We start from the raw sequence: 52469 nt of genomic DNA on the forward strand, positions 1-52469 counted from the left end.
AACAATAATTCTGCCTGTCCAGGCATTTATTCTCAAAATTGCCCACTCCCACTTAATACCACGTTGTCACAGTCTGGCTGAGGCAGACTGTATGTGTTTGCAAGAGAGGACTCAAACGCAGACCAAAAACTGAACGTGACGTGGATTTAACAAAAAACAAGCCGTTTAAGCATCTCAAACACACAACGTGTATCGTGCCTGTTTATCTGCAAACTGCACTGTACGAGAGAGTTTGCTGTACAGAAAGCTATTTTAAAGGAACAGTTTCTTACAAAATGAAACAATTGTCTTTACACTGCAGTCCTTGTCACTGTTAGATGTAACGCTGGCTCTGGAAAGGCTGCAGACAGCTCTGTCACCTTTGTGACATGTGGTGTCACCAGCTGCTAACTTTTCATCTGTCAGCGATGAACCTCACACACACACACACTGAACAGCTTTGGAAAATTAGAGCAATCCTCAGCCATTATGTTGTGACAGGGACATCAGCGCCTAATGAACTTAATGACTGATGAAAAATCACACAAGCAGCTCATAATTGCATAATTGGGAATGTAATGGCAGAAGCCCGCAGGCCACTTGAATATTTTCAACATGCTAATGGAAGTATGTTGAGCACAAAGTAAACAAAAACAACAACTTCTCTGATCTTATCAATTAAACGGCCTCCTTCGCTGTCACCTCATGATTCGCTGATTGAACAATCACGTTTCTCAGTTGGGTATAAGAAGAGCTGCTTGCAGTCGTAGCTGTGTGTGCAGTTTGGACTTGAGCAGCATCCTGCTGGCACAGCTGGCTGTGGTCCGTATCATCAAAGTCATGGTTAACATATGTTGAATGACAGAGCTGCCACAGTGAAGAGGCATTTTTAGTAATAACATCACCGTCATGCATTTAGGATGTCAAACTGTTTCACAGTTTAAGGTTTGTATAATAAAACAGAGATGCCCTGATTTATGCTGGGACACCAATGGTTGGTTTTCATTGTTATACGAGACTGCCACCTGGTGGTGAAGGAGCTTCAGCTTCAGTTAAATATTACAGCTGGAAAGAGGTAATCTATCTTCACTGTGGTTTTACATAAATGGGCTTCATGTTGCACCAATCTCCATAAAGTGAGGCGTCATACTAAGAATAGTTGTCTTGCTCTGATTTGTCCATGTTGTGGCTGCTTTGATCATTGCCAGAGCCCAGGTACAGTTCTACAGGATGATGCACTATGTTGTGTCTTGGTGAAACTGTGCTGTTTGTGAGCACTGTGTCTCTATTCTCTTACCCAGATCCAGTCTCTGGCACAGTGAGCCCAGCCCCTGCAATACAGCCAGCTGCAGTTTGTAGGCCAGGGTGTGTGTGTAGACAGGCCCAGCCTTGGCGCTGATTGGAGCCTGCCGTGCCAGAGAGGCGCTCAGCTTGGGCAGAACCTCTTTAGAAACCCTCCTCCTCACAAAGTCCCCACATGTTTCACCCAGCACGCACAGCACCTGGCATGTAATGCACAAAAATGTAATGTACAAAAGCAGCAAGCTGTCAAAATTCAATAAAACCTTCCCATTGTATCCTCCTGGATGAATTGTAGTATTTACAAAACTTGGATATATCCAAAAGCTGCATGTTGCTGATGAAACAATTTCCCAGCAGCAGCTCTGAGTGAATAAATGACTGTTTACAGACTTAACGTGTCTGTATTTGTCAGTTCATCAATGAAAATATGAATAACGAATTTAAAAATATTCCAGCTGATGACAGGAGCTGACGAGTAGCCTAATTTACACCGACAAGTTGAATCAGCTGACACTTGCACCAAAGATCACAAAAAACTATCAGCTTCATTTATCACAAAGTCCTACTTTGTGATTCTCTGAGACAGTTTGAAAAGCAGCCTCTAAGAAGGCATCCACACAGTGATCTTTCTGTGCTGATAGAAGAAATGTTAGTTTAAAGAGTCTTCACATTACAACCCAAAAAAGAAAATAACAGAACTATTTCTGAATGAAATAAGCCTGTTGTTGGGCACCATCTTTCATTCTTTCACTACTAAGAGTTTAAAACTAAAGACGACTTGAATAATTTTGACTCACTTAATGAAAAGAGAGGTTTGTTTTATTTACCCTGAAGGCTCTGAGGACTGCTAATGGGTCATCAGCTGTGAGTCTCTGCAGGAGTGCTGGCCAGCAATGAAATGCTGGTTACACCAGTTTTGCAGTGAGGTTCAGATTTCTATGAATCTTAATTACAATGATCCATCTCCTCTACACTCTGAATCTAAAATAATCACCACTACAACCTATAGCTTATATTCCACTGGCCCTTAGACAGACCTATTACCTTGGTCTTCAGTGTTATAATCATCCTCTATTCCAATGCTCTCTGCCAGTTCTTTCTGTTTGCAGTAATTCAGCAGGAATTGGCGAATGCTGAGGTCTTCCTGGTCACTGGAGCGTTGCCTGTAGCTGTCAGACTTACTGGTCCTGCTACAAGTGGAAGGAAACCACCTCGCTAAAGGAAAAACAAGACAACAATATGAACATAGGTTTGGTTACAATAAAATAAGTCAGCTGATCAAATCAGTGTGACACAGACACTGATGTTTTTTGGAAAGAGCCATTAGTGACATTTAATTTACACATTTTTACTGTGGGGGCTTGTAAAACTGCAAACACCTATAGTGCCGCTGTATAAGTATTATTATGAATATTAATTCTACAGCAGAAAACAACTCAGCATTTAAACCATCACGATGTATTAAATGTTTCCAAAGATACTGATAATTTGATAACGAGCAAATTATACATCCTGAAATGTACCCCTTGGTAGAAACTTTGAAAGGCACTGCAGAAAACATAAAGTTAAGCAACATTAAAAAAAATTGGCAGAGCATGCCACAAGTTACATTTTCTTCCTTGTCCTCTTTGACTCCCAGCATATGTGAGACTCAAGCTGACATCACTGTTGAAATCTTACCCAGTGCCTTCATGAGCGCGTGCAGCACGGAGCAGAAAAGAGCAGCTGTGCGCTCGTAGCTGAGATCCAGAGCCGTCAGCACATCCTGAACGATGTCCCCGACCAGCGGCAGCATGCTGCAGTCAGAGTGAGTCAACATAACTGTCAACACCCGTGGAGCCTGGGCAACAAGACAGGATTATAATGAAGTACAGTACAAGCTCAGGGCAGCACAAAGCAGACAAAGGAGGAAATCAGGTAAACCCTCCAGCAGTCATTTCTGTGTCCATTTTGGGTTAAAAACACAACTACCTGTGGATGCTGGCTGATTCTCTGAAAGTTGAGTGAAATGTCATTAAGCAGGTAGTCAGAGTTCTCATTGATCAGTTCCTTGAGGGAAGCGTATCCACAGGCCTTACTGATGTCCCACATGGAGCTCAGTCCCGCCTGGCTGACCAGCAGCGTCTCCTCACCAGCTTTCTCCAGCACAGGATACAGCGAGGTCATCAACAAGGGACGGAAATCGCGGCCCAGCGCCTGAGCACAGCAGGTGATGCCCTCGAGTTGGATGGATAGCTGCCAGATGTTGGTGTTGAGCTGGTGGATCGTGGATGTTGATGATGAAGGAATCACTTGGAGAGAGCTTGTATTTGAGTTGCCGGCATCACTGTTGGATATGGAGAGGAGTCTGGATGGACTGAGCAGCTACGCAAGGAGACAAAACACATGTTAATGCACTGCTTTCTAACCACTTTTGCACATGCACTGCAGACCTGAGGTTTTCTAGATATTATCCATGCACGTGAGAACGCAAATGTCTGACACAGTTAGATCAGACATTAAACAGCTTTTAGCCTTCCTGCAAAAACAAAAACCACTTGAATACAAGAGCAGTAATAATAATAATAATAAAAATAATAATGACTGAATTTTAAAAAGTTTCAATTTGTTCAGTAGCCCATTGAACGGCAGAAATTAGGTTTTCTTTTCGGAAGTAAGTAAAAGGAAAAAACAAACATGAGTACGAACTTCTCTGTGAACGTACCCTGAATGATGATATGTGATGAGCTTGAACTTGATTGGCTAACAGAAACTAATTTAGCTAGCTTAGGAACATGTAGTGTGGCAAGATAGATGCACTTAAACGTTTTAGGTAATTTAAGCCAAATTGACACCAAATTTCAACTTTGTGAGCTGACAGTTTCGGGATTTCTGTGTTTTAGATTACAAAAATAAAAGAAAAAGATCTACAGATTCAGGTTTTTACTTACCTGTGGTTTGGTCGTCACTATGGACATCACTGGCATTGATTTAATACACCCCCCAATCTTTACCGAGTACCATACATTGCCTCACATCACAGTTCTTGTGTTTCCTTTTCAAAAATTTTGTTGTGCTCAGAGAAATCAAATATATCAAATTTGCATGGCTTTCTTCGGCCTGTCAAGTGGCGCAGAGAACCCTGGCCAGCCCCTGGCAGCCTGAACCACAGACGGGCACCAGTTTGGTTCTCACTCAGTCGCTCATGCTGTAGGTTCTCCCTGATAGGGGGATTTCTGGGTTGTCTTCCCCCCTAAGGAATCCCAATTTTTTTTCTTTTCTTTTTTTGGGTGCTGGGGCCCTGTGTTTATGAAGCTGGGATTCGTGGGACGTCTTTCTTGTCATGGCTACCAAGAAAAACATCAGCTTGGGGGAGAGCGTAGCGCTAAGCACACACTCATTCATGGATCATCACATTGCCATTAGCAGTCCACACACCAGTGAAGATGAAGAAGACAACACTACTTAGGTGTCTTTTCATTTCATTGTTCACTCTGAAAACTACACTGTTACTCTAGAACTGCTTGATGCACCAAACCAAAGTTTTCAGCCACAGCTTATGATCCAACATCTGTGTTCTCAAATGTATTTCCTCAGATTGAAGCTGGCTGGGTGAAAGAAAACAACTTGCCCTATCTCTTTCTTCTTCTTCTTTTTTTTTTATAATCCCCACATTATTGCTCGCTCATTTTCTTCTGCTTAACCAAAACAAGTGGCAGCAACCTAAGCAGGGTATTTCAGTCAAATTCTCCCCTCTAACTTTACGTAATCTTTAGCTGATACAGGAAATACAAAGCAGTTGAGTCAACTGGCATTTCCAAAAGTACCCATGCCCACTTCAAAGCTATAATTTTCGACATTGCTGCATAATCTGTCCACTATACTAGAGCTGCTATTCCTACTGTTTTATTTCATGATCGCAGATGTTAAAAGTCAAGATCATAAGTATTCTAACCAAGTTCATCATGTAGATTATTAAGTGAATTACTGGGCACATGCATACTTCATGGACATTGAACAAACCCCAGTATTTTTCATAAAGCTCCACTCCAGGAAAAATAGCAGGCAACAAGATTCACTTTTTACTTTTTACGTTTTGTTAAGAGTGATTGTGGTGCTACCAATTATTACCTGTAGCAATAATTGAAGCGAGTCCTTTGTCTCCCAGGAAAGTGCCCACTCTTCACCACCGAAAACGGAATGGGGAAAAAATTAAGTTCCCCTCAAAGACAAAGCATAACAAAACGTGTCTTAATTTCTCCCACAGTCAAAGCACATGCCTGTTTGCTTGATGACTCATTTGGAAAACTCCAAAACACAAACTTAACAATGTGGTGTATGCTGTACAGTGCAGCGAGGAGTGCCCAGAACTCTACATTGGAGAGACCAAAAAGCCACTTCACAAGCGCATGGCACAACATAGAAAAGCCACCTCCACGGGACAAGACTCAGCGGTCCATCTGCATCTAAAGGACAAAGGTCACTCTTTCGAGGATGCCAGTGTTCACATTTTGGACAGAGAGGACAGATGGTTTGAAAGAGGAGTGAAAGAAGCCATCTATGCCCACTGTGAGCGACCATCTTTGAACAGAGGCGGTGGTTTACGATACAAACTGTCTGTCATCTATAATCCAGTTTTGAGATCCCTTCCCAGACGCTTTAACACCCACTCACACCCTGGGCCATCTGACCTCAGGAAATCACATGATAGGGTGGGGCCAGGTGTCCCAATGTGCTCACCCAAATCCCTGGCTGATTGTGACCCACACCCGCTTTCACACCTTGGCTCATGTGATTAGGTAGAGGATCATCAGGGGGTCCTTTGTCCCTCCTTTGGGGGGATACTCCCCCACTGTTCCCCGTGTATACCGCTTGAAGTATGCACACATTAAACACACACAGCGAGCGAGCAAGAGAGCCCGAGCGTGCACTTTAAATATAGGAATTTTGTATTGCTTCTACTAGCCCGTCATGTAGCGCAAGGTAATAACAGGCGGGCTCTTAGCAGAGTCGAAACAGAGATTTCATAGGTTTGATCCCTCGGTGTGCCTATATCTGTAACTTCTCTGCTAAGGGGAACCTGGGTGCGCTAAACTTCCGGGAACCCGACCATTTAACCAGTAAAGTAAATATTGCAAAAAAAGATAATTAGATTACTGTTACTTTCCTGTAAGCATGCTGCATTACTGTGTTGCTAAACCGTGATTTTGTTTGCGAGAGTGTCTCATGACAATGACGTAAACGAGTGCCACGTTCGTGGCAACAGCTGTGTGCAGATCAACAACAGATAATATATCGAGTGCGGGAGAGAATATGACAGCGTTTAAAGTGTGGAAGTACTGACCTTAGTTTTTAACTAAGTAACTAATTACTTTTAAAAATAATTAATCAGTAAAGTAACGCAATTACTTTTTGGGGGAAGTAATCAGTAATTAGTTACTGATCAAGTAACCTGTCCAACACTGGTCATGTTAGCACATTACCTTCAACAGGTGGTGAGGCTGAATAAAGAGGCACACACTCGTTTCACTGCAGGGTCCCTTCATTCGTCACATAATCCATGTCGGGCAAAGTGTAAATCCCGAGGCTAAAATCACTTTTTTAAATTGCAATTTAAAAAATGGGTTTTGAAATGAGGTTTTTCAAAAACATTTTTAAAATCACTTTTTTAAAAATTGGAATTCAAAAAGGAATTTACAAATTTATTCTACAATTTATTACTTAATTACAGAATTCTTTATTTCAATGCGTGTGGCTCTTGTGGTCCTCCATAAAGGTAAGGGAAATATTTTCACTATAATTATTATATAATTATTAGCTTAAAAAAAATCCAGACTTTACAAAGGGAAATAAGGTCCAGCTACAGTGGGGCAAAAAAGTATTTAGTCAGCCACCGATTGTGCAAGTTCCCCCACTTAAAATGATGACAGAGGTCAGTAATTTGCACCAGAGGTACACTTCAACTGTGAGAGACAGAATGTGGGAAAAAAAATCCATGAATTCACATGGTAGGATTTGTAAAGAATTTATTTGTAAATCAGGGTGGAAAATAAGTATTGCACAAGACTTGCAGGAAGTTTCAGAAAGGTTTACGCTTCTTGATCTGTTGGATTGTTGAAAGGGCAGGTCGGAGGTATACGTACTGTAGATGTCTTTCTTTGGTCACCTCAAACAAGGAAAATCTCTGGCTCTCACAGACCTGTAACGTCTTCTGTAAGAAGCTTTTCTGTCCCCCACTCGTTACCTGTATGAATGGCACCTGTTTGAACCCATCATCTGTATAAAAGACACCTGTCCACAGCCTCAAACAGTCAGACTCCAAACTCCGCCATGGCCAAGACCAAAGAGCTTTCGAAGGACACCAGGAAAAGTATTGTAGACCTGCACCAGACTGGGAAGAGAGAATCTACAATAGGCAAGCAGCTTGGTGTGAAAAAATCAACTGTGGGAGCAATCATCAGAAAATGGAAGACATACAAGACCACTGATAATCTCCCTCGATCTGGGGCTCCACGCAAGATCTCATCCCGTGGGGTCAAAATGATCATGAGAACGGTGAGCAAAGATCCCAGAACCACACGGGGGGACCTGGTGAATGACCTGCAGAGAGCTGGGACCAAAGTAACAAAGGTCACCATCAGTAACACACTACAACGGCAGGGAATCAAATCCCGCAGTGCCAGACGTGTTCCGCTGCTGAAGCCAGTGCATGTCCAGGCCCGTCTGAAGTTTGCCAGAGAGCACATGGATGATACAGCAGAGGATTGGGAGAATGTCATGTGGTCAGATGAAACCAAAGTAGAACTTTTTGGTATAAACTCAACTCGTCGTGTTTGGAGGAAGAAGAATACTGAGTTGCATCCCAAGAACACCATACCTACTGTGAAACATGGGGGTGGAAACATCATGCTATGGGGCTGTTTTTCTGCCAAGGGGACAGGACGACTGATCCGTGTTAAGGACAGAATGAATGGGGCCATGTATCGTGAGATTTTGAGCCACAACCTCCTTCCAGTATTTAGTATTTATTTATTTATTGTCATTGTCAAGAACAATGAAATTGCGTTTGGGGCTTCCATACAACCCAAAAAAAAGAAGAAAATAATAAATACCCCTTAAAACCCAAGTGTACATATTTAACCCAGTGTGACTCCAATGCAATAAGACAATCCTTAGCAATAATGTTCGTAGAAATTCAGACAAAGACCTGAGAAACATGACAAAATACAACAATGCAACCCATTCAATATTATTGTACTGTGAGATATGATATCAGATATGATAGTTATCTATTTAAGAAAGAGGGGGGGCAGGAGGGGAAAGAGAATAAAGATATGATGCACCAATGCAGACCAGTTCATTGCTATTAAGAAGTTGGATATGGTTATTGTCCATCAGTGAGAACTTTGAAGATGAAACGAGGCTGGGTCTTCCAACATGACAATGATCCAAAACACACCGCCCGGGCAACAAAGGAGTGGCTCCGTAAGAAGCATTTGAAAGTCCTGGAGTGGCCTAGCCAGTCTCCAGACCTCAACCCCATAGAAAATCTGTGGCGGGAGTTGAAAGTCCGTGTTGCTCGGCGACAGCCCCAAAACATCACTGCTCTCGAGAAGATCTGCATGGAGGAATGGGCCAAAATACCAGCTACTGTGTGTGCAAACCTGGTAAAGACCTATAGTAAAAGTTTGACCTCTGTTATTGCCAACAAAGGTTATGTTACAAAGTATTGAGTTGTATTTTTGTTATTGACCAAATACTTATTTTCCACCCTGATTTACAAATAAATTCTTTACAAATCCTACCATGTGAATTCATGGATTTTTTTTTCACATTCTGTCTCTCACAGTTGAAGTGTACCTCTGGTGCAAATTACTGACCTCTGTCATCATTTTAGGTGGGGGAACTTGCACAATCGGTGGCTGACTAAATACTTTTTTGCCCCACTGTAAGTAGAATTCACAGTATTCTTGGCTATGTGGTATGAATTCTAACCAATCAGACTTCCTGTGCTGTGTTTTAACTGGGCCGCACAAGACAGACTCTTAGCGGAATTTCCGCAGAGGCACAGAAATAACGTGGTTCACAAGACTTTATTTCAATAAAGCACAGAATTGTCAAAAAAACAAAAAGTGTCCTCTCTAAACTAAGGTTTTCGCAATAAAACAACGAAACAAGGACGATAACCGAGAACTTTTGTAGAGTTATGAAACAACAATAATCTGCTACAAAGGCTAGAAAAGAAAAGCTGAGATTTAAGAAAAATGCTCCCTTAATCTCATTTTTAAAATATTAGGATATACACTGTAGAGAAAGCTCCTTCCTTGTTGGCTACAATCATCACTTCATTTAAAAATAAAGAACTACACAGTGAACAAAGTTTGCTTAATCAAAAAAATGACTGCATAGACTTGTAGTCAGTCATTTGACAAAGTTTTGCAACCTCAAGTTGCCAAAAAACTACTGTAGGTTGTTCCCTGTCACAGCAGGTAGCTCTGCATGTTTGATTTGGAAGAGTTTTACACTCAGTGTCCTTCTGACATAACCCCAAAGTTATCTGCTGCTGGAATCCAACTAGCAATTCTTTATTAAGCAGACACGTTAACCACTACATCTCTGGAGGCATACAACAAAGCTGGGAAGATTTAGTGAGTTTCATTCACTATCGTGTGTAACAGTGAACCCAGAAGAATCTCTCTGCTGGGCTCAAAGCTCGTAGAGCCATCTCAAATCAGCAAAGGCCTTTAGTGTGACCATGTCTGATTTTCATAAGAATTTTAAGGTTTGTAAATTGGTTAAGTTTGGACATACATGATCGCTGTGAAATTTAAGCTCAATGTATAAAATACTTTTAAAGATTTAAAAAACAAATTCTCCATCAATCCACTTAAATCAAAGGTAAAAGCCTGAAAAAGAAAATAAATTCTTAGTTACAACATTTGATGTGTTGTTATTCCACTGTTTTAAATTTAAAAAAAAAAAAACATTTTAAATGAGTTGCAATTGAAATCTTATGTTATTGACATTTTATTGACATTGGCCAAGCTTTTTTTATTGTGGTTTTGGGTGACAAAATTTGTGTTATATTTGAGTTCTTTATCCATTCATTCATCCCTGTCATTATTATCAGTTTTCCACGTTATTTTTTTAGCGCTTTTACTGCACAAAGGCCTAATTCACATCTGAGATAAATCATTTCAAATTACTGAAGTTGAGAGGAATGCACTACAAAAGCAACTGATCTTTAAACCGTGCTTCTTTCTCTCATAGAGATGCAAAGAAAATGTGAGTAAGAGAAGTAAGGAGACCTGTTAGTAGTGATGCCCGCTCAAAGCTGACGCTCCGGCTTGTGCGTCCAAAAAAACAACAACACACTGTATTCTGTGGTTTATAAGGAAATGAATCATTCGTGGGGTTTGATCATTCCACTGATCATTTTATTGAGAGATATGGAGCCAGCGAGGAAGGGAGGAGGTGGTTGATTTTAGTCATTCGAGTGGGTTTGCTAGGTTTCTGTTCTTGTTGTTTGCTTTTTGTTTTGTGTGGGGGGCTTTTTTTTTATCTGTAAATGTGAAAATGTAAAATGTTTTAACAAAACAAAAATCTGCTTTTCATAGTACAAATATCATTTAAAAACTTTAGAAAGACTTCCATTTGACTCTTTAAATTTTAATAAAAATAATATATATATTTTATTTAAAAAAAAAATCTTAAAATGTTATTCAACAAAATGTGCAGCAATTTAATGTGTTTAGTCTTTTTAGGTGATAGCCTGTGGGACCCAGGTAGACCGTTTACCTGCATCTCTACCGACTTGCATTGCAGTGTATCTGCACTCCAGCTTCTTCTGTTTTAAATTAATAAAACCAAACAGGTTAATCCTAAATGCAGCATGTTTTTACTTTACAAGTTCATAAGCATTTTCCCTTTCCCCTGGTCAAAAATATGTATAAGAAAATTGGCCTAATATAATCTTATTTATAAACATACCTGTCTCATGATTAATTGTATAAGTACATGGAGGCAGGACCTCACAGCAGAACCATATTCCATAATGTGTATCATATGTATCTTTCATCTATTGTATTTACCAACATCAAATAGTCACAAGCAAAGAAAGACCACACCATGACACATGTTTAAATAAGAAAAGTTTATAGTTTAAATTTATTAATGAAACAAATAGACATATTTTTTTCCCCATTTTCAAAGCAAGACAAGCGTGACCCAATATTAGACAGAATTGGGAACTCCAGTGGAGTGGTCACTGGTCAGTCATAATGAAGCCATTTAATTTTTAGATTCAAGCTGTTCTTCATATTTGTGGCCACTAGATGTCACCAGAGATCACTGTGTTGAACGTTGAAGTAATGAGCGGCTTTTTTAAACACAAGCTTCGCTTGGCCATGATGCTACAAACACCAGAGGGTGCTGTTATTCCAACCCCATCAAACTGGATCACTAATGCTCTCTGCAGTGCAGCCAAGGAAAAGGCAACAAAAGACAACAAATCGAGTTTTCTCTGGCACAGGGGAGTATCATGACCATCACCATTAACATTTTTATTTCATCTGTAGTCTACTATCTGCACAGGATGTGCAGGATGAAACCGGAGACTATAATGAACCACACCAGGTTTTATAACTGAGAAAGAGACATATAATGAGGTGAAAAAAGAAGAGCAAGATTACAGCCAAAGCATTTATGACAGACTGACATGTACTATGGCCAAGGTCTCATACCAAGCAGGAGGCAGGGCTTTTGATCTCAGGCTTGGATTTAAAAGTGCCTGAGAGCAGAGATTCCTAAGCAAGGAGGTGACTGTTTGAGACTCCTACAGGTGAGAAAGATCTTTATATAAACATTAGCATATGAAGTGAAAACTGATTTTTGAACATTTGGCAATCTCCTGTGTAGAATATTACATCAGTTAGTGGTAATAATCAAACAGATTTGCACACAAATCTCAAAATTATGATCAAGATTATGACCTAAAAGTCTTTTATGGACACTTGATATTGTGTTATATACACCAAGACAACTCTCTCTGAACTCGCTGTTTCAGAGCACAGTGAACCTGTACAGGGAAGCAGTGAGTGAGCAGTGATTCCAGTAGATCAGTCTCTGAAAGGAAGGAGAAGTTTTCACATGGAGTCCAACGGTACCCCCAGCGTGCAATACGACCGCTGGAATGAGGAAAATATCAATATGAACGTGGAGGCTTCACAGCCTGTTCTGCGAAGGTGAGACTTGAAATGATGCATGACATTAAAGTTGCATATTTCCTAGTGGTATAGAGAAGCAAAGCTACAATGCACTGAATAGAAACAGAACTACACACATGAGATAAAACATAAAAATATAATGTATAGGTTTGATGGGGGGCATTGCAAATTCAGTTTCAAATTCAGCATTATACAAAAAATATACCCACAAGTATTGTTTTAACCTTTTAAGCCTGGACCACTAAATAATTGATTCTTCCTCCCTTTCTCTGCCATTCACAGGATCTACAACAGAATGTGCACCGGCAACATTGGAATAGCAGTGAAGGTTGCAGGAGCTGTAGCTGCACTGGTGACTGTTTACATTATAGGATACGTGACTGGATACCACATCCATCGATGCCCGTAGAATGAAGGAAGCCATCACAAGATAAAAGTGCATGGACAAACCATGAATTTATACAATGTTAACAGTGAAAATCTTTGTGTTGAACAGAATTCAAATCAACTCTGTAGCTCTCAGCTGTATTTTAAAATGCAATTGTGTCTGAATGTTTCTTGCCAAATTCATTCATTCAAAGGAAATTCACTCTTAACTGACATCAAGCACTGACAGCATTTTCTGAACTCTAGACAGCCTTTTCCTTTTTTGCTGCACACTGATTTCATTAGGCTTTCCAGCCCGTAATTAGTTTTCCAGCATTATGTAGCAAAGACATACTGATTTGTACATTCAACGGTATTTGCAGCTCCTAGATGAGTGTTCCACTTTTCAGAAATGCATCTAAACACAATCATCAGTTAAACTGTGCAGGACTGGCTGATTGCACAGCTTCTTAAAAAGGAGTGACTGCAGCAGTTGACTTGTTATAGTTTGTGAAACACTCTCCACAAACATTCACCAGCAACTACACAGGAATTTAATGTCCCAGTTATTAGTGCATTACAATTATCTTAAAAAGCAGAAAAAGCAGCAATGATGAATTATCCTTATTATGGAGACTTTTAACACTCATGTAGCACATAAAATTCTGCTTTTAAAAAGAGAAATTAAGTTAATCAAAACTAACTGTGGCATCCTTGACTGATGCTTAGGTTAGAAATACAACAGCATCTAATGTAGTATTTCTGAATGAATCTGAATAATGTCTAACTAAACTCAGTTTGCTGGACGTTTCACTGCAGCTCCTTTATAATCATTCCTTCTTCTAATGCTCTGCTTTGAGAACTCACTTTTTGTTTCAAATAAATCCAACTTTTACTTTCATACAGTGTCTGTTGTTTATTTCATGCATTCGATTACCCTCTGGAAAACCTGCTCCAGATATTTACCATAGTCATATCTTTGTGTTTATTACGCCTGAAATATTAAACTATAAGGGCATCTAATCTTTCACTGACATTTTGACATTAACCTATTTGTAACATGAGAACAAAGTGGACAGGCTGTTTGGACTAGGAAATGACATGAAAGATTTGAAAGTGCACATTTAATGCTCTACATTTTTATTCTTTTACTCTGCCTTATCTATAGGGTAGCTTTTGTATGGTTCACTTTTCCATACGTTCATCCGTTTCTACCATTTATACAGTAGAAAAACTGATGGATGGATGGTTTAAATATAATCTTTATGTATCCTATAATTGCCCTCAGTGAGCTTCCAAACAACATCCACTGTTTTAGCTCCTGTCCCTTTAAGGCCATCTTTTCTTAAAAGCAGCTATTCTCTGATTGGCTGCTATAACAGAAGGCGGCTGTGCTCACAGCCACAGCTGTGTGCCAATCCTTCCTCAAAGATCCCAGGTAAACGAAAAAACAAACAAACACTTGACTTTTAGTTCTGTGTTTATTTCAAAGTGTTGCACTCAGATCGCCTTCATGTCTTTATTCAGAACACTAATATCCTACAAGTATTGAATCTACAAAAATGTCTCCACTGAAATGAGATGTAGGACATATTCTACCTAATATGTACAGTATAATCTGCTGTTTACAAAAATAAATGAGTAAAATGTAAAAAAAAAAAAAAAAAAGACAGCAGCACATTTCTGTTGCATTGTAAAACAGAAATATATCTGGCTGCAATGGGGCACATACTGCCACTATAACTGACATGCACATCAGTGAGTTTATTGAGTTCATGTTCTTTTTGTCCAGGTTAGCTCCGGTGGTTCCGGTGTAAATCACTTTAAGAGCAATTTAAAAGTCTTTCTTATCTATGAACAAAACTGTGATAATGAGGAAGGAGATGTAACTCCGGTAGCAATAAAGATCTCTGGATAACAAGTACAGTACAATAATTTAACAGCTTGCTGTGTCATCAATCAGTCTGACTTTCTACTACAAATGACAGTGGGTCTTCTTTATTTTATGCAATTAAAGAAGCGATCATCACTGAGAAAATATATGCTTATATATAAATATATAAGGTCTGATTATAAACATGAGCTCTAATCCAGCAAATTTTGCTGCCATATATGACAAAAAAGGACTCGAAGCTGAGGAAATTATTCTCTCAATTCAAGAACACTGATGACTTTTTCTTAGACATCTTCTTAGCACGGAGAAGGAATACAGATGGAAAAATAATGAATGAATTCATGATTTCTGAGGCTCACTAAATAGCGAGCCATATTATTTGTGCAGCCACATGGACGTTTTTACCTCGCTTTCTAATGTAAAATTTAAACCACAGATGTTAATGCAAGGGCATAAAAAGTACATGTCATTTTATGACAAAGATGTCATGTAGCACAACTGGTTAAAAATACTGACATCTGTATATGGGGTTTGGCTAAGAAATTTCACTAGAATACGCAAATGTCCTCCGAGTTCTGTCTTTATACTGTCTCTGAAAACGGTGCGCCTTTTGTTATCATAAAGCTGTTAACAATGAAGAAGTCACTGTTTTGTTGAACACAGTTCACATAACTTTACGCATAATATAAATGCTCTGTTTACCGAGACTGTACTGAAATGTAGTGTGGCCTTAAAAAAAAAAATCAGCGTCAAACTCTGGGGAAATCCGTGATCGTGACGTCACTGTGTGAAGGCAGCCGGGAGGCGGACCTGAAGGAGGACGGTTCACCTAACTCTACAGCGTGTCTGAGCAAAATGTAACATGGATGAGGAGATCGCTGAAAGTTGGGAAGAAGCTGCTGATAGTGGGGTAAATAACAAATGTCTCAATGTAGCTTCGGTTAAAGACACATGTGCTTCTAGGCGATTCTTTTTAACGAAGGGGTTAGCTTTAAGAAGTTCCCATAACGCTGTTCAACGTTAACGGGTCTTACGGGCCAACAATGTGGCTAAAGCTAATGTTAGCTGTAAGAAACTTGGCGAACAAGTAGCAATAGCTTGACACTGAACCAGGCTTAACGCGGACTTTGCCAAGCAAACGACTGAAGCTGTTTGGAATAATTTCGCGTTGAATGTCGTTAATGTGCTAGATTTTTAGCTAACGTTGGCGAGCTAAGCACTATGGCTTCTGACGGAATTCCAATTGAAATGCTAAGGTTCAAGTTGGCTAATGTAATGCTAAGCTAGCCATTTACTGCTCGCGTAGAAAATGTGTCAAAATAAAGTCAGTTTATTTGTCGGCAGGTATAGGCACTTCGCAGAAGAGCACCAGAGTCCATATTCCTATCTAAATTTGCCTCATATTCATTTCGGCATACATTTTTAAAGCTTAAAACATCTTGGAAAAAATGACATCCCCGCGGTAACGTCAGAGCCAAAGCAGCCCGTGGATGGCGACAAGTCAATTTAAGGAGGAAATTTGTCAGAAAGTGAATATAAGCTTCTTTAAATAGGTACCGCTACGTTGATGTTCATTGTCGTGGGGCCTGATTGAAAGTGGTTGTATTGTTCAGCGTGTTCTCCCCCTCTCCTCACAAGGCCAGGCTGTTGCTCGACTATTTCGGCCATGTTGTCAACTAGTTCCCGGTTTGATATCTAGTTATGTCACCCAACTGGTCAGTTGGTATCACTCAGCTAACAGTAGGTAGCTGTAGTCACGGTAGTTTGGCAAACGCTCGTTAGCTGGTGACGTCACGAACGTGGCTCTTGGTTGGGGTTGGCCGGAACTTCAGAAGCTCCTCAGGTTGAACTTGCGGGTTGATTTAACGTATCTTGCTGGGGGTTCGCCGGTACCTCTGCTAACATCTACATTTAGTTTTCGTTGGCAACATCAGGCGGCTAATGTTAGCAGGCGGAACACTCACTCTGTTATGACTTGGCAGCTGCTGTGCACATGTATAAATAGCTTGTAACTGAATCCCAACTTCAATCCACTTTCCCACTTATTGCCTGCTGAACTTCTTCCTATCTTGAAAGTTTCATTTGTTTATATGTATCCCCATGCATGCTGGTTTTCCACACAGGAAATGGAAAAACGGTTGGAAGAGAAGCTAAGGATCAGCCAGAAAGAAAAGTAAGGATTTTAAAGGTTGAAGAAAAATGTTATTTGTGTTCTTATGCTTCTTGCTGTTCCCACTATACTTGTACCATTTATAGCAATACCTGCTTTTGTTAATACAACTTTTTTTAAAGACTTTAATTCTATCCTCTAAACTTATTAGCACTCATTTGTAGCGGCCTCTTCCCATCTGTCATGTAAGTAAATTTACATGGACGGCCTCTGTTGTTTTGCTTCCAGGGATTCCAGCAATTCTTCAAGATCTCTGAAGAAAACCATGGTAATACAGGACGACTCCTTACCAGCTGCACCTCCACCCCAGATACGCATTTTGAAGCGGCCTGCGAGTAACGGTTCTCTGACCTCGGGCCCGAATCAGAACAGGCCTACACCGCAGGTCAAATCCCTGGCCCAGAGAGAAGCAGAGTATGCCGAGGCCAGGAAGAGAATACTGGGCAGCGCTTGCCCAGAGGAGACGCCACAGGATAAGCCCAACATAGACAGGTAATACTCATCAAATATAACTGAGGCGTTTTAATCACAGCCTAACAAAATGCTTGCTTACTTTAGGGAGCTTAGCAGTCATTTGACAGAACAGCAACCTATGCACAGGCACAAGTATGAAGTTTGTGTTTCAGTCTAAAATGCAAGGGAGTCTCTTATCACAATTTCAAAACGGGGTTGTTTTTATTTACAGTTTTGATTTGACACTTGTAATCTATACTCTTGGATAAACAGGAGCTTTGAGGACACGGTTACTAGGATGGGTGGACTTCATGTCCTCCCGCTCTGAAGATTACGGCTAATTAATATATCTTTTGGTTTTGGTTGAAACTTACACTGATCACAGAAAGCTTCCTAATCCTTTGCATTACTTAATGTGACATTATTTGAATAAAAAAGAGGAAGTTCTATTCATTTGATTTGGGTTTTGCCAGAATCAGTGTTAATGCAACCAAAGTGCAGTGGTGTAAAAGTTGAAAGTTTGTTTTTTAAAGACAAAACTGTAAAATCGTGTGCTGGTACTTGTCTCTCGTGACACGACAGGAATCCTTTAAGTAGGACAGTTCTGGAGTAGGACGTCCATTCAAAACAAAAACTATGACTGAACGTTGCCAACTGGCAGTGAGTTGTGTGCAGTTTGTGTCAAGCTGTTGGCATATGGAAAAGACTGCTGTCTCTAATTTATTCCTGTTTCTTTTTTTCTTTTTTTTTTTCATGCCAGACCAGGGCACAATAACTCTACACTGCCTTCAGAGGACACCAGATCAAACAGTCACACTGTCCGGCAGCCAACCGGCCCAGACGGCACCCAAGGGTTCCGACAGCACAGATAAGTGCACCTAGAGGGCCCCCCAGCCCCTGAGGGAGAGAGATAAAGGGTCTCTTGAGAGCAAATGCAGTACTGTATTCTTAAAAACGTCTTCCTTCAGTTCCCTACGTACACGGGGATCTATAAGTAAAGCATCCTTGCTGTCGGCCTCTTTCACAGCCGTCTAGGACCGACAGGGAGCGAGGAACTCCAGGAAGAAGTCCAATGAAAACATGCTCTCATCTCTCCCCACTTCAATCTGTTTGGCACTGTGATTATGGACATTTTCTGGACTCACTGTGATGTTCCCCTTTAAGAAAAGCCCCTCACCTCCATCTGTCTCCCCTCCGGTTCTAAGTGGCTTCGTCAGAGGATGCCAAAAGGACAAACAGAAAGACTTAAACAGAGGAGGAAAAATGAGGGGCCATGTTAAAATGAGATGAGCTGGTACTTGTGCAGCAGCTTTCTCCCAGCAATAAGACGTCACCTTTTTGTGTTTTTAATTTTCAGTTGTTGGCTCACTAAATTTTAATCTCATCTTTCTCTCGCTTGTCTTTATCAAATCTAGGGTTGTTCTGATATCTAACAGGTAAAAGTATGTCTCTCTCACACACACATACACCGCAAGAATCTGTTTAGAGCAGCTTTTTATATTGAGTTTGTTTTTTAAAATAAACATAGCATTTGCTGTTTTTAAGAAATAGGAAGTATGTTTTCCACCTTTATTTGGTGGCAAAATCTGACAATATTACATGTTGGGTTCTTTGTATGGTTTAAACACCTGGAACTGCAGCTGGTGTCTAAAATGCACACACTGCTAATGAGTACTTGACTGAGATTTTAGATTTATCAGGACACAACCTAATATGTAAATTGCCATTTGTTTCTTAAAACAGGGGTTAGGATTTATGTGGAAGTTGTATATCTGACAAGGTATGTTTACGTTTTTTTTTTTTTTTTTTGTTTTTTTAAAGCTTTCTGGCTGTCTTCCTTAGACTGTCATTTCATTTCTATTTAAAAGTAAAGGCAAAAAAGATGAGATGTTGGATTGAAGTCCATTTTAAGTAGCTTTCCTGCAGTTTTTTCTTTAAGAAGAGGGCAGCAATGTCAGAGCAGTATTTTTTAACTAAAAAAGAACCAAAAGCCCTTTTTTTAAAATCAAAAACTAATAAAACAACCTAAAAATCATTATTTGAAGGTGATGTTGGCAGCAATTTAAAGAAGGGTCAGATGGTGAATTTACTGCTGTACCTCTCGAGCCTCACTGTCTTAACTCCACCTTGTTGGCGGCGTGCTTCTTTTCTTCATACACCCCACTGAAGTACAGCATGTAGGAACTCAGGTCAAGTGAATGAGGCTGAATGAATGAATAAGATTGTATTTTTCCAGCAGGGTTGATTGCTCATACAGCTAATGTCCGTATTTAAGCTTGGGTTGGCACTTAGAAACCGTGCTCTATAAATTGCAATGTAACTGAAATGATGTCTATGCCCCAAGGTGTATGAATGTTGGGTGTGTTTTGTTTTTTTTCCCACCGTCAGCATTTTAGTCACAAGAATGGTGAGTGATGGTCCACTGCTTAAATGGAGCAGCTAGCTGCGATCCAGAGAGCAGTTGCCTGTGTGGCTTTCAAAGACCATTGTGTTCAATAGATTTATTTTTTTTTTATTTTTTTGGAAACAGAGGAGATTTCAAAGCCATATTAAATGGTGTGACATAAACACAAAAAGTTCTTACAGTGGTTGAATTCAGCTTGTGCCTCCTGTATCACATCTTTACTTCCTGGGTTTTTTTTTGGTTGTGTTACTGTATTTCAAGAAACTGAGGGTGAGTTCACAGTACTGGTAAGCGATTTTTTGTTCAGGAATTCTAACGACAGAGCAGGAGACGGGTTTAGCCAAGTGCGAACACAAACTGCCTGTAAATACTTTAATAAAATGATTTGGGAAAAAAAAATGTTTACGTTCAGTGCTTTGCATTGGAAAACACATTAAATTCATGGAAATAACTTGTTAAAAAAAAAACGCAGCTTAAATAAAAATAGTTTATTATTGAAGACTTTGCATTGTTGGTCAAGTTGGGGATGTAGTTTGGGCATCTGTGGCATAGTTTGGCTCAGATTACAGTCACGGAAGGCCAAGCAGATGCTAGCTACAGCACAGAACTGTATCTGTGGGGGTCAGAGTTTGATTGAGAGGCGGCCATGATGTAGAGTCTGACAGAAGAGAGTCCAGCTGTTTATACTGTTTCTTAGACGGACGCTTCCCTCGCAGCAGTTGAAGGCAGTTCAAAAGACCCAGGTCTATCAGCACCTGGGAGGAAAAAACATGGAAGTGGTAGAATAATTCAGGGAATCTGTTGATATACAGTACTGCACAACAGTACTGAGGCACCCCTATACTTTATATTTTGCTCAGAAAATGACAAATTATTACTGTCTCAGGTCTGGGCTGGATTTCTGTTTATTTTATGTTCATCTAATATAAGTTACTTTTTAGACCCAGCACTTCTTTTATAATGGGAAGTGTGTTTGTTTGGGGTTTTTTTTTTTCTTTTTTTTTTTTTTTTTTTAAAAAGCAAGTCTGTGTCCAAAGAAAATTTTGAAAGAACTTCAGAGTCTTGAACTATTGCTCAAGACCTACTTTGCAAAACAAGCCTGGCTCCTTGAAAGCAAAGTATAAGGAAATGAAGTGTGAAGACTTTTGCACAGTATCGTATCTCACTTAAAGCAATGAAAGCATCATTATTACTATTACCCCATTTAATTTGATCCCTCTGTCCCACTGCAGCCTCCGTTTAACAGTCTACAAGATGGTATCACAAACCTTGACACCGTGTGCCCTCTTGCTTCTTATTGTTCCCTCACTGTTAATTATTTTTATTTTTTTTACGATGCTTATCTATTTTATTTAACAAATGTGGCCACAGTTGTTAAATAATGTTCTATCAGTTACATCAATTCGCTAAAGAAAAATCCCATCTTCTTTATTCAGGCCTTCAACACCTCTAGAGTGGACTATGTGTGGTTAGTCCAAAATGCTGCTGTGCATCTTTTAACAGGCATCAGAAAGCATGGTCACATCACTCCTTTGGTCAGCACTGCTGCTTTTAAAATGTGCTATAAAAAAAAAAAAAAGTCTACAGTAGGGCCTTATTCTAGCAAACATGTTCACTTTAGAATATTACGAGCTTTCTATCACAGCCACTTTAAAGATGTCTGATTTCGTTGATTTTGCTGTGTAGTTTAACAGACGGGGAATCTGGGAAGCTCCGTACAAATCACTCACCTCCACGACAAAACAAATGAGGAAGTTGAGAGCAGCCAGACTAACGAGCAGCAATTTAAAATTCATGTCAGAGATGTTGTACAGTTGAAGTAACCGGCTAAAGACAGCCCCAGGATACAACACCAGCCAGGTTGTCACACCAAACTGGACGAACAGCAGGATAAGGAAAACCACTGGGAAAAGGAGAGAAAAAAACACTTGTGACTCAACTGTCCTGCATCAGTGATAAGTTTCACTAATGTTGAACTCAGTATGACTTTCATGAATAGTTCTAAATTTGTCCAAATGTATCGCCCTCCCAAACTGAAATCATCCTCCTTTGGCATTTGAACATGTTGACTCACTGTTGTGGTAGAGGGGTTTCTTGTGGGGGTAGCTCTTGGTGACCACCACTGACATGATGATGTACTGGAAACCAGATATGTCAAACACACAGGTGTTTTCGAAGTTTGGCAGATTGGCTGTTCCGACCTCAGTCGCATTGAGAGGAATATACCTAAAAATGAAGGAAGAGACAAATAAGAGTTAAAGTGCAGAACACGTGGGATGCTCTTTTTCTAAATCTGCATCTGAACACACAGAAGTCAACGTAAACAGTTTTCTTGAGGGCAGTCTGATGAGAAATAAAAGCTATTTTGCTGACCACTCCTCTGAGGTTGTGATGAAGAGCGCAGCCAGCTGGCCCAGAGCAATCATGCAGGTGTGGATGAAGAGGCTGCCCAGTACAGGCAGGGCCAACAGACTAGCCGCGGGTCTGGAAGGGTACAGCTCTTCACTAGGGCCTCCTCTTCCCATCACAATGGCCAGCAGAGTCACCAGAAGAATGTCACAATACAGGAACTGCTGGTCTGCTACGCTCGTCTTCACCTGGACACACATCAAGAATGATTATTTAGGGGAGAAAAAAAAACAAAACAAACTTGTATGATTTAGGACTTTGTTTTGTTTTCATGCAGATCAAGTCAACCGGACTGTGGTTCTGTTTGGCATTTGGTGTTAAGAGACTGCACAGGTCACATTTTATGGGCTACCAAAGTGTTCAATATTAAGTGAAAGAACATTTTCCACATTTTAAAGTTGGAGCTCCACATACACATAGTCATTTCCATTTGCTTCTAAGAATAACAGTTAAAACTGCTTTTTTTGACGAGAGCTGAACAGAATGCAGTGTGCTTTCGCTCATGCCGTTTTATTAAAGTTTTTGGCCACATTCATTTCTCACTACCTGTAGACCAGGTTGTACTGTTTTGTTTTTTGTTTTTTGGCGGGGGGGGGGTTTGACCCTTGGCAGCGAGAAGTCCAATCAAGCACTTGTGATAACTTGCAATGAATGTTTCACATCGCTGTGGAGGAACTTTGCTCAACTTTTCTTCGGAGAACTGCTTTCATTCAGCCAAAGCGGAGGGTTTTCCAGCATGAGTGACCTGGATGACCTTCAATGAGCTCTTGGAGTATTTTTGGTAGGCTTGCCAATGTAGGTCCACCACTGTTCCGAGTTTTCACCATTTGTGGATCATGTCTCTCTCTGTGGATCCCTGGAGTCCCAAACCATCAGATATTTAACCCTTTCCAGACTGACAGATGTTGATTAATTTGTTTTTAAGCTGCTTTTTGAGATCTTTTTGCCTGTTTCGCCTTGTCAAACAGGTCACGTTATTTCTTTATCCAACAGATCTGCTAGTAATCAGGCCTGGGTGTGAAACTGAACTCATCGTTTAAAAAAAAAAATGCATCTAATCACATTAATTCATAATTAATATAGAGGGTGGGATGAAGAGGGGGTAATAACCATTTCCCACAGGGCCAGGTAGGTCTGGATAGCCGGATAGCTTTTGGCTATCCAGACCTACCAAAATGCAGGTATCATTACACCTGTTTTGTGTTATCTTTGTCTTTGCTTATCTGAAACATGTGTAACGTTTATTATGAGTTATTTATACACATATTTTCATACATTTTTAGTTTATTTCAGTCATTTTATCCATAAAATGTATGTTTTGGTTTATTTCTACAATGGATGAAAAGCTGGCAATAAATTGCAGCTTCATGTTTAAGGTGATCTACGGGGACAAAGCAGAGAAAGATGAGGGAGTTGTGATCTGCTGATACTCACCGTGTAGAGGATGATGACGGAGCAGAACTGAATGAGGCTGTAGAGGGCCATGTATCTAAAGAGACTGAAGGAGGTGACCAGAGAACATCGTCCCTCTCTGAATGGAAAAAGAGTAGGACGGGGGAAAAAAAAGGACAGATCTTTTTCTTTTTGCAGACACAAATGAGAAGTTTGGTTGGTTTTCAAAAAGACTTCCCCCATCTGCTTTGTGTTTTCTAGGCTTTTAATCTCAGTCTTTACCTGATAAGCAGGGGCACACAGCTGATGTTTTCAGTTTTGGAAGTAAAAGGTGAAGCAACTGAAGCCTCAGCTTCGGAAAGAGAAACCCCGACATCAGCAGCTCTTAGTGCCCCGCAGTCATTGGCCCCGTCTCCACACATCCCCACTCGGTAGCTTCAGAAACAGTAGCAGTATTTCACAGTTAATGTTATAAAAATGATTCCCTTTCATTATATTTCTACTCTGTTTTATTTCCCATTTGTTCTCCTTATGTGTCAACTCCTTTCTAGTTTGTGTATGCTGCAGAAACTGTACTCACTTCAGTTTTTGCAGCTCCTTCACTAGCTGGGTTTTCTGGTCAGGGGCCATGCGTGCAAATATCGTGGCTCTCATCAAAACCTGCAGTGACAGCAGGTTAAAGTCATTAGCGTGCAAGTGCGGTGCACTGTCAAAGTATTCCTGTTTACACAGTTTCCATTACCTTCGGCAGATACTCAGGGAAGTGGTCACAGAGGACAGCAAAGGACTTGCCATTGATAGCCAAGTGATAGACAACACCACCCTGATACAAACCCTGAGAGAGGAGGAGAGACATCAGTAACAGTAACTCAAATGAATCCTGCCAGTTGAAAAAAAGTAGGCCATAGCTGGACTTGTTATGCATACAACTGTCATAGAAACAGAAAGCATTCAAGCTGTTTAGAAATGTGTTGACATGAGAGAGAGATGAAGATCATACCATTTCATTTGCCTTCAAAGCTGCACAAATTTGCTTCCATTAAAAATGAACTATAACCAGGCAACAATATGAGTCCTCGACTTTACTTGAGCACTGAGGTCATTTACTTCCATGTTTGCAGGCCACAGGCACAAACACAGAAACCAGGCGTGACATCAGTGAGCAACACTTCAACCGGAACTCTTTCACAACGTAGCCGTTTCATAATTTCATAGCTGCTAGTATGACTGTAACAAACATTTTAGCAACAGAGTACAATCCAGAGTGGAGTGTCCCATTTAAGCAAGACCAACCTGAGTGATGACCTCTACTGAACTTTGGCCAGAAAGAGCCGCTTCCTCCTCCAGGCTGAACCTCAGGGTGGGCATGGACTGGGCAGTGTGGGGGGTTGCAGTGATGAATATCACCTTCTCGTCAGATCCCACCATCCCACAGGTTTTTGCTACATTAACTGCTGTTAGAACATTGTCCCCTATGGTTAAAAAGACACACAAGATGGGACAAAAAGACTTTTAAAAAACCCATCTGTGTCGATTCCTACAACTTACTATCTTATAACAAGAAATATTATAAGTTGCACGGTCAGTGATGAATACACAAACATTCCTCACCAGTGACCATAATGCTGCGAACGTTCGCCTTTCTCAGGATGTTGATAACTTTGGCACTCTCAGGCTTTACCAAGTTCTTCATCATCAGCAAACCCAGAAAGTGCATGTCTTTCTCTACTTCCCCTCTGTGGACAAACAGCTTGATCAGCAAACATATTAAACTATTATAGATCATTTTTTTAAAAATGGATAAGTTTTTGTGCCACAATTAAGCCAGAAATATAGACTATGTTCTTACCGCTCAATGGTGCTTAAGTTAGAGTTCACATTTAATGGCTTGTAGGCGACTGCGAGAACCCTGAGGCCTTCACTGGAGAAGCTGTGCAGTTTGCTGGAGAACTGTGCTGGAACTGGAAATGCAAACATTCCATTTTGGACAAATGTCATAAAATAGGAAAACGTACTGCAAAAAAACAAAACGTGAGTAAATGTCACTAAAGCTATAGTTATGATTTGTGTCAATTTTGAACCTGTTTGAGTCTGGCAGAGGCTCGCCACCATCTCTGGAGATCCTTTGATGAAAGCAAGAGCTGAGCGCCCCCCGTGGGTCACTGTCACCACACTCATCCTCTGCAGGGCTGAGGAGAAGGGAAACCTTTGTACAATTGCCATCGCCTCATCCGTGGACTGAGAGCAAAATGAAAGAATAAATGAAGACTTTCGGCAAGTTCTTGATCTTTCCAAATGGCAGACAAAGCAGACAAAAAAAAAAAAAAATTACGCTGCTTAAGCTTACGCGTTTTCATTTATCCACCTGCCCTGGCTACATCTGCTTACCAACTGTCTTGCATTAGAAAAGAGGCACAAACCAAGTACATCTTTCATTATCAGCAGCCGAAACACAGGAGCAACTATTTGAAAAACAACCGCTGCCCATATAACAACTTTACAGTCAGTAAGCATTCGCTTTAATAAATCCTACTGATCAACCTGTATCAGTGATAACAGGGATACTCACTGCTCCATAAGCTTGTTGATCTGGTGGTCTCATTACTGCCAAAACTTTGTGGCCTCCAAACTCTGCATTTAGCACACTGCCATCTCCATCTGGCTCTTGAAGAGTCTGCAAAATCAGAAAAAAAATGAACTCCAATTCCCATTAATGTTTTCAGATTGTGAAACTGAAAGAGCCTCCAAGCATACATTTTCATCAATTATTTAAAAAAAATCCAAATTTTTAAATGAGATGCATGCGAGCTCAAGCACTTTGAAATAAGTAACACGGTAACATACCCAACCAGTGGACTCGACCATCTTAAGCTCCAAAGGGTCTCCGAGGAGCTGGCCACGCAGCAGCGCAACAGTGTGACAGCAAGCCAAGCCAGACCTCAGGTGCCCCGGAGGCAAAAGCCTGGGCTCAGGCACCAGCTCTGAAAAACCGGCAGGCCCCGCCTCCAACACTCCCCACACATCCAGACCCTCCTCTGTCAATGTTCCTGTCTAAGAAAACAGATGTACAAAGCACCAGCAACATGTAAAGTAGCTGTGGTTCATCTCTATGTACACAGCACACTTCTAGCAACACTCTCCCTCCTCACCTTGTCAAAGCAGAAGAGTGAGACCTTGCCACAGATGTTGATGCGCGGTGGACTGATGCAGAAGATGCCACGTTGCTTCAACCTTCGCTGAGCGTAGATTGTGCCAGTAGTGATGGCAGCAGGCAGAGCGGGAGGCACCGCAATGGTTACAATATCCAGACTCCTAATAACCAGCTCTGCCCAGGTCACCTGGATACACATCCAACCACATGTCAGTGATAGTATTTTACTATGCGAGCAAAACATGCAGTCACTAGAGATGCCACTTACATTTGATCTATAGAGGACCACAAAAATGTAAATGGTTCCAATGAGAGCTGCAGCAGTGAGATGGGGAATATTGGAAAAACTTGTTATTGGGTCAAAAGGCTTCATGTCTCAATGATAACCAGGTTGCTGTTAAAGCTCTTACCAACTGAAGCCAGGATGAGCAGGAACTTGACGGCATCTCGGTAAAAGCGGAAGTCGATTGGCTGAGGATATAAAATGGAGCTGACCAGGTCACCTTTGGCTGTGAAAAACCCTGTGGATAATCCACATACAAACAGAAGTGGTTTCACTTGGTGTATAAACAGTTTAAGTGCCAAAATATATTGAATGTATAATTATTTGCAACTGTAAACCCTTTTATATTTTCTTTATACTCATGTTTATTAATCACTTCAGGAAAATCTGATCCGTCTTGCCTCAGTGAAAAATATTTCCGCATGGAGTCAAAGCATCACAGGGTCCCTTCAACTTGCAAAATAAACTCTAAAAGAACGAGTCACATCATCGGTTTCTCTACTCACCGGTGCTTGTAACAACAGCAACAGCCCCACCGCCTCCTGGTCTTCCTCCCTTTGCCTGAATGAGCTGCGTACCGGAGAACAGGGTGTGTCTGCGCTCAGTGTCTGAGCTGTACTTCCTATCACTAGCCTGCAGTGGAGTCTTGAGCACGGGGACACTTTCGCCTGGACACAGATGACAAGAGCAGATTACTGCACACATTCCTCAAAAGTCAGGCTATAATAAGAATTAGTAACACACCTTTATGACCAAGCGCCACGACCATTAGTTGGTCAAATAATAAAAATGTGTCTGAAGCAAGTTATGTACCCTCTTTTGGACAGACTCCTACACTAAACATTCATTGAATAACTAGCACTGACATGTAAAGTAGTTTGGAAGTGAAGAAAATCCCTTCTGATGGCCAATTTGTTGCTTTAGTTACACTCAAGGTTGTGAAATGTGACTTGACTCTAGCCTTGATAACACTTTTAAATTAGTCTTGTGGGCACGACGAGCAAATAACATGACGACTGAGGAGCACAGCCAATCGATTTTGTTTTTCCACACATTAACTCCAGATGCGGAGAATCGGGTCAGGACCTGGTTATGATAGTTACATAGGGACATTGTTAGAAACTGTCATCTCTCAAAAAGCAGGAAATTGTCTGCCTCACATTTATTCTCACTACTGGAACGACTCAGTTTGGTTTAGGCCAGGGTGCTACCTGGTTAGAACACACTGAAGGCATGATGCAAGATCTACGAATTCATCCGACTATTACCCGTTTTAAAACATCATATGGGCCACAGAGCTATCATACACTACACAGACTGGCAAATAAAATGTCCAAACATTTGCTCTCACGTGCACATCTGCAGGATGTCTTAGAAAAGTTCAAAATGGCTGTTTGAAAATGTCTTTAGGTGCTGTTAAGGTCAATTAATTACCTGTGAGCATGCTCTCATTGACAAGACACTCCCCAGCCAGCAGGGCAGCATCGCAGGGCAGCAGCATACCTTCCTGAGGGATGATCAAACAGTCGCCGGGGACCAATTCCACTGAACTCACACACTCCTCCTCTGAGAAAACACACAGTCCAGTACAGATGTCTATGCGAAGGCTTCTGGAGTGACTGGTCAGAATCAAAAACCTACTGAACATGATAATTTCACACTTCCTTTGCAAATGTTTGTCCTCGTGACCAGTCCTGCACTAATGTGCTTAATGTAGTACTTTTCTCTGTTTCTGCATGTGTAACCTTATAGGCAATGTGGAACCAAATTATATTTTCTCACTCTCTCTTTTTTTGTTACATTTCTATAGCTGCTGGATATTTTTGCAAACTAGTTAAACAAACAAAAAGCTCAGCTGGTTTTTGCCTCAAGGGAACAGCTTAAAGTTTCCCTGGGGAGTTTTTCTGTTTGCACTCAGCGATGCTTAGTAGAACATGTTTGTATATGAGATAGAATAACAAAGTTACACAACTACAGCCGGTAAAGCACATTGTCAAGGTCCTTGTCCACGTAGGTGCATAAAGAGAGGACCATAAAGGGAGGACAAGCATGTGCCAGTTAAACCGTTTAACAAATTACTTGTACACTGTAACTGGTCCAAATGATCAGACCTGACATTCTGTTTTAACAGGGTGCATCTGTGGTTTAAGAGTTAGCAACTGTTACCGACACAAATGAGTTTCATTTAGTTTGAACACTATTTTTTTATCTCATCAGCAAATCGAAGTGTTTTTAACTGATAAACATGCTCCTCTCAGTGACTGTCTTGGCTTTAACAATTAAAACTTTTTAATATTATTTATTATTTATTGAGCATATCGACTGCTCTTCCATCTTCACATGAATTACATTAGTGGACTCCTGTCAAAGTTATTTTAAGTATCAATCAGTTAAACATTCCACAAATAATTGTGTTTCTGGAAAAAAAGTAAATTCATATTATAAAACATCTGCTTAAAAAAACAAACAAACAAAAATACCCCTCACCTCCCGACTTTCTGCGAATAGTGACGGTTGTGATTAGCTGGGCCATGTTGCGAAGCGTGATGCTTTGCTGGTCACAAAAACATAAATACCATTATTCTCTCGTTTCTGTGCTTAAACACAGTCAGTTACAATTCCAGTGTGTTTCTGATAACAGGCTCACCTTCCGGGTCTCATAAAGTGAGATACCGATGGAGATGACAGAGATAATAAATATACATATGGCATAAATATAATACTGATCAACCGTCCAGAGGATGATGCTGAACATCTGGAACACATAGAATGGGTTGAGGATCTACAGAAACAAAAAAAGAGTGAAAAAAATATGTTAAAAAATATATATAACTGGATGCATCATGTGAGCTTTTTAAATAAATTATTACATCAAATATTTAAAAGCCAAATGAAAAAGAAATCGGTATGAAGGTAATCATGTATCCCACCTCCTCAAACAGCAGCTTTGGGTAAGGCTTCACAGGCACATCAATAAGATTTGTTCCATATATGGTTCTCCTGAAAGAAATCGTGCATTTGATTATTCAGCATGGTCCTCTGAGATTAGGGAATGTGTTGTGTCCATGTGTTTCCTACCTAAAGCTCTGCTCCAGGGGACTCAGTCCCTTTTGGGAGCCATGCAGGTTATTGCAGGTCCAGTCCTCATTGAGGACACTATAAAAACAAATTAATCCACTTTTTTTTTCCACAACACAACGAGTGCATTAGACTATTAAAAGAGTGAGTTTTGGGGGTATGTTCTTCTTTTTATTTAAGACACACAAACTCATGAGTCTAGTTTAGTTGAATCCCACTGCATTATAGTTTTTTCCGTACCTAACGCGACAGAACGTGCCTTTCCTATCCACCCAGACATAACGCAGTCCTTCAAACAGGTAGTACCGCAGCAGTGTTTTCTGCAACACAATAAAGCTGTCAGATCTTGGAGAAGTACCGTTCAGGACAAAAGGTTCTGCTGAAACATCTGCTTTACCTCCTCTTTGTACAGCTGAACTGTATCTCTGGATTCGGTATCCTCTGACTGTCCAAGCAACTCCAAACTGGAAAGAAACAACCAAGTTAGATTAGTTTTGTTTAACAGTTCTCTTAGATATATGTACACAGTTGAAAGACTTAGGGTGTTGTGTGAATATATAGACAAGTAGTTCACCTTCCCTCCTCCATCTCCTCTGTAAGGACCTCCACCACATGCTGCTGGCCAAAACTGTCCTGAAGGAAAAGGTTACACAAATTCACCAGTTAGAGTTGGAAACTGGACACTTTCTTAAAGCAAGACAGGAAGTATCTAACAGAAAACTGCCATTCAATCTAGGTGATCAGAACATCACAAAATAAAGTAAAGTAATAACTGTTCAGGTTAGTGTAAGCAGGAGTATTTCACTAAAAAGTTCCAGTACTTCAGTGATTCACCCACCTGCTGTTCAAACCTTCTGTTTACATTTGGCAGCCAATCTGAAGACAGTTGGCGTAAAAGGAAGCTGGTCTTAATGAGAGAGGAGCTAAAAAAGCTTGTTTCAAACTGTGAATGCAGGACACCAGGAATACAAAGCTGGAGATGACGCCCTATTTAAAACTTTGGAATGGAACTATCATTGCATATATTAGCGAGCATATATTTTTTTTAAAAGTTACGTAAAGTTACGCTAGTATGCTGGATGCCCTTCCTGACGCAACCCCAAAAGGATTTTTGTTTCTTCCTGGAATCTTTTGTTGGAGAATGTGTAAACAACTATACATAATACATATACTAATACTCTATGACCAAGCCAGTTTTTGCAATAAGAAGCCTAGATTAAGTCCTGCAAGGACAATGTGGAACAAAGTGATAGGCAGTGATAATAATGCCAGCCATCAGGTTGAGTTTACTTCAGCATAGGAACTGTTTGATTATCTCACTCTGAGAAGCAGAATATCCGCCAAAGCCGGAGGGCAGGACTTGCAGCGGGCAAAGACACCAAACCGTGGGCGCCAGTGAAACACAAGCAGGAGGAGCCCTAAGGACAGCAGGGCAGCCAGTCGACACAACCACACCCGCCAGCGCACCCACTTATACCCCTGAACATCCTGGTGGGAGAGAGAACCAAACAGGATTTCAGGTTCAAAATCAGACTCATTTTCACATCCACACAGCGGTTCATTTCCATAAATCTAGTCAACTTATCATTGGTGGCATTGCATGTTAAAAAGCCACTGTAGGAAGCCAGATTGTGTCTTGTATTGTCTTTGGAAGTGATACTAAAAACCACAAATGATAGAAGTTATTTATAACAAGGCCACAGAGACCAACGCAAGTTCTGCATCTACAGGTGACAGGTGCTGGGCACAACATCAAGTCATCAGTTTCTGCACTTTCACTTATACAGCATTTGATTTTCCCAGTTTAACCTTTTCTTTTCTATATCTATCTAACTCACAGCTAGATAACAAACAACACACACCACAACAGGAATCAGAAACACTGAGTAGGTTCTTACCATGTGTGTGTCAGGACTCAGTAGGGGGTCTCGAGGACTGGGTGAGGGGAGTCCGCTCTGCGGCTCCACCACACTACCTACAGAACAGGATATGCAGGGTGAATGGTGCGTCTGTTAAAACATTAACATGAACCAAGCAGCATAAAACACACACACACACGCCTTCAAAGTCAATATTGACAAAACGCAGTGCAAAGCTTGTGTCCGGTCCATGCCGCAAACTTGAAGACTTTCTTTAATGTGAGACATCCTGAGCAGGAATTCAGATACAAATATTAAAAAATGTTTTGCCTCTGCAATGTAGTCTAAACTGAACAGGGAGAGCTCTCCAGTCCAGGACAGTGCGGGTAAAAACATCTCACAGTTGTTCATCTGTGTACTTCTAAATAAGTAAGATCACAATGTATATGATTTTTAGGAGATTCAAGAGTCACCATAAACTCTAATAAAGTCAATCCGCGCATCTCATTAAGCTGGAAACACTTTGAGGTTTTACGAAAACATTAACTTTACAGCGCGAAAGAGGTGAAAAGCTCGCTATAAACTCATACCGATAACAGCGAAAATCAAAACAAAAGCACAATAAACGACGCTATTTTCAGAACAGACTTCCGCTTCCAAACAGCTGGCTCGTATCGAAAAGAAAACCACATTCCTTTAATTTGAAAACACAATTTAGGAATAGACTGACCTTACCGTCAAAGCGCGATTAAAATTAAGCCTTTTCCCGAAAGTTACGGATCAGACCACCTTGCAGTGGTGCTTCGGCTCCCTGTAGCCTGCACTGATCCGGGCTCTTCATGCTTACGAGTCTAACCGGCTTCTGAAACAAACCCGTCACACGAAACGTCACCCGGAAAACTGCAGACAGGACGTTCATTTTTATTTATTTTAATCTAGTTTTTTTTTTTTATCATATCTGAGACTACGCATGCGGACAAATGGACAGGACAGTTACATTAAAAAATGTACTGGGGAAAGGGGAATCTTATCTTATTATTATAAAGGTAGCTAACAGCCAGAGTGCAACCCGTGAGGTAACCATGGGAACGGCACAGTAATTAAATCGCACCTGAGCACAGTATGAGGGCCATTCAATACCTCACAGCTGTTTTCTGGCACAGACATTACACTGCTGCTTTCCCTTGTTTGAAAACTAAAAGAACGAGTTAATCTGGTTCATACCCGCGCGCGCGCGCGCGCGCACACACACACACAAACACAGCAACAGTTAGAGACAACAACACAATTACGTTTCTGTGCTTGTTTGCGCCACCAGCTATCTTAAAATACACTGGATGTTGCTGCAACACTGTGGACAGTGCTAGCTGAGAAACAGTGATTGCTCTCTGCCTTTCTTATCGTGTGCTTTGCTAAGATAAAAGACAAAGTGGAGATAGCAGAGGGCTAATCTGCGCCTTTCCCAGATCACCTACCCATCTAGTTTATGTCCCAGTACACCTTAGCTACATTTAACTACATTTCAACAGATAACAAAAGAGAGAAACTCTACGGAGGTAAAAATCAACATTTTTAAGGGGAAAAATGCCTTTTACAGCCAAATGTTTTAACTGGTTTATATCAAACTTCTGTCTTTCTATTAAAATTATAATTAAACTGAAGACAGTGCTTTGTCAAAATAATTTTCAACATGACTCCTGACTACCAGGGTTTGCTTCTAGAAAGACTTACAGTTGCTTACCTCATTTCATTTCAAGACCAAGATGATATTGATTGGAAAAACAAGAAACACACGCACATATCAAGTTATCATTAAGACAATGTATTGTGCATGATACCATAACTGCTGCATGTTCATAATAAGAATATGATGTACGACACACGCATGTACACACGCACACTACCCTGACCACAAGAAACAACCGAGTCATCTGTTCTGCCATGCCTGTACTGCAGTCATGTGGAGGATTATCCAAGTTGGGCAATTTGACCAAATCACATGCTCACTTTGGTCGAACTAGGCCATACTCAACCAAAAGAAGCCTGTAAAGTATCAGCTATTCATTCACCACAGTGGGCCTTGATTTTGAAGTCATTCACCACGGTTTTCTGTGTACCTAACTATTTGGAATGGCTCATTTAACGACATGTTGCTACTCACCAGCTTCTACCAATTTTCTTTGTAAAAATCAGTGCTTGATTTCATCCGGTTAAGAGTCACCAACTCATTCAAATATGTCACCCATGTAAGGTGTCATCTCTTTACAAAACTTAAGAAAGCCCAGACTTTCAATTTCACGATAATACAGAACTTACACAGAGTAAAATTTCTGCAGTGTCTCAAAAAGGAAATGCCCTGTGTGCAAAAAAAAAAAAAAGACTAGACAGACACAAGACAGTCATCTGAGCTGAGGATGCAAAAACAAATCCTTGAAATTAAATAACCCAATACTGGGTGTTAGGTATTTTAGTACCATGGTAGCATTTACTGGATATTGTTTTATAGTGACATTATACAGGAAAACTCTGTCATTCAATAAGGCCCCTTTGTTTTAGTTATTTTTCTCTTTGACCCAAGAATTGATGTGTGAGAATCACAGGCTGGTACAAGGTTGAAATACCACAGAGATCACTCCCTCAGCTACATTAGTTTCTTAATCTTTTAGACGCCTGTTGAAGGCCAAATGGTTTGTTTCAGATTTCACTAATGAAAGAACTCTTTGTTTTGTGCCTTGAAAATATGTCGCTGAGATAATCACAATTGTAGCTGAACTGATACACTACACAAAGGATGCTTCTTCACCCAAGGGCAGGAAGACGCTCCCTTATCTTGGTCTGTACTGGTTTAAACTGATAATCTGCTGTCTCATGAATTTTACCCTCTATATAAACTGTTGTACTTGTGAATAAAGTTGAGTCACTTTGGGAAGACAATCTAAAGCAGTCTCTGTTTTCTTGTTCTCCCAAGCTGCTCCCGAGCTCGTACTAACACGCTGAATGGCATGCTTGAATATTACTTGAGAATATATTTGACTGTGTTACAGACTAAGGGACATTCTCTGCTGATAGGTGAAGGTACATTCTCTGCTGATAGACGTCCACGCCTCGAAGGAAGTCGATCCACGGATTAGGCCTTGGAAACCGTTTCCTTCACTGGGCTTTTCTGCCGGGACCAAGAGTCCGTACACCCAAAGGATAACCTTGCCATCCTGATATGGCCAGTAAATTCCTTTGTTACATCTTAGCAACTTAGAAACAGTTTTAGCAACAACAGCAGTGAAATTTACTGACTCGGAGCCCAAACAATACTTTATGAAACTGCAAAAGGGCACACAAACTGAAAGGTGCTAGTATCTGCAGCTGCAGCAGATACAACAGCAATACCATAAGTAACAGTAAATTGAGGAAACAGTAGTTTCTGTAGTGCTTTTGTAAGTAGCAAAAGTAGGGCAATGGTGAAGTCTTTAGATTGCCATGGTCTAAAGGGATAAGCATTAATTCATCTCCAGGGTATTATGTTATTGGCTGAAATTTCACAAGAACTTGACCGAAAAATCAGTGGCAGCAGGTCTTATAGAGTGAATGTTGTCAGTAAGTATGGAGGAGGTGAGAAGAGAGGTAAACAATGAGTGTCTACAGGGTGAGGCTTCTGTTATGGTTGGGTCTGCATTTCATCTAGTGGTGTTGGGATCTTGTCAAAACTGATAGAATTATAAATGGAGCAAAGTACCATCAGATTTTGACCTGCCATACAATGCATAGAATTGAAAATGTCTGATTGGCAATGGGTTTATGGCAATGGCAAGTGCAGTAAAAGCACACATTTATAGAAAAACACAGAGTAGAACACTATCAGTCATGAACTGGACTGTCCCCAGAGCCCAGACCTGAACATTATCAAAGCAATGTAGGATCATCTAAACGGAAAACAGAACAAAAAGCAGCCAACATCCAAAGAAGAGCTTTGAATGTTCTTCAAGAAGCCTGGAGAACTATTCTTGAAGACTACTTAAAGACATTTTTATGAAAGATGCCTAACAGAGTTCAGACTGTGCTGAAGAATAAAGGTTACTTCCTAGCTTGCTAGAACTGTAAAAACTAGGTTGCTGCCTTATATACTGTATTTTCATTTACGTTTGCACATTTTTCGATAAATCGCTGCACCTTTTTCCCATTTTTCTACAAAAATATAAAGAAATGAAAGGTGGTTCGCTTCACATTAGAGTTGAATTTCCAGTAATTCTGGATGCTTATCTTTATTAGCAGCCCTTTGTCCTTTGTTGACACTATACTGACATAGTACACAGTCGATCAAATGAAAAAAATAAGAAAGTGGGACCTTAGTACGCAAGCTGACAGAAGATGACCGTTAGTTTTTGCCATCAGTGGCCAACATTTATCCGTATCTAGCCGGCGAGATAACAGAGTTGTGGCTAACAGTTAGCAAACACAGTGTGTATGTTTGCAGGAAACATTCCCTTTAAAGCATCCGCACTTACCGCTCCCGTTCATCCCGTCGTCAGATCCCGCATACCTCTCATACCATCATAATGTTAATGACAAACAGTTTCCTGCTCCCGGTCATAAAAGCTTCTTTCAAACCATGCAGCGACCTAAACTACAATGACACATGTCTACGGATAGCCTCCTCGTCCAAAATTGTGACGACGCAGAAATAGCATTAAGTTAAAGAGCGTGGTACGCGAAGCGGTGATGTTTACTGCTGGTTTGGTAAGGACCACAAATATCTGCTCATTTCTTTCACGTGGCGCCTTTTTCCAAATAAAGCCGTCATGATATGCGTGAACAGTTGTTGTTTTAGGTGCAGTTCATGTGGATCACGCATATCATGACAAAAACAACACGTCATGATTACATGTCCCTAGAATGAAAATTGGCATCCAACAAATTAACTTTGGCCTTACACAAAAGAAAAGTTTACATTTTTATTAAATGGCCAAAAATAAATAAAATGCTATGACCTAATATTGGAAAACCCGTTTAATTAAATATAAATACCAACCAATCGTATTCAGCCATCGCCAAGAGTAGAGGCGGGTGGATCCAAGGGCGTAGGTTTTGTTTTGGCATTGGTGGGGACGGATGATTCAACCACCGAACCACCTTTTTGTCTTTGCTTCTTGATAAAAAGGGAGAATATATACTTGCCTACATATGCTATTCTACATGCTTTTAAACCATTTAAAATTGCAATTCATAGTTTTATATGTTAATTATATAATGTTAAATTACTATTAAATGTATTTTACTTCAGCCATATTCCATATAAATCAGGTATCATACAAAAATAAAAAATAGCTTCAAATACAGTCATGACAATAAAAGAATATGACTTTAAGGACTTAACAACATTACTTCAGTTATATTACACCAACATCTCTTATATACATTAGCACTAAGGGAACACTGAATGACCTGGTGGGTTTTGTCCATAAAACTACTCATCTAAAATGACCACAAAGTAAAAGATTTCTCAGCAAAATTATGCAACATTTTAGGCACACTATAAAAACATTACTGATGAGTCACTCATCAGTAATGTTTGTTGGGTGAGTGCATTTTTAAAACAATTTCTGCAAACTGCACTACAAGGTGGAATATTTGCAAAATCATGGCTACTTCATGATATATTGTCTCAAAATTAACCCTATGAATATCTCAGTACCATTAGGATGAAATTTTAAGGTTAGACGTATAATTTTAACAGCCTCTGTAAACTAATATCCTGGCTTGCTCGAGGCTGCCGTTTTCTCTGACAGTTTCAATCAAAATTAGAAATGCTGCTCTGAGACTGAGATAACTAATAGTGCTGCCTGTTGTGCAGTTAGTTTCCAAAACACGTTATTCATGGTTACAATTTTAGACTGATGTGGGCCAAAGCCTAGCATAGCCTGTAACGTTATTATGACGGACACATTTTATGAGTGAACTTGACTTTAAGTGACTTACAGGTTTCTTTGAAAAATACTTTCTTATATCCAGGTTCTTCCTTTGCGCTGCCATCCTCCTCTCCTCCTTGCAGCGCAGGCTTGGCGCTGCTAAAACTAAACAGAGTTTTTCTGTACTCGAAGAGATCAAATTATTGGTGGGGAAAATTCAATAATTGCTGGATATTGGTGGGGACATGTCCCTTCCGTCCATGCCAAATCTACGCCCTTGGGTGGATCAATCCAAATATCGATACCGACGCTCTTATTGGTATAGATACCAGCGCGAAAGGACCAATACTTTGTTTCTATCCAAGTTCACCACGCAGTTAAATAAATTAATAATAAATTAATAAATGTGTTAAATAAATTATTTACTTGCCAATGAAATCATATACTTGAAACATGAGCTACTAAAAATATTTGAATCTTTTTGCATTGACTGTCATCTCTATTTTATTTATAGCCTACAACACATTAAAACAAGAGAAGCTGACCTAAAGTTGGTTAGAGACAGGCACATTTCAGGTCTTCAAAAAAACACATTTTCAACATACATGCAAAACTGAAAGGTGTGAATTACTGTATTAACTAATTATTATGGGAGGTAAAAAAAAAAATCTGTTTTAGTGGTCATTAGAATGTGTCTAAAATCTGCAAACTCATGACACACTGCTCTTTCTGGCATAGCTGGTATCTAATACCAATAAGAGCGTCGGTACCTTTAAAGATTAAAAGTATTGGTACTGGTATCGACAATATTGGCCCTGTATTTACTTAGTGTTGGATCAATACCAGAATGTGCAGTATGACAGAGCACCACCACAAAGGCTGGTATGGAGACAGTGTGTAAATGGCTTTAGCATAACATGGGTGTAATATTACCTGGTAACATTTTACCACTACTCATTCTGCTAAGAATATTTATGGTCGAAAAAAAAGTTCTCGTTTACACAGTGAAATCGGCTTACTACAGACCAATAACACATGCAGCCCCGTAGCTGTTGGGCAGCTTGTAGGTGTAGGACATCAAAATTTAGAATTCGGGTAGCGCTTGTTGTCATTATGACAACAGGTGCAGATTTTTCACCATAGGTTATTTCTTCCTCTTTGCCATGAGCAGAAAATTATGTCACTGTGACAAAACATTTGATATGTTTTCATCTCATTATCCTTCCCTAGGAATGCAAGTTACAAAGGTGATCAGCATACGAGCATGGTCTCCATATCAAGCTTTACTCGAGTTTAATGATTATGCATATAAATATTAACAAGCTGATACAATTTCAAGCAAATGTAGTACAGCATGCAAAAAGCAGAACTGTAGTCCAACATGTCGCAACACTTGTACGGCATTTCTAGCGTCCTTTTCTCAGAATTTCCATCTTCTTGTTCACTTAAACACACTTGGACTCATTCAAACACATAAGACACTCATCAAGAGCACAAAATGTACAGTTCTAAGCAAGGTTTACAGCTGGCCTCCTAAGTTTGAGGTATTCTCAGTGGATCTTGAGCCAGTTTCATATTCACACGCTCATGAAGCTGCTGCTTTCTTCTCTTTGTAAGTCGCCATCATTTTCTTGATCTCCGCGATGGCCTTTCCCGGGTTGAGTCCCTGTAGAGAAGTGAGTCAGACAGAGTGAGAAACTGAAAGTCTTAACTGTGAGGAAGTGTGTGTTTGGTCACATCGGAGCACCTTGGGACAAGTCTTAGTGCAGTTCATGATAGTGTGGCAGCGGTACAGCGAGAAGGGGTCCTGAAGTTTAGACAGGCGCTCCTCTGTGAATTCATCACGGGAGTCAATCATCCACCGGTACGCCTGTGGGATAAAGACACCAAATTCAGTATCAATGGCATCTCCACCAGCAGTTAAAAAAAAGAAAAAGAAAAAAGAGCTATCTCCCTAACATTATAATAATAATATAATATATTACCTACCTGCATGAGGACAGCAGGTCCAAGATATTTGTCTCCATTCCACCAGTAGCTGGGACAGCTGGTGCTGCAGCAGGCACAGAGGATGCACTCGTACAGGCCATCCTGTTATGTTAGACAGTCAAATACCAGCTTATTCTGCCTGTTTAATCAAATTAGCAACAGCTCCTAAAACGTTGCTACCAAATTAATTATTTATTTTAATGGTTAAACCAGAGGTGTCAAGCATGACGCCTGGGGGCCAGAATCGGCCCAGTGTGAAGAAAGACAGAAATTTGGACTTTTAACTGCATTTCTCAGGTTTTACAGCTTCTCCTAATGACAAAAGGTTCCCCCATGACATCTCACAATACAGCAAAGTAATTACATTATAGATTTCTGTAATTTTACACATTTACTTCTTACAATTTAAGCCGAAAGAGTCAGGCTGACAGATGTCTTTCAATTTACTACAGCAGCATTTCTTCATCATGTAGAAAAACCAAGGCACACTGTTGAAATGAAGCTTCTTCATCTTATAATAAGATATCCCATTGATTAAATCTGTAGTTAAACTTCTGAAGACTGACAGAAAGTGGAGTTTCACTGGTCTGGCCTACATATAAAAGTTGGCTGTATGTGGTCAGCAGTGTAAAATAAGTTTGACATCTCTGGGTTACGCGATCAGTTCTCAGCGTGTTATACAGTACTGACACATGGCTTCAATGTTGCTTGTGTTAACCATGTGAATCACGTAGAGATTAAAAGAATAAGTTTTTTTCTTTTTCTACCAGCTTCTGTCTGTCCTCCACTGACTGGAAATACTGCTCCTTCCCCTCCTGAGATTCATCTTTCTTTTTCAAGTAGGGCTCGATGGATTTGTACTGCGCGTAGAAGTTGCTCATATCCTGGTGGTAATAAGGAGAGACACATGATGAATGTAATAAACTGTAATATACTTTCTTCCACGTCGCTTGTTTTTAAACTTAGATGGGTTCTCTCGACTAGCAGTACTTACAGGCACCAGATCTTTGACGACATACATGTGTGGAAGCGGGTAGATTTTGGTGGGTTTGCTAGTGTTGGCGTCAATCTTGTTAAGGCACGCCAGAGTGTTTCCTCCATTTATATTCATGGCACATGAGCCGCAGATACCTGAAGATATTTGAGATATTCACAGACAGTCAGTCTGAAACCAAGTCACTGATTTCTTTCATTCAGAAATTGTTCACATTATTATGTGCAAACAGAATCCAAATGGCCTCTCTTACCCTCACGGCAGGAACGTCTGAATGTGAGCGTGGGGTCTATTTCATTCTTGATCTTAATGAGGGCATCCAGAACCATCGGCCCACAGCTGTAATAATGAGGACACGTCAGTAGATTAGACAATGGCATAAAACGTGCAGTAAAAAGTAAACATACTGCTCAGCAGCCTTCTGTTCAATGACCAGTTCATGACTTACGTGTTGAGATCGATTTCATACGTCTGCATTCGTGGTTTGTCTCCAGACTTGTCGGGGTCCCAACGGTAAACCTGGAACTTTTTGATCCTGGGTTCAGGAGCCGGAGCAGCTGCAGTCTGAGCATGGCGCACCATCTGTACCACAGATAGTAAACAAACAATCCCAAATGAACTGAACTGAACATTACCAAGGTATCTGAATAAGAACAGTACAACAGTACAGTCCGATTAAAAACATTAGATATGTACAAAGGGACGCCTCATGATGTGACATTCCTGTTGGTGGTGCCATGTAAAACTAATCTGGGAGTATCCTGGAATACAAGAGTCTATCTAGTACGAGTGCTAATGCATTCCCTCGTATGAACAACAGCAACAAGGGCATTTAATTTACAGTTATAATGACAGACAATACACTTAGATGCCCTCAGATCAGTCTTTGTCGCGTTGTGTATTTACACAACACAGTTACTTACTGTACGCTCCTTTTGTGTAAGATAGTATGGAGTCTCCCCCTAGTGGAGGCCTGAAAGAACTGAACTGAAAGCGTTACATCACCTTGCGGACTTTGGTTATCTAACTGACTCTTCCAGGACAATAAAATATCAATTTAATGCATTAATAGCTGATATATTTATTAGAAGTTATGAAGTGTATAACCTATGTGCACTACCACTCAACAAAGAGGTCTTTACGAGGAGAAAAAGTTATCCGACAGTTTTCGCTTGACAGCTGACTCTGTCAAGTACTGTCAGATTTACACATAGGCATAGGATACAAAAAGGCCTATGCTACACATAGGCATAAACACTTTGTGATAATATCCTGTAGCCTAGCAAAAAAGTAAACAGTGCACGAACCAACAAAAAAGCCATTAATAGTTACGTCAGTGAAGCCTTCAAATACCGAATTAGATGTTTTTTGTTGGGGTTTTTTTTTTCTACTTACCACCATCACACTAGAATTCCTAAAAGCCAAAACATTTCTACTCAGACACGCCACCGACATGTTTCTGCCTGGATATTTCTGACAGCCACAATAGTCTCGGTCACTTTATGTGAACTGCTGCTGCTGTCTGTGCTCCTGATGTAAGCCGAGACCACGCCCCCTACGTGCTTGACGCAGGGAACGTCTTTTTTGTTGCCTTCACGTCCCCTCTTTCTTTAAATTCGTCAAGCATATTAGTCTGCTCTAAAGCTCGTGCAGAATTACGTGAAGCATGAAACGAGAACATTTTAACATTTAAACAATCATGTATGAAACTCTGCTTAATCACTTAGCTGGGCCGTAGGGGTAGGTTTAATCATTACTCATTCATATTTTTCCGACAGCACCTGAAAGTAGCATATGTATGAGACTCTTTCACAACTCTCATTGTCGGGTCAGTTACATACTTTAAAATGCAAGGTTGTTGTTTGGAGTAATTTATCTTAGGTTATGGTTGTAATCAGTTCTCTTTGTCCCAAAACCCTAATCATTGCTATATGAGGAAATTAATACTATTTATCTATCTATAAAGACACCATATTTTAAGATATTTTCAAAATTTAAGTTAATCCGAAATGTTTTACGTTCTTTTACATGGTTTATTTTCGTAATACAGAGCAGAGTCACCAGAACGTCACTCCAACATGCTGGTTGCAGTTTCATGAAGCATCTCAAGGAACACCCTGCCTGTCCACCAGTGTTGGTCAAGTTACTTGAAAAAAGTAATCAGTAACTAATCACCGATTACTTCCCCAAAAAATGGAAAAGTCTCTTTTTAAAACTTGTTTTATTAGTTTTAATATTTTAACTGTATGCATCAAGCAAAAATTAAATTAAATGCAACATTCACTGACTGGAAGAAATTTGTTTAACATTTAAACCTATTTTCTGCACATTCCAGCACATAAAATAAAATATTTTTTCTGTGTTTACACTCACTCTTTCAAATAGATGCAAGTAAAACACAGCAGAAAATAAATAAAATCAAAGACTAGTGGTCCTGTTGCTCTATTTTCACCTGTAAAGCAGGAGTTGGGTAGGCGGAGGTTTGCCCTGGTGCAGGTGAGCCGCAGCGGTCAGTTGAAGAATCCGCGAGTTTCTCTGTGAATTTACCATTACGTTGTAGCGCACTCTGCGCTTGCTTGAAAGTTTAGGGGGTTTTTCGCTGTAAAAAGAAGTTTTCTTCCCACGCAGTGAGCAGCGGACGCTAATGTTTTTGTCACTTTTTATGGAATCAAACTCAAAGTAAGGTCAGTACTTCCACGCTTTAAACGCTGCACGCTCATACTCTCTCTGCACTCGATATATTATCCATTGTTTATCTGCACACGTCTGTTGTCACAAATGTTGCACTCGCTTACGTCACTGTCATGAGATATCCTCGCAAAAAAAATCAACACAGTAGTGCAGCGTTCCTACGGGAAAGTAACGGTAATCTAATTACCGATTTTGCAATAGTAATCCCTTACTTTACTCGTTACTTGAAAAAAGTAATCGGATTACAGTAACGCTTTACAAGTAACGCGTTACTGCCCATCTTTGCTGACTGACAGGGGTCAAGATGACAGCATCTTCTTTTCAAACCCCTAATTCTGAAATTGCTGGGATGCTGTGTAAAATGTAAATAAAAACAGAGTGCAATGATTCACAAATCTCATAAACCCATATTTTATTTACAGTAAAACTGAGAAAACAGAGAAGATGTACAATTTTAGCTCATCCTAAATTTGATAGCAGCAAACAGATTTAAAGTTAGGACAGGAGGGCCATGTTTACCACTGTGTATTATCTCCTTTCCTTATAGTTTGTAAATGTTTGGGAATGGGGGAGACCAGTTGAACTGCTGGAATTCTAGGAGAGGAATGTTGTCTCATTCTTGTCTGATGTAGGATTTAACCAGGCCAGTTTAGCACCCAGACTCTTATACTATGAACACGTGCACTGTGTGGTTTGGCTTGTTGAAATATGCAAGGCCTTCCCTGTGGATGGGAGTAAATTTTGGCCTAAAGCCTTTCAGCACTGATGGCACCTTTCCAGATGTGCCCATGAGAATAGAACAGTTTTCCACTTTACCTTAAACCATATTAAATGAGTCTTAATTCAGAGAACACAGCAGCATTTCTATATCATTTTCACATATGGCTTCTTCTTTGCATGATTGCAGCTTTAACCTGCACTTGTTGATGAAGTGAACTGTGCCTATGCAGGGATTTGCATGAAATAGTCACGACTGTGCTGCCGCAGTGCTGCCTGAAGACGTTCAAAGATCACAGTCATCTAATATTGATTTTCACACTTGTCCCTTGTTCAGAGTGTCATGAATCACTGCGTGCAGGCAAGAGATTGGACCCAAAATACAGGACTCGCAACACGTGAATCAACTCAAAAAGGCAGTTTATTGTAGACTCAGGAAAATGATACAACTAATGATGAACTAAACTAGACTGGGAAAATATAACCTAAAGTTTCACAGAGAGGCACACAAAGGCTCACACAGCATGCGGTATAACACGACACAGAACAGAGGGGGAATGCTGACATAAATACACAGAAGGTAACGAGGGAAGTGGAAGCACACGGAGAACACAGCTGAGGACAATTACACATGACAGAGTGGGAAGGACACAAACTGAAAATGCTGATGCCAAGATGCGGACCTTAGACATAACACAGAAAGTACACAGAGATAGCCAAGAGAGGCAGAGAGAGAGAGAACACGCAAGGTGTGGAAGCAAAGCGCAATAACTCAAATCACTATATCCACAGTCACACAGAGGGAGACACAGAGGACAACACAGGGGGGGGGGGGAATCTAATAAGCAATACTGAACAGAAAACCTAGGGATCTTAAGAATACAAATGAACTTAATACAGAATGTCAAAACTCAAAACATCAGGTCAGAAGTCCTGGGACCATGACACACAGAGAGTTCTCCAGATTATAGAAGATAAGATCTTTTGATGATACCATGTACTGTAGAAGACGAGATACTCACCATTTCCACAATTTTACATTGAGGAACATTATTCTGAAATTTTTCCACAATTTATAGACCCAGTTTTTCTGCTGACTAATGAACTTCTGCCCATCTTCAATCCTCAGAAACTCTGCAGCTCTAATATGTTCTTTACACCCAATGGTGTAACTGATCTGTTGGCAATTAACCTAGTTAGTTGCAAAACTGAACTTCAGCTGTTTCTTTTTAGTGCTTCTTACTTTTCCAGCCTTTTGTTGTCCATGTACCAATATTAAAGAGAAAATGTACGTCTGTTGCTGAGCTGAGCTGATATTTTTAACACGTCTCTGTTTAAACAGTTGGTGTGTTTTCTGTGTGCTGTTTTTACCTCTGTGCTAAAACCAGATCAGTGTTTGGGTGTAACTTCAAGTGCATGAAAAATTTACGATGTTAAATTCGGGAGGAATCCATAAGTGTCTCCAGCTTGCAACAAAAGAGATTGTTCGTGCAAGTACGCTAAGCATGAACTATTTATTTACAAAAAGATAAAAACTGTGAACTCAGTAAATCAGTGGTGTGGTATGTACACTTGAATGAGCAAGCAAACTGCCTCTGGCAATCAGCCCAGAAGCCTGTCTGCCATGTGGAGGAGAGGAGGAGAGAGAGAAATGGTGGCCAGGGTAGTTCCCTGTATACTCTAGGCCACAATCAGCCCTTGATGACAGATCCAACCCTGAATCACATGTCCCGAAAAACTGAGGAGGGTCATCATAGTGAACCTGTAGTGGCCAACCTCACCCTGAAAACCTATTTGTACATGCAGCTCACTGGGGCCATGAAAAAAAATCTAATAAACCCCAAGGATAACGTTGGAGACATTTACCAGTATTAAAGACTGAATTAATGCTGGTATGGATAAAGCTGAAGAACCTGACCAAGATGAAACAGATGGAGACAAATATCCTACAGAGCTAAAAGGACAGCTTGAAAAAACAAACAATGACTCACAGAGATAGCTCAATGAAAAAGTAAAATGTCGCACTCAAAGTGACAAAAAGAGTGCCAAGACGAGAAGAATAAAAAAGGAAGCAAAGGAAATCTAAGTCAGGTTGATGAAGGACAGCAGAAGAAGAGAAAATAAGGAGAAAATGGAAAGTGGAGGAAGAAAGTAGAAGAGAGGACGTGAGCAAGCAAGAATTTGACCTCCTTTCCATCCATCGCTTTGGCCTTTTATACCAGGTTCAGCCAAAAGTAATGCATGTGACTGTAAATGGTTACATTATGTTCCACCTCTAGAGGGCACAACTTGGTAGTCTGTGTGGCTGAGCTCAGGCAACAGTTTTCCCTTTAAATGGACACCAGTAATAAATATCAGCTAAATGGGGCAGTCCTCATTAGTTATAACACTGCAGTGAAGTCTATGATAAAAGAAAAACAATGCTGATATTTTAGCTAACTTGCTGCTGGGATCACCAAACCTCAATTGTGTTGCTTTTGGCAGCAGGAGGTGTTTTTTAGGAGAGACCTGACACCATTTCCAACACCACGACCACATTGTCTAACTAGCTGGTGAAACATGGTAGAGCACTGAGCAGTGCCATGTGTTTTCTTCAAGTTGTTACTGTACACTGCGTCAGAGGTTACATACAGCAGGTGGGCTCCCATTAAATATCACACAAACAGGGAACTGTTTGCTCTCCTTTGCACCATCATTATTTAATAAGAAAATAATATGTTGTGTTTACAGGTTATTCAACTGCCCCCAAGTGGCAAAACAACAAAACCAATTATTTATTTATTCAGAGAGAGACTGGCTATACGCACTTGTTTACAGCGACCACAACAAGATATTCATGGAAGACAACAAGAGATGCTCGATGAGGAACAGCCTTAATAAAAGCAGCCACAAAAATTACCCCCAAACCAGAGCAACTGTTTCCACTGAAATACTTTCCATGCTAAATTATACTAAAATTATATAAAAACGCCTTTTACCAATCACTTGGTGACAATGGGAAGGAAAAAACTTCCTTTTAATACAAAGAAACCTGTGGCAGAACCAGGTTCCCTGCCACAACTGGTTTGGGGGTGAGGGGAGGAGGACAGGACAAAAGACACAAATCCACCCTAATTAAAAGTAGGTCAATGCCAGGAGTGGTCAAAACATATACATTTAAATAATATCTGTTTCTTTTTTTCTTTCCAGCTAACGTTTAACATAAAATGCAGCTGTAAGAAAAAGGTGGCAGCAGAGGCCAAAACCTGTGCTCTACAGGAACCAGAAATCTGATCACAGAACAGATGAACCTGAAAGCTGCTGAACACAGACAGACTGTCCTTGAGTCTATGAGGTGAGAGAGGAAATGACTTTGTTCTTTCCTTAATCCTCAGAATGACTGCTATGTTATCTTCTAGTATCTCACTCAGCAGCGCTTTAAGCAGGAATCTCACAGGGCAGCAGTGACTGGAGCTGCCATCGAGGCAGCAGTCAGTGTGATAATTGTGCTGCGTTGCTGGCAGGACTGCAGGAGCAGTGTTTGGGCAGCGATTCAGGGCCTTCATCTCAGTCTGGGACAAACTCACAGCCATGCTTAATCTCTGTCTGACCTGTCAGGCTCTGTCACACTTTCACCACAGGAGCACTGTAGGAGTTTGTGGGAGGCAGTGATCCTCATTCGTTCAAAAATGTATTTTTTTCTAGCATAGGTTGCTTGATTGACCCTGATGGCAGCAACAATTTGTGGGTGGGTGATGAATGCATCGTCTTGGACTGAAAGACCTCCAGGTTAACTGTTTTCCAAACAGGAAAAATAATTTGCTCTCTAGTTTGTACTGCTAATAAAATCCAACTGTCGCTGATCATTATCATCACAAGGAGGAATTACATGCAGGATGTGTGGCCAAATAGGATATTTTAGTGAGTTAGGGCTCCATAAATTAGCTTACACTAGTAAAGTACTGAGTACTAATATGAGTTTTTTGTGTCACTTCTTTGATTTACTGAAACAACATTTATTTATGATGTAGAAAAACTGAGATGTTCATTTGAAATTGTGCTTCTTTTGCTTATATTAAAATATCTCAGTGATTAAATGTGTAAACTGCTTTAAAATGACAGAAAGGAAAGTTTTAACTGCTCTGAAACGATTACGACACGTTTACACTTCTCCCTAAGCCAGGCGCTGTTGGAGGTTTCTTCCTGTTAAAAGGGAGTTTTTCTTTTCCACTTACTTAGAGGCAGTCGTTTGATTGTTAGGGTTTTCTATACTATAATTCCAGGGTCTTTCTCTTATATCAAGCACCCGGAGGTGAGTGTTGTCGAGATTTGGCGCTATATAAATAAAACTGAATTTAAGAAATCTATAGCCTTTCCGTGGGTTTTCCAACATCAACTTGGAAGTGCATAAAATTTCAAAATAAAATAAATGCTTTCAGTTGTCTATTCATGTGCCATGTGTAATGCATCCTGTTGATTCTGCCAAACAGGCCGACTCTGAGAGGATTTCTTGAATGTAACATAAAAAAAAGAAGCAAACGCTTTCAGAGATGCTTTGAAATACCAATGTGTTGTTAAGAATGAATGACTACATTAATTTTAGTATATCTAAAAGCAAAGTTATGGTTATCTTCAGGCTTGGTTTGACTATTTTTCACTTCTGCAAGTTATAATTATGCTCCAAGTTCAAACATAAAAGCCTGAGTGGACATGGTTTATCATTCTGATGTACTTTTCAGCCCATATTCACATGCACATGAAATGGCTGTTACAAAAAATACCAAATGCTGCACTCGAGTCTATATATAGATGTTCCAGCCTTCTCACTATAGCTAAAATCAGATTATCCAGCTCATTACGCAGCTCCTGAATGTACAGAGAATTAAAACTAAATGAAGTGACGATACATACGCCACCGAGATACTCCATAGTCTTCTCTCTCTCCTCTCGTGTGTTATAAGAGGCTGAAATCTTTTATCTTTATGCATTTACTGTAAAACACACCAAGTTCCCCTGTGTATGAAATGTACCACACAAATAAAGCTAACTTGACTCCACTTTTATCTAGTTCACACAAGCAACTTTGAAAGAAACGAGAGGAATTACCTGTGACGACTTGAATCCCTGAGCAGAACAAAGTCCTGTAAGAATACATCCTAGTACATCTGGACAGGAAGCAACTCTCCTCACAAAGGTATGGCTCTGTCTGTCTTTTGAATAATTAAAAGTTTTTTTTGTTGCTGTCAATTTATGTAGTGTTGATTAACACTGCGTTTGGTTTTGTCAGGGATAAATCTATGTAATGCTATGCATTTTATTTCTAGTTCAAAATGACTCCATGAAGAAAATAAAAAAGGTTACCATGATGAGTGATGGTATCACAATACTGTAAAGCACAGGTTATGAATAAATATTTCCTACATACATCATTGGCATATACAAATTATATAAAAAAACAATGTAATCGGTCATTTATAATGCTTATAACAATAAATAAATATTTACTTTATATCTTTAAGATGGCAGTGAAATTCTGTTCTATTTTTTCCCTCTTTTTCCATTTCCTCTCAGAAACTGGCTCTCCATTCAAGCATGGACTGTGCCACTGTGACAGGTGGGAACGTGGCACCCATGGGGAGCAATGGAGTCACTGCCACAAGGTGTTTGAGCGAGCCAACACCAGCAGGAGAGGGGGAAGCACTTTATTGTGCTCCATTAACAATCAATGAATTAGATCATGCGAATCAGCTGTTAAATACTGACTCTTGAATAGGGTTGAATATGATAGACTGTTATAGTGGTATATGTGGAAATGGTATGGGGTTTATTTATTTATTTATTTTTTACTGGCTAATTAAGTAAATGTTGTTTTTAATCTTCATTCTCTTTGATGTTCTCTTCTGCAGTGTCTTGCTGTTCGCAGATGAAGCTAACGCGTTCTTGTGTAAGCGAGCCACAGTGAGTTCAGCTGCAGTGCCATATGCATGGTGATGATGCCCTGTTTTTTTGATCATATATTTATGAGTCATGATTTTTGCATTGCGGGAGTGAATTAGTGAGGACTTCGATGGCACCCTCAGTGCATTCCTGTACTGTACCGGGAGCAAAGCGACACATTGGCGTTTTATTGGTGCTTTATTTACCGTTTACACTGTTGGCCATGAAAAGGTCACCGCTGTGACTAAAAAGGTCACGAAGTGGGTAATGACTGGGCCTTTAATGCCAACGTGGATGGGATTTCAAACTTTTTTAAAAAATGGTTTAGCTGTACTTGACAAATTTGCATTGGCCCCCTAACTGCAGAGAGACAGTTAGTGCTTGTCTTGGTTCTGGATGGCTGAGGTGATTTACCACCGCAAAGGGAAGTAATAGTCCCCAGACACTTCTTTGCTAGCTCGAGTTGCATTGTAGTGTGTATAATGCTTTCAATTGTGAAACCACAGTGGTGCAGTATCACGTTTACAGCCTTTATGAAATGATGTTTATGTCCCCAGCAACACAAGCAGATTACTTTGCTCTGTGAAAATACCAAGTTTTAGGTATGGTTAGATGGAGTTAAAGGTCAGATAGGGTTAAAGCTCAAAAGTGACTATTGTGCAGACTGTTTTTGCCAGGAATTTAAAGCTGATCTAGATGAACAAAGGGCAGGAGGGTTCAGACATTTCAAAGCACAGAGGCAGCACCTCTAATTATAAAAACCTAGCCTCACTAATTCAAAACCAGCCTGGCAACAAATGTGTTTCCTGCAAGGAGTTTTGACTTACCTTTACAATGATGATGCCATCAAGCAGCGCAGTGTTCAGAGAAAACAACCTCTGATGGAAGCAGGTGTCAGGTTTGGCATGGCAAGTGTACTCCGGCACATGTGATGCATGGTTTGCTCATTGCTTGGTCACACTTTGTACAAGTCCTACAGTTTTTCACTCCAAAATTAACGATATACATTGAATCTGAAATTAGTGCAACCCTGACTGCTTCATTCTTTTCATTCATTTTCAACTGTGTCTCGTTGCTACATCACTGCAGTTTATTTATGCACCTACACACTGCAAGGCAATGGCTAAGGAGCAAGCACAAGCTGCTTTACTTGCACAAAATTAAGACAGAACCCCAACTATACAACAAGTAGTTTTCAGGTGGAAGCAGCCACTCCATCTTTAAAGAGAGCGAAGATAATAATAATAATAATGGATTGGATTTATATAGCGCTTTTCAAGGCACCCAAAGCGCTTTACAATGCCACTATTCATTCACTCTCACATTCACACACTGGTGGAGATGTTGCTGCATTAACTGCTAGAACAACAAGCGTACATGAAACAGAACCAGCTGAATCAAATGTTGACAGGACAAAATGCTGTCAGGCTGAGCCTGTGAAGGATCTGACTGAGTAGGCCAAGTTGGTCTGTTGGTCCAGATATTGTTGCACTTAAGCTGAAGGACATACTGCATGCACTGAGGCTCTTATAGATGCTGAAGGTTATCCCAGGTTCCAGCATACAAGAATCTGTTGTGAGTAGAGGGAGACAGCTGCTAATGTAATGCAAGAAACCGAGTCCAGTGACATAGTCAGTGAGGAGGGCTTAGATGTTGTCCTCTCTAGAGATGATGTAGGGACGACACCAACATGGAGATTTTACTTGGGGTGAGTCAGTAGCTACTGCTACTCACAGAGAAGCAATTAAAGCTGGACTACAGTATATAGCAATTGGCAGTACAGCAGATTATATTATACCAATGTAGCTTGAATGAGTAGACATTGGCAAATTTAAACAAGCCTGAATGTACATAAGTATAGGTTGGTGATGGTGTAGCAGCTCTCACTGAGGAGATGTGGGGAGAAGAAGAAGGAGATTAAGAATTCAGCAGTTCTTCCAGAACCGAGGTTGATATAAATAGATTATGATGTCAGAATTTTAACCTGTTCACAAAAAAAGGATTTCAAAACAGAGTCTAAAAAAAAAAGGTCAGTGTGGAAGTGCCTTAAGCCTGTAGTCTAATGGCCATGAGGGGACGACCCCTCTGCTGGCAAAAAGGTTTTTATTGGACAAGGTGTCTCTGGTGTCCCCCTGGTGCTATTGTTCCTGCATCGTCATAATAATGTTGGTCCAGGATGAGCATTGCTACTGACCAGTCACACTGTTGTGATGTCATAGGAAGAAAAAGAAAAAGATACCCTTGTTTATTTAAAACTCTCTTCTGGAGCAAATATTAAGGATTTCAAATGTTTATTTATTAATTTATTCAATGTAACA

At 40.2% G+C, this 52469-nt stretch overlaps 3 protein-coding genes across 3 annotated transcripts; 1 reads left to right on the forward strand and 2 right to left on the reverse strand.

The window, feature by feature from the left end:
- The first annotated feature begins 15549 nt into the window (after positions 1 to 15549).
- On the forward strand, positions 15550 to 20171 carry szrd1 (SUZ RNA binding domain containing 1). The gene is made up of 4 exons (XM_085344310.1): positions 15550 to 15655; positions 16869 to 16918; positions 17144 to 17407; positions 18129 to 20171. Exons 1-4 carry the CDS (start codon positions 15608 to 15610, stop codon positions 18238 to 18240), a joined length of 474 nt encoding a protein of 157 aa, XP_085200436.1. The 5' UTR covers positions 15550 to 15607; the 3' UTR covers positions 18241 to 20171.
- Positions 20172 to 20280: 109 nt separating this feature from the next.
- On the reverse strand, positions 20281 to 36496 carry atp13a2 (ATPase cation transporting 13A2). Its single transcript, XM_085343806.1, has 29 exons — positions 36444 to 36496; positions 31984 to 32060; positions 31406 to 31573; positions 30660 to 30718; positions 30483 to 30549; positions 30326 to 30405; positions 30086 to 30163; positions 29938 to 30007; positions 29655 to 29789; positions 29495 to 29561; positions 28442 to 28573; positions 27514 to 27675; positions 27135 to 27245; positions 26993 to 27039; positions 26723 to 26911; positions 26418 to 26624; positions 26143 to 26247; positions 25655 to 25811; positions 25423 to 25534; positions 25185 to 25309; positions 24867 to 25045; positions 24316 to 24408; positions 24154 to 24233; positions 23856 to 24008; positions 23616 to 23712; positions 22146 to 22369; positions 21847 to 21998; positions 21503 to 21675; positions 20281 to 20527 (listed from the first exon to the last, which is right to left on the reverse strand). The coding sequence occupies exons 1-29, from the start codon at positions 36454 to 36456 to the stop codon at positions 20363 to 20365; spliced, it is 3477 nt and encodes a 1158-aa protein (XP_085199932.1). The 5' UTR covers positions 36457 to 36496; the 3' UTR covers positions 20281 to 20362.
- A 2621-nt stretch (positions 36497 to 39117) lies between these two features.
- Positions 39118 to 42346, reverse strand: LOC146610693 (succinate dehydrogenase [ubiquinone] iron-sulfur subunit, mitochondrial). The gene is made up of 8 exons (XM_085344182.1): positions 42223 to 42346; positions 41276 to 41409; positions 41081 to 41166; positions 40828 to 40964; positions 40601 to 40717; positions 39834 to 39935; positions 39592 to 39714; positions 39118 to 39510 (listed from the first exon to the last, which is right to left on the reverse strand). The coding sequence occupies exons 1-8, from the start codon at positions 42280 to 42282 to the stop codon at positions 39430 to 39432; spliced, it is 840 nt and encodes a 279-aa protein (XP_085200308.1). The 5' UTR covers positions 42283 to 42346; the 3' UTR covers positions 39118 to 39429.
- Positions 42347 to 52469: the final 10123 nt, after the last annotated feature.

This window comes from Diplotaxodon limnothrissa, linkage group LG20, assembly GCF_057381915.1.
Source record: "Diplotaxodon limnothrissa isolate DT_005_m linkage group LG20, D_limnothrissa_male_GT1.1, whole genome shotgun sequence".
In the NCBI taxonomy this organism is placed as follows: Eukaryota; Metazoa; Chordata; class Actinopteri; order Cichliformes; family Cichlidae; genus Diplotaxodon; species Diplotaxodon limnothrissa.

Coding starts and splice junctions, on each gene's coding strand:
- LOC146610693 (XM_085344182.1), bottom strand. CDS start 42,282: ATGTCGGTGGCGTGTCTGAGTAGAAATGTTTTGGCTTTTAGGAATTCT. Junction 39,936..40,600: donor TGGAGGACAGACAGAAGCTG/GTAGAAAAAGAA, acceptor CTAACATAACAG/GATGGCCTGTACGAGTGCAT. Junction 39,511..39,591: donor GCACTAAGACTTGTCCCAAG/GTGCTCCGATGT, acceptor ACTTCTCTACAG/GGACTCAACCCGGGAAAGGC.
- szrd1 (XM_085344310.1), top strand. CDS start 15,608: ATGGATGAGGAGATCGCTGAAAGTTGGGAAGAAGCTGCTGATAGTGGG. Junction 15,656..16,868: donor AAGAAGCTGCTGATAGTGGG/GTAAATAACAAA, acceptor TTTTCCACACAG/GAAATGGAAAAACGGTTGGA. Junction 16,919..17,143: donor AGGATCAGCCAGAAAGAAAA/GTAAGGATTTTA, acceptor TTTTGCTTCCAG/GGATTCCAGCAATTCTTCAA.
- atp13a2 (XM_085343806.1), bottom strand. Junction 30,719..31,405: donor CGGATATTCTGCTTCTCAGA/GTGAGATAATCA, acceptor CTTTTCCTTCAG/GACAGTTTTGGCCAGCAGCA. Junction 24,234..24,315: donor TCCCTGAGTATCTGCCGAAG/GTAATGGAAACT, acceptor CTGTCACTGCAG/GTTTTGATGAGAGCCACGAT.